This window comes from Natrix helvetica, assembly GCF_964273705.1.
Source record: "Natrix helvetica genome assembly, chromosome: Z".
In the NCBI taxonomy this organism is placed as follows: Eukaryota; Metazoa; Chordata; class Lepidosauria; order Squamata; family Natricidae; genus Natrix; species Natrix helvetica.
The window spans coordinates 19,826,738-19,891,497 of NC_138554.1; the positions used below are offsets into that span (position 1 = coordinate 19,826,738).

At 46.2% G+C, this 64,760-nt stretch overlaps 2 protein-coding genes across 3 annotated transcripts; both read right to left on the bottom strand.

The window, feature by feature from the left end:
* Positions 1 to 1,316: 1,316 nt before the first annotated feature.
* On the bottom strand, positions 1,317 to 33,201 carry TGFB1I1 (transforming growth factor beta 1 induced transcript 1). Its single transcript, XM_081971525.1, has 11 exons — positions 33,060 to 33,201; positions 22,746 to 22,882; positions 19,327 to 19,406; positions 18,279 to 18,421; positions 15,273 to 15,369; positions 14,361 to 14,460; positions 11,849 to 12,121; positions 9,564 to 9,737; positions 8,060 to 8,141; positions 5,988 to 6,136; positions 1,317 to 3,280 (listed from the first exon to the last, which is right to left on the bottom strand). Exons 1-11 carry the CDS (start codon positions 33,070 to 33,072, stop codon positions 3,014 to 3,016), a joined length of 1,515 nt encoding a protein of 504 aa, XP_081827651.1. The 5' UTR covers positions 33,073 to 33,201; the 3' UTR covers positions 1,317 to 3,013.
* Positions 33,202 to 39,125: 5,924 nt separating this feature from the next.
* On the bottom strand, positions 39,126 to 57,310 carry ARMC5 (armadillo repeat containing 5). Of its 2 annotated transcripts, none has more exons than XM_081932289.1 (6): positions 52,480 to 52,836; positions 50,397 to 50,504; positions 48,124 to 48,958; positions 44,082 to 45,334; positions 41,906 to 42,038; positions 39,126 to 40,873 (listed from the first exon to the last, which is right to left on the bottom strand). In XM_081932289.1, the coding sequence occupies exons 1-6, from the start codon at positions 52,802 to 52,804 to the stop codon at positions 40,075 to 40,077; spliced, it is 3,453 nt and encodes a 1,150-aa protein (XP_081788415.1). In that variant the 5' UTR covers positions 52,805 to 52,836; the 3' UTR covers positions 39,126 to 40,074. The 2 variants fall into 2 exon arrangements, with proteins under 2 accessions (XP_081788415.1, XP_081788416.1); XM_081932290.1 differs by lacking the exon at positions 52,480 to 52,836 and adding an exon at positions 57,216 to 57,310 and having other exon boundaries at positions 39,132 to 40,873.
* Positions 57,311 to 64,760: the final 7,450 nt, after the last annotated feature.

Genomic DNA, 64,760 nt, shown 5'->3' on the forward strand with positions numbered 1-64,760 from the left:
CAACCTAACAGTATCCCGAAGGCGGCAAGCAATGTGAGCGCCTTTCCCCCCAGCTCCCACGGCTTGACGCCTTCGGGATACTGCTAGGTCGGTGAGCGGTGCTCTGCCTGACTGGAGGGGGGGTTGTCCAGGGGGCTTATTTTCGGGGGGGCTTTATATTTTTGCCCATGTGAAAAATGTGGCAAGGCCTTAGTTTCAGGACATGTTGTATTTTCGGGAAAACACAGTATATTTGCCTTCATTTGTAAGGAATTAGAAGTGAAAATAAGGCACTTCAGTCTTCCTACCTCATAAAGACATTGTTAGCTCAAAAGACAGTAAATCTTATCTTAGGTTGCGGGAGTGGGGGTGTCAGTGGTGAAATTCATTTTTTTTTTTTTTTACTACCGGTTTTGTGGGCGTAGCAGGGGAAGGATACTGCAAAATTTCAATTCCCACCCCACTCTGGGGCCAGCCAGAGGTGGTATTTACAATACAATACAATACAATAGTAGAGTTGGAAGGGACCTTGGGGGTCTTCTAGTCCAACCCCCTGCCTAGGCAGGAAGCCCTATACCGTTTCAGACAAATAGCTATCCAACATCTTCTTAAAGACTTCCAGTGTTGGGGCATTCACAACTTCTGGAGGCAAGCTGTTCCACTGATTAATTGTTCTGTCAGGAAATTTCTCCTCAGTTCTAAGTTGCTTGTCTCCTTGATTAGTTTCCACCCATTGCTTCTTGTTCTACCCTCAGGTGCCTTGGAGAATAGTTTGACTCCCTCTTCTTTGTGGCAACCCCTGAGATATTGGAACACTGCTATCATGTCTCCCCTAGTCCTTCTTTCTCTTAAGCTAGACATACCCAGTTCCTGCAACCGTTCTTCATATGTTTTAGTTTCCAGTCCCCTAATCATCTTTCTTGCTCTTCTCTGCACTCTTTCTAGAGTCTCCACACCTTTTCTACATCGTGGAGACCAGAACTGAATGCAATATTCCAAGTGTTGCCTTACCAAGGCCTTATAAAATGGTATTAACACTTCACGTGATCTTGATTCTATCCCTCTGTTGATGCAGCCTAGAACTGTGTTGGCTTTTTTGGCAGCTGCTGCACACTGCTGGCTCATATTTAAATGGTTGTCTACTAGGACTCCAAGATCCCTTTCACAGTTACTACTACTGAGCAAGGTATCACCTATACTGTACCTTTTGCCGGTTCTCCGAACTACTCAAAGTTTCTGCTACCGGTTCTCCAGAACCTGTTAGAACCTGCTGAATTTTACCCCTGGTGTGTGTGTCTAAGTGCGGGTCTCTCCACAAAAGCAACTGATCTCATTGCTTGTTCTTTTTTTTTTTAATTAAGTGAATTTTATTACATAATACAGCAGTGAGCAGGTAAAAAGTTGGCATAAAAAAATTGAGTGGCAGAAGGAAGAGCCCATGCTCCTTAATCCCAGCCAAGTCGTATTATAATAAAAGCCACCATGGGGATTATTAACACAGTAAGATTTTTTTAAATGGCCCTGACACAGCCTAATGGTGAGCTGTGACATATTCTCCTTCCCTGCTTTCTTCACGGGTCATTTGTTTTAAATAAAAGAAGGATTGTCATCATTTGGAGTATTTTTTTCAAGGAAAAAGAAAATTGAAGATGCAAGGGTGGGGGGGGAGTACAAGATGTTGCATCCTTTTTTTCCATATTAGCTGGTCCCTTATCAAAAGTTCCTCCAAGGAAGTCCAGTAGGCCATAAACCACAGAGCTCCACAACAGGCCACAAGGAGACAAAAATAACCTGCAGCAGGGTCAGTGCAAAACTTACATCCTGGTTGTCTGATGCAAATGCTTAAACTGCAGCATTGCACAACCATGTCTGTTTTGTCAGTCTCCCCACTGTTGACAAAAGGCCCTTGCAACAACTTCCTTAGAAATATCGACACCCCTGTCCCATCCCCCCCAATCCCAACTCACAAAGGAACCACTCAATGCATCAAAATGCATGAACTAAGTTGGAAAACTCCAGGCATTCCTGAGCATCTTCATAGCACCTCTTTCTGTTGGCAGACGCTTCTGGGAGTTGTAGTTTTTTGAATGGTCATATTTCTGTATTCGTACATGATAAAAATAGAGGTCGGCTAAGAAGTTACTGTTGATCTTTGGTTGCAATGGAATTAATTTGGGTGTTGAGATCAAGAGGTCTTTCAGATTGACCTGGATGGAGCCCAGGGGTGAAATCAACTTACCTTCGCTACCGGTTCGCAAATGTGACCGCACCACCTCCGCGCATGCGCAGGACCTTCTGCGCATGGGCAGAGCATCAAAAACAGGATGTGATGACATCCGGGTGGGTGGGCGGAGCTCCCACCGCCGCCGCTACCGGTTCACCCAAACTGGATAGAACCGGCTGAATTGCACCACTGATGGAGCCACTGCTCTCCACAAATTAAATACCAGGATAAAAATATCCAGATGTTCCAAAGAACCTTGGATATGATTTGACCGGCTCCCACCAAGATGGCTTTATGGTTAAGAAGAGCTGTAGGGCAGAGCGCTCAACCCATACAGCTGGACCTAGAGGTAAAGACACCAGAGGTGTGGTTGCATCACATCCTGGATTCCTGAGGACCTCACCAGCTGATTTTGGAGATGTGGCTTAAGGCAGGGCCTCGTGTCAGAACTGCTGGTGCTGGAGGGGGGGAATGGTGGCTTAAAAGTGGCCTGATATTGGGTGGGGGATAACGCTTGGCTGCTTGTGCGGGAACAGAGGCCTGGCTCCAGAGAAGGATGGGAGGAGCAGATCCGGCTTCCTTCCTTCATTGCTTGCTTTGCGAGTAGCTCTGATCTACAGGCGTGGTTTTTGGCAATGGTGGATGGGCTCCCAGGTTGAGGGTTGGGACCCCTTAAGGCACAGGTATTTCCCCCCTCCCCCATGCATGGCAGTGGGTGTGGCTCATTCAAAAGCCGATGATGGGCCCTCCCCCTTTCCCACGCCAGCAGGAGGCGTGGCCTGACCTCAGCAAGGCCAGGACCCCTCCCAGTCACCCGAAGAGCTTGATAAAGCAAGGGTGGCAATAGGGCTTCTCGTTCTGCTCCTTGAAGGTGCCTTTGTTGAGTTGCTTGAGGCAGAAGGCGCATACGAAATGCTCCGGGTGGAACTTCCGGCCCATGGCGGTGATGCAGCGACCGGTGATGGGTTTCTCGCAACCAGAACAGAGCGATCCCCTTTGCTTGTGGTAATGGATTTCGCAGAAGGGGCGTCCACCATGCTCAAAGAAGCTGCCATTCATGAACGGGGTGTAGCATTCCTAAAACATAGAGCAAGCCATTGGGGAATTAAAGAAAGCCACCTGTACAGGTTGTCCTCAACTTACCAATCATTTGTTTTAGTGACTGAAGTGAAGATGACATTGAAAAAAGGGACTTACAATCAGTCCTGGCTCTTATGACCATCATGGCGTCCCCATGGTTACCTAATCAAAATGTGTGTACTTGTATTTATCATGGTTGCAGCATCCCAGGGTCATGTGGTCACCATTGGGGACCTTCCCAGCTGACTTCCAACATGCAAAGGCCATGGAGGAATCTGGATTCACTTAACAGCCATGCTGCAGTGATTGACTTAGCGCCCATGGCAAAAGTCACAACATTGGGTGCAGCTCAGTTAACAACCGCCTTGTTTAGCAATGGAAATGCTGGTCCCAATTGTGTTCATAAGTCCAGGACAAACTTTGGTCATAAGTCAAAGACAACCTCTAACTCCATCTGGGTCTACAAGGCTACATATCCTTGACCAGGGGTGGGATTCAGCCAGTTCAGATGGGTTCGGGAGAGCTGGGTGCTAAATTTACATCTTGGCTGGCCCCACCCACCCCAAACTGCCCTTCCCAGGAGTCTCCACGCAGCCTGTTTTGAATGCCAGGTAAGTGCACGGCCCATGCAGAGGCTCTGAGAGGGCGAAAAATGGGCCTCCCAGAAGTTCTGGAAGTCTGGAAACAGACTCCAGAGGGCATCCAGAGCCCAGAAGAGACCATTTTCACCCTCCCGGAGGCTCAAATAAAACCTCTGGAGCCTGGGGAGGGTGAAAACAGCCCCCATCCATGGTGCAGGAAGCCGAGTAGGCCACGCCCACCATGGCCACACTCACCCTGCAACTGGGGATAGAACCGGTTGCTAAAATTTTTGAACCCCACCCCTGTATTCCTTCCGAAGGTTTTTCTGCATTCTGGGCAGAATCTCACACAATCCAGAGCGCATGCTTTTCCTACGCACACCGTTCCCCTACCTGGGTCTTGTCGGCATACAATTCATCTCCCAAGCCAGGATTACTAGAAAGGCTTGAAGTCTGCCAGGCAGCAGATGGGACACACAATCTAGCTAAACTGGTTCACAATCTGTGGGATTTGACTGCCTCCAAGTAAGAAGTTGATTTTTAGGCTGAATTTTTAGAAGATGAGAAATGCCGTGATTTGTCCAAAATCCCTGTATCCTGCCAAGAAGACCCATATGACGTTCCTTATTTGTTTTTACTTTAATGTTTTGTTTAGTAAATATCTTAACTGGTTTTCCTAATTTGGGCAGATCTTTCATTTTCCAAAAAGAAAAGTTCCTTGCCTTTTATCCTTCTTGAATTCAACCCAGAAATCCATTTCTTCCCGATGGCATTTTTCCCTTAATTTGTGCTGTGCATTCTGGTTTAGATGGCATTATGTACAGATAATCCTCAACTTACAATAGTTTGCTTAGTGACCGTTCAAAGTTACAATGGCACTGAAAAAAAGGGGACTTGTGACTGTTTTTCACACTTATGACTGCTGCAGCACCCCCATGGTCATGTGATTTACGTTCGAATGCTTGGCAACTGGCTCATATTTATGACGGTTGCCACATGTCCTGGGGTCAAGTGATCAACTTTTGCAACCTTCTGACAAGCAAATTCAATGGGGAAACCAGACTTAACAACACTGACATGATTCACTTAACAACTGTGGCAAGAAAGGTCATAACATGGGGCAAACTTCACTTAATGAACGTCTCACTTAGCAACAGAAATTAGCAACGTCTTACCTGTCAACGACTTCTTCAGCTTCAACCACAATAATGCACGGGTAAACAATCGATACAAACTCAAAGTAAACAGTTCCAAACTCGATTGCAGAAAATACGACTTCAGCAACAGAGTGGTCAACGCCTGGAATGCTCTACCTGACTCTGTTGTTACTTCCTCAAACCCCCATAACTTCAACCTTAAACTCTCTACCGTGGACCTCACCCCATTCTTAAGAGGTCCATAAAGGGGGTGTGCATAAGCGCACCAGCATGCCTAACGACCCTGTCCTACTGTCCCCATTTATTTGTATTCATTTCCCTTGTTCACGTCCATGTTTATACTTATACCTGATATCTTGTACATGTTAGAGAAATAAATAAATAAATTGTGGTCATAAGTCAAGGACTACCTGTATCAAGATCTAAGTTCATAGCTGTTTCAAGGCTCAGCCATGGAGTAGATCCAGATGTGGTAGGTCTCAGTCACGCCTTTAACATGCAGAGGAGTCCCAAAATGAGGTTCTTGGAGATATGACATTCCCACAATTTCAGAGCCGTCTTCGGCTGGCACAAGTTAAGATAAATTTAATCAGTAAAATCCTGTGTTGCTTTCAGGAACTAACAACAGACTGTTGTTTTCTTCACCTTGCAAATGTTAAGTATGATGAACATAACAACCATTATTCTTCTTCTCACCCAACGCCCATCACCTTTGCAAGGGGGAGCCACAAGTAGAGATACTTACAAATTGGCACCCACGGAGAGTTTCCCTGTCTGATGCAGCTAGGGCAAAATTAAAACTATAAGACAGTGAGAGGATGACCGCAGCCGATCAGTTTCATTTTCAGCTTGAGAACTCAAAGTGACTAAATAATCTCCTTTGCAAAACCATTTTCCTTTAGTGGTTTTCTAACCATCCTGACGAAATTGCACACAATCCAACCCTGGCCCAGAGCTGATATTTACCCTGCAAACAAAACATTCTGGATGCCACAAGGCGTTGAGAGCCGAGATGTAGTTCTCCAAAATAGCCTGGCTGCACCCTTGACAGCGTGTGGAGAAGAGCTCATAAAAATCCTGGCGACAATACTGCTTCCCATCTTTCTCGTGAAAGCCTGCAGGAGGAGACAGAGAGTCAATAGGGAAGGGACCCAAACAATGGTGCAGTTCACGGCCACCCAAGGGGTATCAGTAGTACTGCACAAGGCCTGATTCAGAATTCCTTTGCAATGCTGAAGTTGTGGAAATTTACTTAAGGACACCACAAACGTTCTCCCAACCAGGAGCCCTCCAACTGAGGTGGGCCTCAAGCCATATAATGGGCAGCAGTCCTTTGGGTGGGGACAGCAGGAAATGAAATTCGAAAACTTTGAGTAGACTCTAATTGGGAAGACTGGTTCTGTGGGCAACCAATAGTCCATAAAGGCCAACAAGCACCATAGTGCTCAATTGCACACTTGTGTTGCATGCAAAAAAGATAGTTACCCAGTCATACGTTGTACCAAACTTACTCTATGACATCATCCCATCTCTGCCATTCTCCCTATGACTTTTGGAGCATCAAACTATAAATGTTAAACTGACACAAAAAAAGAGATTTACTCATGATTTAGTAGACATAACCAACTTATGTCATCCCTCTCAGATTGTTGTGGAAGTGAGGCAGTTGGGGAGGAACATGGGCCAGTCCTGGAGTCTGGGGAATGCTCGGATATTTCCCCCTTTCTTATCTGATCTAGGCAGCCACTCTTCCTTCTGTCTGTCAAGGTCTTTCCCACATACCATTATAGACAGTCCTTGACTTACAACTATTTATTTAATGTCAGTTTGAAGTCACAACTGCACTGAAGAAATGACTTGATTGTTTTTCAAACTTACAACAATTGCAGCATCTCCATGGTAATGTGATCAAAATTCAGATGTTTGGCAACTGACTCATCTTTATGACCATTGCAGTGTCCCAGGGTCATGTGATCACCTTTTTGCGACCTTCTGAGAAGCAAAGTCCATGGGGAATCCTGATTCACTTAGCAACAATGTTACTAACTTAACTGCAGTGATTCACTTAACAACTGTGGCGAGAAAGCTCATAAAATGGGGCAAAACTCACTCGACAACTGTCTCGATTGGCAACGTAAATTTTGGTTTCGATTGTGGGCATAACTCAAGAATCACCTCAGGTAGTCATCAACATAGGACCATTATGCAAACACCGCAGTTCAAAGCAAATGCACAGTACTTAAGCAAATCAGTGGTTCTCTATGGTGCAAAGTTTTGCCGGAAACCAGAACTAAGTACTGGTTTCAGGAGTAGGCTGCTATGGGTTTGCCTGGGTTCAGGAGAACCCAAAGCTAATGTTATGGCCGTTTCGGAGAACCTCCAAATCCCAAACCTACTTGGCCACGCCCACCATGCTCCTCCCAGGATTCTCCATGTGGCCCATTTTGGATGCAAGGTAAGTGCAAGGCCTGCACAGAGACTCTGGGAGGGGAAGGCCTCCGGGGCCTGGGGAAGGCAAAAATGCCCCCCCCCCAGCTGTGGTGCAGGAGGCTGACTAGGCCACGCCCCCATGGCCACACCCACCCAGCAACCAAGCAGAGAGCCCGTTGCTGAAATTTTTGAAGCTCACCCCTGATCAGTTTACACCAAAACCATTGTAAAACATAATCATACGACCGCGGGATGATGCAAAGAATTGTCAATGCATCCGTATTGCTCATCTTCCGAAGCTTGATCACGTGATCATAGAAGGGACCCTTTCTTAGGTTGGATATAACTTCAGACAATTGCTGATTAGTGGTAAATCAAGGACTACCTGTCACTCAAGTGATGTCAATTCCTGGCAAAAAGTTTTAACCCCATTGAAAGATCTGGCTAGGTACATCTAAAGCAGGGGTCTCCAACCTTGAGAACTTTAAGACTTCTGAAGTCCAAAAAATCTTAAAGTTGCCAAGGTTGGAGACCCCTGATCTAAAGAGTCCCAAACAGGATAGAACCGGTCAAACTCAAAATCTCCCCCTGCCACCTGCCGTACTGACCTTCCTCTCCAAAGGGCCGCCTACACTTAACACAGCAGAAGTGCTCCGGGTGCCAATTCTTATCCAGCGCAGTCACCATTTTCTGAATGGACCACAGGAAGGCCGAAGAAGGGGAGGAAAAACACTTTGTCAAAAATGTGCTAAACATGGTTCTGCATTTCCCAAGGTTTTTTAACTTGCTCAAGCCCCTTTTTCAAACCGCCTATGTTTCAACCCAGGACTTCTGTATAACAGCTCCTTGTGAATGTTACAGCAAATTTCAAATCCTAATCCTATTGTCCATTGGTTGATGGCATTTATTTCCGGTTTTCTGGCAAAAATGCCCATGGAAGAAAATGAGTTTGTTTAAAAAGCTATCCTGCTTGCTTACAGACCGCAGAGTTGGCTTAATGACTGTCGCCAAAAAAAGAAAAAAAGAAGATAAAATCAGGCAGTCAAGGGGGGTTTAGGACAGGGGTGTCAAAAACTCAATTTCACTGAGGGATGCATCAGGGTTATGTTTGACTTGGAGGGGGGTGGCCATGGGGCGTGGCCAGCTCAACATCACTCATGTTGGCGCCTGTGGTGGCCCAAGCGCTCTGCCAGTGAATACAGGCTCCTGAGCTGTGTTTTCAGCTGTGATGGCAGCCTCCTGCAACCCTCTGCCAGCGAAAACAGAACGGCCCTCCCAAGCTCCGTTTTCACTGGCAGAGGGTTGCAGGAGGCCGTCGCAGCTGAAAACAGAGCTCGCGAGCCCATTATTGCTAACAGAAGCACCATGGGCCGGTCCTTCACTGTTTCCAGGGTGGCCCTGCAGGTCAGCTCTAAGCACCCCGCGGGTCAGATCCGGGCCCCGGGCCTTGAGTTTGACACCCCTCATTTAGGACAATTCACTGCAGCCAACTGGCCACGGCCATTTTGCCGCAACCAACTCACAGGACAGGAATTACACTAATGTTAAGAAATGGTGGAATAGAATAATTAAAGAAAGGATGCCAAAAGAGGGACGAAGTGAAATGTGAACGTCAAAAATTAAAACGACTTTTAAAATTATTTAAAATAATTAAACTGAATTTTCGAGTTGACCTGTGGTGAGTCGGCTGAGGCGAATTGTTGGATGGTGACCCATGAACGATCGCCATGATTTATAACTGTAATTCTGGCCTCCATTATGGCCGTGTCAAGTTTCATGCTACCACTCAGGAACTGAAAGCTGCAGGTGTTTACCCTGCAAATAACACAATACCCAGTGATTTCTAACCCTGTCAGAGCATGAAACACGGGGAAGGCCCTTTTAGTAGCTTTGTGGTGTGAAATAAAAAGAAAAACTGCACGGCTCTCTCTCTCTCTACTGCTATCCGGCGCTCAGGCCCTTGAGGAGAAAAAGGGTGAAATGAATGAGCAGACCCCAAAACCCGCATTCAAGATTGGACTCTCAGAAAAACCACACACAGATCACACACACACAACACTTGCTCAAAACCGCACTGAACGTTTTCAAGCAGGAGGAAAAAAAAAACCTCACATCCAGGATGGGTTCATTGCAGAATCCACAGCGGGGAGAGAAAAGCTGAAAGTAATCTCTCTCGCAGTAGGGGGCGCCATCCTTCTCAAAAAAGTTGCTGCCCCCCATCTCCTTCTGGCAATAAGTGCAGACAAAGTGCTCCGGGTGCCAAGTACTCCCCAAGGCAGTTACCACCTGGAAGAGGGGAAAAAATGGAAGAAAGAAGGAACAATTGTCCATCAGGCGGCGACATTACAGGTAGTAATCTCAACTCAGAACAGTTCGTTCAGTGATTGTACGAAGTTACGGCACGGAAAAGACTGTTTTTCACACTTATGACCATTGCGATATCCCCATGCTCACATCCCCGGCTCATATTTATGATGGTTGTAGTGTGCCAGGATCACGTGATCACATTTTGCGACCTTCTGGTGACCATGGGGAAGTAGATTCACTTAACAACTTGCAGTGATTCACTTAACGACTGTGGTAGGAAAGGTGGTAAAATGGGTCGAGTCACTGAAGAAATATCTCACAGCAACAGAAATGTTGGGCTCAATTGTGGTTATAAGTTGAGGGCTACCAAAATTGATTGATTGAACTAGAATTCACTGCTCCTGGTGACTGGCCCAGTCACCAAGCTGGTTTTCATGGCTAAGGCAGAACTTGAATTCACTGTCTCCTGATTTCTAGGCCAGCATCTTTACCAGATCAAACTGACTCTATGAAAGATGTCTGCTCCGAGAGGTTTTTTGCTCCTCTATTCTTCCACAGACTGCAGTTTATTTATTTGTTATTTTATTTATTAAATTTATTTTCTGCCGTCTCTCAGGCGACTCTTGGAAGCTTTCATCATAAAAACAGAAGTACAAAATTAAAGATTAAAATAAACAAAGATGAAATGACTTAAAACCCAGAATATTCTTATCTATATCCAATTCCAGCAACCATTCTTGATATGTTTTAGTCTCCTCAATCTAAACCAGGGGGGGATTTCAATTTTTTTTACTACTGGTTCGGTGGGCGTGGCTAGAGAGGTGGGCATGTGACTGAGTGGGCGTGGCCAACTTGATGTCATTCACGCACACTCAGTCACATGGCCCCCTTACCAAGCCATGGCCACTGAAACGGTGGCGAAATTTTTTCATGGGAGGTGGGGGGAGGCTCCAGCCTCGCTGGAGCTAAGGAAGCGCCTGCAAACTACCCAGTAAGAAAAAACAAAATGTGCTCCCTAGCCCCCAGGCTTCAGCTATGCTGGGTAAAAGGAAAAACGCCCGTTTTGGCAAAAAACAGGCCATTTCCCCCCAAAACAGGGGCATTTTTCCCTTCCCCCAGCTCTGCTGAAGCTTGCAGAGTGCTTCTGGAGGCTGGGAGAAGGGGAAAACGCCTCAGTTTTTGTGAAAAACAGCGCATGTCTGGGATCTTTCTGGGACTGGCATGCGCACACAATTTAAAAAGGGGGGAAATTACTTTTTTTCAATGAAGATTGTTCTGCGCATGTGCAGAACATAAAATAAAGATGGCGGCACCAGGGATAGAACTGGTACAGTCACGTGTCCAGCCGAGTTACTACCTATTCAGCTGAACCAGTCCGAACTGGTAGGAACCCATCTTTGATCTAAATCTAGATATAAACCTAAGTCTAAAACTTACCATCTTTTCGGAGTACAAGATACACCTTTTTCCCTCAAAAAAGAGGCTGAAAATCTGGGTGCGTTTTATACACTGAATACCGCATTTTTTGCCTCCTGAAACCCCACCCCCTTCATCAAAATGGCCATGCAGAGCCTTTAGGAGGCTTATATAGTGCTCCTGGGGGCTAGAGAGGGCAAAAATGAGCGAAAAACGGACCGTTTTTTGCTAGTTGGGGGAGCAGCCCCCCCATCCCCCAGGAACACACTACAAGCCTCCTAAAGGCTATGCATGCCCTTTTGGGGGGGGAAATGGCCCATTTTCACAAAAAACAGGCCGTTTTGGGAGGTCTGCAGAGTGCAAAAACTTTTTTTAAAAAATTGCCTCTTCAAAATCTTGGTGCGTCTTATACTCTGAAAAATATAGTAAGCCTAAATCCAAATTACAGCAATAGAGAGGGTTGGTAATTTCTCCTTCAGCCTTCTATGACAATTCAGAAGGACATGGAAAGTGGAGGAGGATTCCATAGCGGTTAAAAATTCACCAGACGGGAAAAATTTTGGTAGGCCAATGTCTTCTTACTTCCAGATGCGACGTTGGTTCTTCCTGGTTTCCCTGCTTGTGCCCATCAGATCTACCCAGGTACCTGACCCCACATACAAGATGACGCTGACCTGCCCGGCGATGGGTTTTTGACAGGAAGCACAAAGCCCCTTAGCTGTGGTGGAAATGCCTTGGCGGCTGAGATCCGACTCCAGCATCACGAGCATGCTATCCAGGTTCCCGCTGGGCTGGCCTGGGGACATCTGGGGGGACATAGCCATGGGGCCTGGGCAAACAGATGACACCACAGGCTGCTGAGCTGAGGGCACTTGGGCAGGAGCAGGTGCTGGTGGCACCGTGGTGGTCGTGGTGGCAGCTGTGGTGGGAGCAGAAACTCCTGGAAGCTAAAGGTTTAGAAAACACAAGGTAGTTAAGAGTCATGTATGAACAATGTTATCAATTGCTACTTCTCTTATTATGAGTCACAGTGGCGCAGTGGTTAGAGTGCAGTACTGCAGGCTACTTCTGCTGACTGCCGGCTGCCTGCAATTTGGCAGTTCAAATCTCATCAGGCTCAAGGTTGACTCAGCCTTCCGTCCTTCTGAGGTGGGTTAAAATTAGGACCCAGATTATTGGGGGTAATATGCTGACTCTGTAAAACGCTTAGAGAGGGCTGTAAAGCACTATGAAGCGGTATATAAGTGCTAATTCTAAGTGCTATTGCTATTATTTGTAGCAAGACTTCAAAGGCGATCTCCAGAAAACTTAAGAGAATTACTTTCTTCTGTGTTAGGAGAAAATGATGTGAATTTACAATACAGGCAGTCTTTGATTTACAACAATTCCTTTAGTGACCTTTTGAAGTTACAAAGGCACTGAGAAAGGTGACGTATGACCGTTTTCACACATCACCATTGCAGCGTCCCCATGGACATGTGATTTATATTCAGATGCTTGACAACTGTCTCACATTTGTGACGGTCGAAGTGTCTTGGGGCCACGTGATCACCTTTTGCGCCCTTCTGACAAGAAAAGAAGCCAGATTCGTTTAAAAACAGTGTTACTAATTTAACAACTGCAGGGATTCACTTAAGAACTGGGGCAAGAAAGAAAAATAATGAAATGCAGCAAAACTCATTTAACGGCAGAAATCTGGCGCTCAATTTGTGATAGTAAATCGAGAACAACCTGCCTGCTCAAGTAAAGTTAGAATGGTGCCCAGTATAGCTGGAAAAAAAACCCAGAACATCTAATTCATGGCTCAAAAAAAATTGGCCAGATAAACTTTAAGTATTATTTTAGAAGGGTTTTTTTCCTATGGTTTCACTTCAGGAAAATAGGTTCTGGGGGCATCGAGACCCATTACATTCAGAGGAGGCAGTTGGAAGTAGACCTGGTGTCGGGGTGGGCTGCTAACGTTAGCGTAGCTAACGTTATGGCTGGTTTGGAGAACTTCCAAATCCCACCCCTAGCTGGTTCCGCTCACCCCACCCATCCCAAGAGTCTCCACGTGGCCCGTTTTGGATGCAAAGTCAGTGCAGGTCTCATGCGGAGGCTCAGGAAGTGGGGGAAGCGGGCCTCCTAGAAGATTTAGAAGGGCGGAAACTGGGGGAGGCAGTTTTTGCCCTCCCAGAGGCTCGAGGAACACCTCCGGAGTCTGGGAAAAGTGAAAATGCCCCCCCTCCTCCTGCCATGGTGCAGGAGGCTGACTAGGCCACACCCACCATGGCCACGGCACCCAGCAACTGGACAGAGAACCCATTGCTGAAATTTTTGAAGCCCACCCCTGCCTGGTGTGTGCTTCTGTGTACATGTTTGTGTGCCTATTCATACAGCGATAGGTTGCTTGTTGTGCAATCCATCTATTCATGCCATCCAGTTTAATTTAGACAAACCTAATATTTCTACTTTATCTGTAGAAATTATGTATTATGTGGAGGAAACGATGCAGGATCTTGAACCTTTCCCAAAATTTCTATCTGTAGGGAAACACACGCACACAATTGTACACACAAAGCTTCTATAGTTTATCAGACTCTTCTGCCTTTCTTTGCAAATAAAACTAAGGATTTTTTTTTTTTTGAAAAGAAATCCCACGGTTTGCAGAATGCTCTCTTTTGTACTGAAATATCTGTGGGGTCTTTGGTGCTCTCTGAGCTTTGCTTGTAGACATTTCATTACCATACTAGATAACATCATCAGTGCTCGTAGGGTGTTGGGATCTCTACTCCCTCTGACACGCTCTAATGCAGGGTGTCGAACTGGCGGTCTGCGGGTCAGATGCATCATGCCCAGGCTATGCCCACCCCAGCTCCACAAAGAGAAAAAAGTTGTGAAAAAGGTGACGTATGACCGTTTTCACACATCACCACTGTCACGTGACAGTAACATGACGCCACGGTGCCCTAGTGGCACAGATGATGTTACTTAGTCTGGTAATGGAACACCTGCAAGAAAACCACCAAGCTCATAGAGAACCAACAATACCAACCTTGAACTACAAATATTTTCTCCCATTGGTACTCAAGGATCTGTTGTATAGATCCTTACATGCACAATATTGTGGTCAACCCTCAAACAATCCTGAAAACCACCGAGCCCCCTTCATCTTCATCCCTAAGGCTACCTCATCAGCATGCTTACATTGCTCTGGACGCGGAAATCCGACAGGGAAGCCATGAGCTTGTCCAGCTCCAAAGTTGCTGAGGTGGCCGTCGGCTTGGCAGATGGAGACGCTGTTGACCTGTCATAGGAACAGCCGTGAAAAGGAGGGAAGGGAACGTGTTGTATGGTTCTCCTACTTGCAGGATGATACTTAGAACCTGTGATAACAAACCTATAGCACGCATGCCACAGGTGGCACGTGGAAGGCCACCCCACACGCCCTGGTTTTTTTCTTCAGGAAGTTCTGCTGGGCCCAAAAAGGGGCACGGGGGGGAGGGGAGTCATGGAACATGCACGGAGGGGGCGTGGGGGGTGGATCGTGTCCATATGTGGGGGCAGGGCACATTGCATTATGAGAGTGGGCATGCACACATGTGCTGTGATTTCAGCATGCGAGGAGAAAAAGGTTAGCCTTGAAAAAAATGACTTATAACTGGTTCTCCCACTTATGATCACCTTAGCATCTGTATGGTTATGTGATCAAAATCCATGCGCTTGATAACTGGCATCTATTTATGACTGTTGCAGCATCCTGGGGTCACAGCATTTGTGGTCTTCCCACTGGCTTTCAACAAGGAAAGTCATTGGGGGAAGCTGGATTTGCTTAGCGATTACACGCTTCACTTAACAACAGCCGTGATTTTTCTTAACAGCAGTGGCAAAAAAGGCCATAAAGTCGGTTGGAATTCTGGGAGTTGAGGTCCTCCCATCTTAAAGTGGAGAAAGTCATGATTATAAAATGGAAATACTAATTATCTATCATGATAAGAGAATTTTACTTAGTATTTAGATTTACTTAGCATTTAGTTGCACCAAAAACAATGTTTCTTAGACCTCTTTAGTATTAGTGGCAAATTCTGTCTCTGTTTCTCCCATGTATCTGCCACTTACCGAGATAAAGAAGTACCGTCTGTTGAATCGTCCAATCTCTCTTTGTCCTTGTCTGCAGCAGAGCTTTTGCTGGATGGGAATTGGGACATTATTTCATCTGGGGATAGAAAGGGGAGGGAAGGGAAGGAGAAAGGGAAGAAAAGGAGAAATCTTTGACCCATGCTATTCCACACATCAGCCATCAGAGGGCAGCACTGCCACACTTCTAAGCATGAAAGAACATCTGGAGAACACATACACCCAGAGATGAAGTACATGGTAAAAAAAAAAAAAAGCCCTTGGAAAATTGGGCAGAAATACATTGAAAGGAAGAAGCAACTTCCTCCTGCTGCACTGAAATCTGGCAACGTCACCCAGGGCAGAGAAGGATTCAAACCTGCCTTATGTTGGAAAGTGCAAATCATAGGAAGCCGATGGAGGAAGGAATAAATGCTCCATTGCAAGGAAAGGTCAAGCCTCGTGGGATATATTGGATGTGGGTGGGGAAAATCTGCTTGCAAACGGGAGGTGCATTTAGAGAGCTTCTGAGACGTAGAGGCGACTCTGTTCAACAGATGGGGCAGTTGCAGCCGAGAGAGAGACAGCCTTAAGGCTGGTTTTGGAAGTTACAAACTTTGACTGAGAAGTGAAGCACTTCTGGGAGCTCTGCTTTATGTCAGCCCAGAAGTATTTACATCAGCGGTTTCCAAACTTGGCAACCATAAAACGTGTGGACTTCAACTCCCAGAATTCCCCAGCCACCAGCAAATAAACACCCAAGATACCACAGCAAAGAGCAAAGCCTGGAGCCACTTTTCACAGACATTTTACACAAACCATCACTTGTACTTAAGGGACTTTAAGGAGCACCCTGATTTATTTACCTAGTACTGAATGTTTGGCAACATCTAGAGACCGGAGGGGGTCAGAAAAGACCCCATTTTAATTCTCACTTGACCAGAGAGCTTATTGAATGTCTTTGCATCCAGTTCTCTCAGGCTGACCTGACCGATGGGATTGCTGTGTTAACAATAAAAGAAGGTGATATCCCAGCCACACCAAGTTGAGTGTCAAAGCAAAAGGCAGAGCATACATATAACGGCTAAATTAAAAACTCCAGGTAGTCCTTGACTTACAACAGTTCGCTCAAAGTTACAACGGCACTGAAAAATGTGACGATCGCTTTTCATAGTTACCAAGTTACCTTTGCAGTATCCCCGTGATCATGGGATCAAAATCCGGATACTTGGCAACTGGTCCATGACCATTGCTATGTCCTGAGATCGTGTGATCCCCTTTTGTGACCTTCTAACAAGCAAAGTCAATGGGAAAACCAGATCCACTTAACATCCAGGTTACCAACTTATCAATTGAAGCGATTCACTTAACAACTGAGGCAAGCAAAACTCACTTAACAAATGTCTCACTTAACTACAGAAATTTAGGGCTCAGTTGTGTTCATAATGACTAGAGGACTATCTGTAATGGCTAAATTAAGAACTACAGTTTGTCCTGTAGTGAATCAGTGCAGCTGGTAAGCTAGTAACCCGGTTGTTAAGTGAATCTGGCTTCCCCATTGACTTTGCTTGTCAGAAGGTCACAAAAGGGGATCACAAGACCCTGGGACACTGCAATCGTCATAAATATGAGTCAGTTGCCAAGCACCTAAATTCTGATCACGTGACCATAGGGTTGCTGTAGCGGTCGTAACTATGAAAAATGGGCATAATTCACATTTTTCAGTGGCATTGAACTTTGAATGGTCACTAAACAAACTTTACTTTACTTTATTGTCATTGTACGTATATACACAGTTTACACATACAATGAAATTCACATAACACCCAGAGACCAGGCCCAACACACAAGACAATCCCCAAACATCCACACATACACCCCAAAAATTCCCCGCCCCTAAACCACCCAAGCATCCACACAACAGACCAAGTAGTGCTGTCCAATAGCTCACTGATGGTGGCCCTTTAGTTCATTGTTGAGTGCAATTAAAGCTCTGGGATAAAAACTATTCAGACAATGTGTGGTCCAAGTTTTAATTGTTCTGTATCTTCTGCCAGAAGGCAACAGTCTAAAAAGATTATAAGCAGGATGGGAAGAGTCTCTGAGAATGTTGTTAAGTCGAGGACTACCTGTAGTGGGGAGACAAGGGATGCTGAACCAGAAGATAACGTAAAGATCAAATCGAGAACTTTATTCTGAATTGCTCTTGTGTCATATCTAGTTAGCCCAGTGTCAGGCTCTGAAGCAGACTTGGGAGAAGAGGATGCTTAACTCCCACTGCAAACCAGATGTTCTCCAGATGTATTGGACCACTTCTCCTACAACTCATGGCGCATTTTATTCTTAGGCCAGCTAGAAATTATGAGGGTTGTAGCCCAGCACACCCAGAGGACACCAGTCTAACGAAGAAGGAACTGTAATGTGTGTGATTTCATCCTTTTAGAATCACTCTTCTGGACAACAGCAAACATTGGCACTCAAAGCCATGATTAGTTTAGCGATGGTCTACTGAAAAAACCACTGCTGGGTTGGCTGGGTTCACACAATACACCGAACCATAAATCACGGTTAACAAATGACAATGGTTGGGTTCACGCATCACACCAAGCCAAAAACAATAGACATTCCAGCTTGGTGCGATGCCTCACAACCCAGTTTGATGCCACTTCCGATCACGCAAGGGACGATACAGAAAAGAGGTTTCCAAGGAGGTTGGCAGGACCCAAAAATGCCCCACTCCCCCCAAAGTTGGCTTGCAACTTCATCTAATTCTCTGAGGTAAAATGCCTGTGTCCATGGAGGTTCTATTTCAAAAGTTAGTAGCCCACCACCCTCTATAAACAGGGCAATTATTCTAACGCCATCTATGCTAGTGAATTCTACGTGCTGGCGTAGAAGGTAAGCGTACGTCACAAAATAACTACTCCAAGGCCCAGAGTTTCTGCACGCGAAAACCCATCCGAAGCACTGTGCCCCCCCCCATCTACACACAAACACACACACACACACCTGTGATGTTGAACTGAGTTGCGTTGAGCTCTTGGAGAAGCCGATCCAGTTCACAAAGCCCGGCTCCAAGCACCCCGCTGGAGGAGGAGAAGGGTGGAGGGGCGGCTTCCTTTGCCTTTGGCGAGAGGGGCTTGCAGACCGTACTGAGGTGGGAGGCAAAAGAGGTGAGGATGAGCGGCCGAAGAGGTTTTGGGGGCAGCTCCTCCAAGCAGGGAGCATCTGCGAAGAGGGGGGAGTCTGAATTCACACCACACCTTGAAGAGAGCGATGCGGTGCCTGTCTCTTCAGGGAAGATGGGGAGGAAAGGGTGGCAGCTATTTATAGGATCCCTCCGCTTAATGGAAGCTCTGGACCGAGGCCAGAGGATCTGGGCAAAGCTCCCAGGGAGGCCAAATGCCTCCAAACTCCACTCTCCCCCCCCCCCCCATTCTTCCTCCATCCCCTGGGCAGTGCTTGAGACCCCCATATCCTGCCAGCTTAAAGGCCAGCCTGGGGGGGGGGGGGAATGGGGACAGCGTGCTTTCCTCCAGGATGTTGGATATGAAGCTTCTGCCTTGTTAAGAGAGCAGAGGATAGTTTCCAGCTGTGGTTCTGCCACCTAACAGCTGCCCTGATAGCAGAAACAGCAGCTGCTCACTCTTGTTTCCAGCAGGGACGACAGAAACCATAAAAACAGGGTCTGCCTTTCTTTATGCAAGCAGGCCAGCCCTGCAGAGCACTGGAGTGGCTTCTAACATCTGGCTCTTTCCCAAACCACATCACCACCATCATCATGTATTTTCCTCCCCATGAAGGTTTCCTGTTCCTCTCTACTTCTTTGACCCCCTAATCTCCACCAAACGGTTCTCCTCTGCAGAGAAAATAAAGCATCCCATTGAACAAGCTTGAACCCTGGGGACCTTAGGGTGATCCTGGCAACAGCATGGAAGTAGTGTGATTTCTCTTTTAAAAAGGCTTTTCTACTTCTACATCTAGCTTAGTGTTGGGATCTCGTAGTGGTCTACCATCCAGTGACGAAAAAGCCTGCTTAGAATTCCCAGCGTTTTACCTATAGAGATGCTCCTTGTCGCTCCCGCCTTGCAGGGCTGGTGTTGGGATTGGATCAACCGGCATGGCTGCTTTTCCAGCCTGAAAGAAACGAGATGATACAACTTATATAAAGCAGAGCTGGAATAGAACTGGACTCAGAAGACAAGTAAGAATTTCGGCGAGCCTGAATAATGCAACTTCTGCAGGAAACAACAGCAGAAAACTTGAAAAACTGAAGTCTGAGCATGTTGAAAAGTTGAAAAACTTTCAACAAGGCTGAAAAACATTGCTCTAAAACAGACCCAAGCCACATGTGGCCATCCTTGACCAGTCCACATGGATTACTTTTCACTTTGAAGGACGCTGCTAATATTTTTTTCAATTTATGGATGTGTGCATGCATCCCTTCACATCTTCAGAGCTCTATCAGCCTGGCCCTCCACCACAGTTCCAGTTTCTGATGTGGCCCCTTGGGAAAATTAATTGCCCACCCCTGCTCTAAAGTCTCCAGATGTTTTTTCCTCCTGAAATGTAAAGTTAGAAGCAGTATGATAGGCCCACTAATCTAAGCAGTCTACTTCCTTAATTGCAGCAGAACTCTATCCCATTAGCACACAATTGCCACAAGTACTGTGGGTGATGTCATTTGTATCATGACATCACTTGTGTGATGACATCATTATGCCATGATGTCATCGGAGCTTCTGCCAGACACCAATGAGACTTGCGGTAAAATTCCAACCGCTTGGGTTTTTTCCAAGAGCCCCAAAGACAGAACATTATGTTCTTTGCCCCTGGAAACTGGAAACGTCTTAAAGTTTTCGTGGGTTTCTGTAAAATGTAAAGCTTTTATGGGTTTATGGAAAAATTTGCTCATAAATGGGCAGCTGGATCAAAATGCATGTGCGCATATTATAGAAAACTGGGCTAAATTCCCATTTGGATCTGTGGAAGCGCAGACAGACACCACAAATGAAGCTGCACTCTCTGCATTTTGTCAGATAAATTAATTTCAGAGGGGAAACAAATCTGCTGAATTAATACAGAAACTGATTTTTAGTAGGGAGGCACAAGACTGGAAACTAATGCACGGAAGTATTCCCCCATGCACAATGAGCCCAAAATTTCTGCTGCAAAGCAAAACCGAGGTTAAGTGTGTTTCATCCCATTTTACAACCTTTCTTATCACATTTTTAACTGAATCACCATAGTTGTTTAAGTTAGTAATATGGTGGCTAAGTGAAACTGGCTTTCCAGTTGATTTTACTTGTCAGAATGGGGGACCACACGATCCCAGGATGCTGCCACTGTCATAAATACAGGCCAGTTGCCAAGCATCTGAACTTTGATCAGGTGACTATGGGGATGCTGCAATGGTCGTAAGTGCGAAAAACAGTCATAAGGCCCTTTTTTTCAGTGCCATTGTAACTACAAATGGTCACTAAACAAATGGTTGTAAGTCGAGGACTACCTGTACAATTAATCCATCTTCCTTCAAATGAAGTTTTGCTCGGGGGGGCGGGGGATGACGACCAGGGGTGGGATTCAGCTGGTTTGGACTGGTTCAGGCGAACTGCATGCTAATTTTGCATCTGGTTCACCAAACCAGTAGTGGGAAGGACTGGCTGGCCCTGCCCCTCCCCTCCCAGGAGTTTTCACACGGCCCATTCATCATACAATACAATACAATAGCAGTTGGAAGGAGCCTTGGAGGTCTTCTAGTCCAACCCCCTGCCTAGGCAGGAAGCCCTCTACCGTTTCAGACAAATGGCTATCCAACATCTTCTTAAAGACTTCCAGTGTTGGGGCATTCACAACTTCTGGAGGCAAGTTGTTCCACTGATTAATTGTTCTAACTGTCAGGAAGTTTCTCCTCAGTTCTAAGTTGCTTCTCTCCTTGATTAGTTTCCACCCATTGCTTCTTGTTCTACCCTCAGGTGCCTTGGAGAAAAGTTTGACTTCCTCTTCTTTGTGGCAACCCCTGAGATATTGGAACACTGCTATCATGTCTTCCCTAGTCCTTCTTTCTCTTAAGCTAAACATACCCAGTTCCTGCAACCGTTCTTCATATGTTTTAGCCTCCAGTCCCCTAATCATCTTTGTTGCTCTTCTCTGCACTCTGGAGGCTGTGGGAGGGAGAAAAATGGGGCTCCCAGAATTTCCGGAAGTCCGGAAACAGGCTTGTTTCCAGCCTCTGGGGGCCTCCAGAACCCGTGGAAGGCCGTTTTCGTCCTCAAGGAAAGCCTCCGGAGCCTAGGGAGGGCAAAAAATGGGCCTCCCCCACTATGGTGCAGGAAGCTGAGTAGGCCACGCCCCCGTGGCTCCGCCCCACCACCCCTCTCGAGCAACTGGGCAGAGAACTGGTTGCTAAATTTTTTCAATCCCACCCCTAGGAGGAACTACGTGTGCTGCTGTCCTTCAAAAGGAGACAAAATACCTGTATCTGAATAAACGTTGTTTTTTTTTAAAGCTACTTGAGAGAAATGAGAAGGAATGTGATAGAAGATTACTGGAATAGCATTGAAACCTCTAACCATAATGCCTATCAATTGCAAAGAGCAAAGCAAGCCTGTCTGAAGTTTGGGGGGAGGGGGAAACCCACCAAGATTCGTATTTCACACATTTAACCAAAAATCTATTGTCTCTTCCCAGGATAGTTTTACACCCAGAATAACTTTGAAGTAGGCAGAAGCAGCTATTTATTTTTCAAGAATAACTGATTACGATATCAGTGCTGATGGGGGTTTTAGTTAGAAAAGGATTGGTGTACCACAGTGAAATCATAGTGACCGTCTTTTGTTTTTAATAAAACAAGGACTTGCTGTCATGAAAAGACGCCGGCAGCTGGAAATGAAACTTCATCTTCAGGCCTCAGAAAGCTTTACCGGTTTATTTCTGCCTTCTACAGAGTCAGTTTAGAATGGAAAGGCTTTTAGCCTAGGAAGACAAGAGAGATCCACTGCATTGCTAACCTAGGAACAAATGGGATAGAGAAAGAAAGAAAAGAGAGAGAGAGAGAAAGAGAGGGAGGGAGGGAGGGAGGGAGGGAGGGGGAAAGGGAGAGAAGAGAGTGGGGGGAAAGAAAGGGAGGAAGGAAGGAAGGAAGGAAGGAAGGAAGGAAGGAAGGAAGAAAGAAAGAAAGAAAGAAAGAAAGAAAGAAAGAAAGAAAGAAAGAAAGAAAGAAAGAGGCAGCATGATGCTATTAATTGCCCCAGAATTTATTTTCCCTCAGTTCCAGCACTTTAAGCTGGTAGCTGAGTGTTTTTCAAATTTAGCAACTTTTTAGATGTATGGACTTCAACACCCAGAATCCCCTTTGCTGGCTGGGGAATTCTGGGAGTTGGTGTTCACATGTCTTAAAGTCGCCCAATTTGAAAAACACTGGATTAGACTGAACAAATGAATTGATACAGTTCTCTTCCACTACTCTCAACCCACCTGAGAGTTGTAAGATGAAGTTGTTGGCTTGGAGACTGGAGTCCTCTCTTGATTGTGGGATCCCCCGGAGTCGGTGAGTAGAACGGGGCGTTTGGAGATATGAGAGGTGGTGGTCTCGAGATCAGCCAGGAGAGCATCTGGAGGGCAAAAGACCGCACAACTGAGAATGAGACACAAGGAGAAACAGAGGGGGCCGAAAGGGAAGGCGGACCCAAATATTAAGGGGAGACCACAGAGGAAAAGTCTTGTGAACAGCAGAGGAAAGAGAAACGTTGCGCACTTAAAATCATTGCAGCATCCTCTATGGTCTCATGATTGAAATTCAGATGCTTGGAGAAAGGAAATAGGGGAAGGAAGGAAGGAAGGAAGGAAGGAAGGAAGGAAGGAAGGAAGGAAGGAAGGAAGGAAGGAAGGAAGGAAGGAAGGAAGGAATTCATATTTATGATGGTCACAGTGCCCCAAAGTCATGTGATTATCTTTTGCGACCTTCTGACAAGCAAAGTTAATGGGAGAAACCAGCTTCACTTAACAACCATGTAACTATCTTAATAACTGCTGTGATTCACTTAACAACCATGGCAAGAAAAGTCATAAAATGGGGCAAAACTCACTTAACAAATGTCTCGCTTAGCAACAGAGATTTTGGGCTCCATTGTAGTCATAAATCGAGGACACACCCTACCTGCACATCCCCTGTTTGTTTGTTATTCCCATCCCAAAGCAGAAATTCAGGTTTGTTCTCCAGGGCGGACACCAAAAGTTATTCCACTGGGAAATTTGTGGTTTTTAAAAACATAATAATAATAGTAATAATTCCGCTTCTCCAAAAACACTCAAATTCCAGGTTGGACCCCCCCCCCCCCCCGTGATTGCAATTGTATTTAATACAGGGTCTCATCCTCTTTTTTCTTTCTTTGTATTTGTAGCTTCGTGAACTGTTAACTGTCTTTGTTGAACAGAAAGCTCAAAAAAAAAAAAGAATCCAGTAAATAATAAATAAATAAAAAAATAAATAAAAAAATAAATAAATAAATAAATAAGGCACACACCCTGCAAAACAATCTCAAAATGTTCCCAGCAATATAAAAGCAAGATAGAGAGGGTGACAAAGCTAAAACAAACACACATTTGTGAAACTGTTCTTTGCTCTTCTAATCCCTCAAGGATTTGGAAGGATCTTAAGTGGGACTTCCAACAAAGAAGAGAAGCACTTGATCGACAGGCGATCCTCGACTTATGACCACAATTGAGCCCAAAACTTCTGTTGCTAAACAAGACAATTGCTAAGTGAGTTGCCAGAGTTAAGTGGATCAGTGCAGTTGTTAAGTTAGGTAACACGGTCATTAAGTGAATCTGGCTGGCCTGTTGATTTTGCTTGTCAGAAGGTCGCAAAAGGGGATCACGCGACCCCGAGATACTGCAACCGTCATAAATAAGAGTCAGTTGCCAAATGCCCAAATTTTGATCACACGATTGAAATGGTTGTAAGATGAAAAACAGTCATTAGTCACTTTTTTCGATGCCATTATAACTTCAAACCGTCGCTAAACGAATGGTTGTAAATCGAGGACACGCTATATGTGTGTGAGGAAAAAATCAAAATTGTTGGTCAACAGTGAGATCAAACCTCTGATTCTTTTCTAAAATGTGCCATGCAGGTGTTATAAAAAGGAGGGGGGGAGGGGCAGAGGTTTAGTTGCACATCTCTGCCAGCCATAATGACATTTTTAGCTCCCAATAATCAAAGTGGCTACCGTAGAAAAAAAAGACAGGGTATAAATCTAACAAGACAGGATATAAATCTAATTTATTTACTTGCAGGGCTGATGTGCCACTCCAGTTGAAGCTACTTTGGGGTGGCTTCCATATTCTACTTACATCAATTAAATTAAAAACTACACAGCCCAAAACATTAAGGACAGGGGTGGGTTCCGGCAGGAACAATGGTTGGTTCCGGATCACGTTGCAACCAGTATGGTGCAACGGGGCCTGGCGTCCATAACATGAATGCGCGTAGTGCGTGCGCACACATGCGCAGCAAGCGCATGCGTCCTTACCTCTTGTGATGCCTCCGCAAGCCTCTGCGACGCTCCAGCTGCTTGGCAGAGCGTCACGCAGGCGCCGTACACGTAAGCGCCAAAGAGCTCAAATACAGGTAAGGAGGACGGGCAGGCCCTCCAGAGCACCGGAACGGAACGGTACCTGGTGCTCCCGGCAGGCACTGGTACGCCCATACCGGAGTGTACCACCTGCAACCCATCACTGGGCAGGCACTAATGCCAGTTCATTCATGCGTGCTTGGTGCGCGCTGTGCGTGCATGCACAGTGCAATAAAAATTGCTCTGTGCGTGCGTGGAAGCCAAAAACAAGATGGCGGTACCGTAGGAGAACTGGTTCGGGAGCATGGTTGGCTTGGTTCCAGTGACCCAGGCTGCCAAACCACTACCGGTTCAGCCAAAATCAGTAGGAACCCACCACTGACAAAGGACCACCTAATGGAAAACAGAGGGCCAGAGATAAACAGGGCCAGACCTGTTGCAAAAAACATCAAGTTAGTTTGGATGGCCTTTCTGAAACCCAGCAAGGTGAGCCATCCGTAACTCTTCATCTTCCTCACTCTGCACACCATCCCCTGTCCCCAGTGTTTAAGGACACAAAAACTATTTGAATTGTGCTATAAAAGGGCAATTTATGTTATAATCTGTACATTGTATTTCTTCGTGACCTCATACACTTCCCTGTTTCATAGTCTCTCAATCCTGGCTCCTTTTAAGATGTGAGGACTTCAACTCCCAGAATTCCCCAGCCTGCTTTGCTTGGAGGCCACACATTAAAAAGGTGCCAAGATTGAGAAACACTGTTCTAGTAATTTAAATAAGTTTCTGTTCTGCCTGACAGTGCTAGGGTTTAAGGGTGGCATTTCTTTCATTGTCCTTTAGCTTCACCATTCATTTTTGAATGGACAAACATGCTGGCTGAGGAATTCTGGGAGTTGAAGTCCATATAACTTAATTACTATGGCTGAGAAACACTGCTGCAGAGCTTTGGAAAGCTAGGAAAGCTAAGTATTGGACTAGAGCTGTGATGGCGAACCTATGGCACGTATGCCACAGGTTGCACGCAGAGCCCTCTCTATGTGCACATCAGCCACCGCCACAGCACAGCGCCACTATGCATGCATGTATGCCTCACATTGGCCAGCTGTTTTTTGGGTTTCCCATGAATGCATGAAAGACGGGCCCAAGTGGGTGGCGGACGTGATGAGGCTGTAGGGAGGCCCAAAACGGGTTGCGGGGGCACGCATGCATGCACAGGGAGCACGGTGCAATCAAGTGCGCATGTGTGGGGATTCACACACTCATGCGCAGAGAGCGGGGGGCATGGGGGTGTCACACGCGCATTGCATTATGGGTGTGGCCGCATACATGCTTTCACATGCGACGACAAAAAGGTTAGCCATCACTGGACTAGAGCAAGGATGTCCAACCTTCAGACTTGTGGACTTCAACTTTCAGAATTTTTGTAGCCGAAGAATTCTGGGAGTTGAAGTCCACAGGTCTTAAAGTTGCCAAGGTTAGACACCCCTAAATCGGAGTTTTCAAAATTCCAGCCAGTAATGTTGGGAATTCTGCAGGGGACCAGACTAGAAAAGGCTCTACTAGCTATTAAACACTGCCAGCTAAAATATTTTCTAAAATATAAATAAAATGTTTCTCCAGACCCAGCTCCCTCCTCAGTTTGTGTCTACAGCCCTTTCCAAGGAGGCTTCATTCTGACTTGGGTTTTGAGGACAAGCCATGGAATGCAAAATCTTGACAAAAGGTCTTACCATCTAAGTTGGTCATTTGTGGAAGTGCAAATCCCATAACTCCTGACCGCTGTCCATACCGGCTGGGACAAGGAGAGGTAGAAATTTGACCCTCTCTGGAGGACCAGTTTCCTTGGTAGGCTAGTTATCAGTCCAAATCATAACCAAAATACCTTACGCTTACCAAAAATATGTATATTTTATATTTATTATGTGTTATGTGGAGAGGTTGGTCAGTGGGAATATATATATATATATTATATATATAATTACCATGGAGGAAATACCAAACTGCCCTAGAATTTGGGGAGGTATTAATGCAAACTAAGTATTACCAGATACATCAGCTCATACAATAATACTTGGTTGGTCATACTTGTGTTAGTACCTCCCCAAAATCCAGGGTAGTTTGGTATTTCCTCCATGGTCATTTTAAGTGCTTGTAAATTCCAAGTGAAGGACTTCCACTTCTGACTCTATGTAGACAGTAACACACTCTGTGGACGCTACTGAAGAAAAATTAGCAGCCGCTAATCACACCAGGACAACACAAAAACATGCTACTTTGAAGTATTTGGGCGGAACAGTCTTTTCAAATAATATTTTCCTATTTTATTCCGATTTCCCATTTGAGATTATAATTCATAGTGTGACCTCTGATGTGCTTGTTTCATATTTCTCTCTCCCCCTCCCTCTCTCTCCCTCCTTCTCTCCCTCTCACTTCCTCCCCTCTCTCCTTTTCTTCTCACTCCCTCTCTCCTCTCACTCCCTTCCCCCATCCTTTCCTCCCTCTCCCTCCCACTCCCCAATCCTTCCCTCCCCCTCTCCCTCCTTCCCCCTCTCCCTCTCTCTTCCATCTCCCTCCCTCCCCCCCCTCTCCCTCCTTCCCTCCCATTCTCTCCCTCCTCCTCTCCCTCCCCTCCCTCCCTCCCTTCCTCTTTCCTTCCCTCTATCATTTCCTCCTTCTCTCACTCCCCTCCTCTATCATGCCTTAGGCATGAAAAGCAGCTGGGTGATTTTGGGCCACTCCCTCTCTCCCAGCCCAATCCACCTCATAGAGTTGTTGTCGTGTGGAAAATAAGAGGAAGGGGTATTGAGTATGCTTACCACCTTGAATGATCTATATCCAATAATAAACGTGGAGTAAAAGAAATCTGTTTATTTTTACCTTAATTCTTTAAGCAGCTGACTCCTATTGAAAAGATCAGATTATTTCTAGTTGTTCTTGAAAATTTATGTACTTATTTAATAAATGTATATGTTCTCCCCATCTCATGTATAGGGCTCTAGGTGGCTGTCAATTAAAACAGAATAAACCCACTACCGAAATGATAAACAGAACTGACACAAAATAGCAGGCAAGAACCCTCAAGAGCAGGGGTCTCCAATCTTGGCAGCTTTAAGACTTGTGGACTTCAACTCCCAGAATTCCTCAGCCGGAGGAATTCTGGGAGTTGAAGTCCACAAGTCTTAAAGTTCCCAAGGTTGGAGACCCCTGCTCAAGAGTATCCCACAATCAATATAAGCAAGAAATCGGTTCACTAGCATTACATGCATCAGGATGTCAGGATTGATCTTTAAGTGTCTTGTGAAAGTAGGATCAGGGCAAATCTTATTGGAGTGGGGGGGATGAATTAATGTTCCAAAGAGGGGCACTACAACATAAAAGAAACTCTTCTAAAATAAACAGTAAGGGAAGTTCTGGTCTCGCCTAATGTCCCCAGACAAGATCTAGTGACAGATTTGGGTATCCAAAGAATAACAGGATAACAGAGTTAGAATGGAGCTTGGAGATCTTCTAGTCCAGTGGCCCCCACAATCTTTTGGGGACTAGGGACTGGTTCCACGGTGAGAGGCTTTTCCGCGGACTGGCGGGAGTGTGGTTTTGCATGCTGCCTGCATTCTGAGGATGGGGCTTCACTTGCTTCCTGCATGCTGCGGATTGGTGTTAGTCGATGGACAGGAGGTTCTAGTCCAATTGCCTGTCAAGCAGGAGATTTCATTCCAGTGATGGCAAACCTTTTCGGCACCAAGTGCCCAAACTGGAATACACGTGCAGGCGTGTGCATGTGTGCGCGCTCGAGCACCAGAAACCCAAACACCAGCTGGCTGGTGCACGTATGCTAGTTTTCAGGCCATTTTTCAAGCCAAAAATGGACCAAAAAAACAGCCTAAAAACAGCCTGAAAAACTGTTTTTGGGGCCGTTTTCCAGCACTCCGGTGCCTGCAAAGACCAGCTGACATGCGTGCTGGAAACTTGAAGAGCAGCTGGCAACGGCGTACGTATCCACAGAGAGGGCTCCGTGTACCACCAGTGCCATAGATTCGCCATCAGAGTTCTATACCATTCGGGACAAGTGACTGCCAGTCTCTTCTTAAAAACCTCCAGTGTTGGAATACTCACAACTTCTGAAAGCCAGCTGTTCCACCGGTTAATTGTTCCAACTGTCAGGAAGTTCTAGGCTTTTGCATCTGTCCTTATCCAGGAACCCCTGGCCTCTCACGTTTCTATGGCTATATATACCATTTTCCTTGCATCCTCCCCTTGACCCAAAGCCTTCCAACTCCCAAACCCACAGCAGAAGATTTGCCTTCCCTACCCCTCTCTTTACCAGCCAATGCAGGCTTCTCGTCCCCAGATTATCCTCGGATAAAAGTGGAAGTGGGTGTTGGAAGGAGAGCGCTTTGGAAATCCTAATTAGAAAAAAGGGACTATTTAACTGGTTTTTTTCCAGCTGCTTTCTGGGATGGCGAAGCATAAAAAAAGGGGGAAAGGGGACGAAGAAAGGTCTCTCTCATTCCTGCTCCTTTTGGCCTGATGTCACAGGGCAGAAATGCGTCTAGGGAGAAAACACAGAGGGAGAGGCAGGAATGCAGTGCTCTAGAAGGGAGGGTAAGGCATGGAAAGAGGCGGGAGAGGACGGAAAGAGACGGGATCAAGCCACCATCTCCTTCTTCATTGCATGGATCCCTCACCCCAATGTCTCAACCAGAGAGATCAACTCTGGCTGGGACACCCTAATCAGACCAACAACTTCATTCTCATTTTATTTCCTCCCACCCCTAAATCCTGTTCAGCTTCCTCTAGCCATAATTCCACCACTGCATCTCCACAACCGTCCTGCAAGAAAGGTTAGGCTGGACTAGGAGCTAACCACCAGTCAAGATCATAGGATGGATTTCTGAGGCCACTTTGGAGGAATTTTGCAAAAGTTTATGACTCAGCTCAGGACCCCTGCTCAGTAGAAGAGGTATTTTAGCAAATCCTTGTGGAATCCATCTTAGGGAATGCAAAAGCTAATATAGGATATTTTTACAGAGGCTGGAATGAAGTTTAGATAAGAACTGCTTTTATTCCCAAGCATGAACTGCAGGATGGGCAAGCGAGCTCCCCGACAACCAGATTGTGAAAGTCCACCTTCCAAGCCTTTTAAATGATGGTTTGATTTCCTGCACATAAGAAAATTCCCTGGGTGTTTGTATCACCAATGTTTTCAAATCTCAGCTGTGGATACTTAAAGATCTGTGGACCTCAACTCCAAGAACTGAAGATCTGTGGACCTCAATTCCCAGAATTAAAGATCTGTGGACCACAATTCCACTTGAAGGTCTGTGGATGTTGAAGCAGCCACTTGAAGATCTGTGGACCTCAATTCCCAGACTTAAAGATCTGTGGACCTCAACTCCACTTGAAGGTCTGTGGATGTTGAAGCAGCCACTTGAAGATCTGTGGACCTCAATTCCCACTTAAGAGGTCTGTGGACCTTGAAGCAGGTACTTGAAGATCTGCGGATTTCAATCCACTTGAAGGTCTGTGGACTTTGAAGCAGCCACTTGAAGATCTATGGACCTCAACTCCCAGAATTGAAGATCAGTGGACCTCAACTCCCAGAATTGAGGATCTGTGGCCCTCAACTCCACTTGAAGATCTGTGGACTTTGAAGCAGCCACTTGAAGATCTGTGGATTTCAATCCACTTGAAGGTCTGTGGACTTTGAAGCAGCCACTTGAAGATCTGTGGACTTCAACTCCCAGAATTGAAGATCTGTGGACTTCAACTCCCAGAATTGAAGATCTGTGGATCTCAACTCCCAGAATTGAAGATCTGTGGACCTCAACTCCACTTGAAGACCTGTGGACCTTGAAGATCTGTGGAGACACTTGTAGATCTGTGGACCTCAACATGTAGATCTGTGGACCTTGAAGCAGCCATTTGAAGATCTGTTGACCTGAACGTCCACTTGAAGATTTATAGACCTCAACTCTCAGAATTTTCCAGGCAGCATGGCTGGCTAGAGAATTCTGGGAGTTGAAGTTCACACCAGAGGCCCAGTTTGAGAAATACTAATTCAGACCAACAGCCAGGAAGTCTGCATCTTATCCTTGATAAAAACCATTTGAAGTTGCCAGTGACCAAAACCACTGGAAAACTAGGAACTTTTGTCAGGAATAAAGGGGCAGGGTAGGGGAACGAAAACAGATGCTAAGAGTCCTATTTTAGGGTTTGGCAGCTGCTGCCTTGGATAGCCCCCCCCCCCCAAGCTTACATTGCACAATCTTTACTAACTGGCTGGAACGGATGGGCTTTGTAGTTGCTTCTGCCCAGGATCAGATGGGGTAAATTTAACTTTGAGTTCCAGTCAAAGAAGCTTCCAGGGAAATTTGCATAATAGCATCAAAGCACTTTTTTGGAGTGATGGATCCAGGTCTTAATTCCTTTGTGTGTGCTGCTTTCTCCCAAGGCAAAGTGAGAAGAGGGGAGGGGGGAGGCTGATTCCTCTGGAAGAAATTGTAGGATGCAGAAGGCAGGAGAGAAGAGGAGAATGGAGGCTGCAAAGCAAGTTCGTCTAGCAGGCTGTTCAGCAATTCCGCAAAGCCACAGGAATACGCTGAGAAATAGCATTCCTTCCTTCTCAAGAAGGGAAGGGCTGAGGAAAGGCACCCTCTCCTTCTCCGCCCCCCCCCATCCCTGCCGCCAGCTACAAGGATGAGAGAGGCCTTGGTGAGTTGGCCGCTGCAAGTTGTCCCATTCCAGAAAGGCCTATAATTCGCCATGACCAACTCGCTGCAAGACAAGTCACTGCGAGATGAGAGTTACATTAACACCAAAGGAAATAGTGGAATAGACTCATTAAGGAAAGGATGCAAAAGGAAGGACAGAATGAAATGAGAATGGAAAAAAAATGACAATTTTTATTTATTTTAAATAATTAAATAGAATTGTTAAATTGTCCCGCAGCGAGTTGACAATGGCAAGTTGTCCCACACACACCACCCTGAGAAAGGCAAAAGAATAGAAGAGAAGAGAAGAGAAGCTGGAAGGTGCCTTGGAGGTCCTCTAGACAGCCCCCTGCTTAACCAGGAGATCCTGACCTATATCATTTTAGACAAGCGATTGCCTAGAGACTCTAGTGTCCAGTCTCTTCTTAAAAACCTCCAGTGATGAAGAACCCACAACTTCTGGAGACAAACTGTTCCACTGGTTAATTGTCCTCACTGTTAGGAAGTTTCCCCTTAATTCCAGGTTGCTTCTCTCTTTGATTAGTTTCCAACCATTGTTTCTTCTCCTGCCCCCTGGTGATTTGGAGAACCATTATTTGACCCTGCTCCTCTTTGTGGCAGCCCCTCAAATAGTACTGGAATACTGCTTATCATGTCGCCCCTAATTCATCTTTAGAGGCCACACGCTTCCTAAGAACCCAATGACATCCCCTTCACACGTGATGGTCCCCTCAGGATTGTCAGGCTTAATTTTCCAATTTGGAATTAAAACTCGGAACCTACACGCAAGGCAAAACAAAAAACAAAACAAAAACTCCACCCCGGGGTTGCAAACGCGCGTCCCACTCGGCAGTCGCATTCCCACGTTCTCGTGGGAAGAAGCCAGACAGTTCCGCCGACCCACCGACCCCCGCCCTTCCCTTGCAAGGGCAATTCCGGTGAAAAAGGGGGGCGACCCTCACGCGAAGAAGTCTCAGAGGAAGGAGGGAAGGAAGGGGGATTCTGCAAAGGATAAAGCTGTGGGGGGGGGGGAGTCGAATGCCAAATTAATTAATTAACACCCGCGGCGGTCGCTGCGCGAGAACGCGACGCAAAGAGAAAAGAAGTTTTTTTAAAAAGTGGAATTTGGGGAGGGGGAGGAATGATGTGCAACCACTGCATCGGCCTCTCACCCCCACCCCACCCCTTACCCCTCCCGGCCCGTTTGGAGACGAAAAGAAGGAAGAAAAAAGAGCGGAAAGAAAGTCCGGCCGAAGGAAATAGAGCAATAAACGAAGGCGGGAATGTTAAGGAAGGAAGGAAGGAAAAAAGAGAAGGGGGAGAAAAAATGACGACCGGACAACGCAAAAGAAGGGAAGATCGGCCGGGACTGGGTGGGTAGAAAAAAGCAAGCCGAAAGGCGAAGGGGGAAGGCGGGGAAAGGGCGAGAGGGGAAGAGGTTGGAGACCCAAAGGACGCGGCGGCGGAGACGGGGTGGGTGGGTTTTCCCTCCGGGTACTTCTTACCCAGATCGTCCATCCCGGGCCGGTGCGGCTGGGTCCGGACTCCGGCCCGGCAGTTGCAGGCTGGGGCGGCTCCCAACCCAGTGACGCGCCTTCCCGGAGCGCGGCTCCGCGCTGTTGCCGCGCCCGCCCGTCAACCCGACTTGGCTGCCTTGCCGGCGCTGCAGTTGCGGGTGACCATTTATGGCAAAGGGGATTCGCGCTCGGGCAGGAAGGATGGACGCCCCCCCCCCGCTCCAGCCCCATCACCACAGTCCGCCCCGACACGGACTTACGAACACACGCGTCGCGAGCTTCGTGGCCTCGCACACACGTCGGGGGAAGATGGTTAAATTAAGGACAAGGGAACGTCGAGCCATCCAAAGGACACCCCCTCCCCACATCTCTCCAGGCCTCGCTCCTAGGGACATTGTGGAGGCGTGGAGTGATGCGGATGGGAAAGGGGTTGAGTTGAGTTTGAGTTGAGTCCCAAAGGTGCTTTTTTTCAAGAGACAACTGGACTTGTGTGTTTGTGTGTGTGTGTGTGTGTGTGTGTGTGTGAGTGTAAGTAAGTCGTTTTTTGGAGAAGCTTCTTCAATTCTAAAAATCAAGCTGAAGAAGCTTCTTGGATGAGAAGGGAAACATCTTCAAAGAAAGAAAAAACCCCAGAAAGTCCAGTTGCCTCATGGGGGGGGGGGGGGAAGCACCTTTGGGACAACTGTGAACCGGATGATTTAAGAATCTCCATAGACGTTTTGAGTTGAGGGTATCAGGATATTGGGATAATGTTGAAGAACGTTTTGGAAAGAAGTCCGCGAAGAGACGGATTCAGAGTTGGGTTGCTCCCGGTTTGGCCTGGGTCAGGCAAATTGGTAGTAGCAGCGGTGGGAGGCTCCGCCCACCCACCCACCTGGATGTTTCTGCAAATGCGCAGACTCATTGAGCATGCACGGCAGCACGCCCAAACCGATGGTAAAAAAATTGGCAACCCACCACTGGATGGATTCCCATCTACTGCAGGGTGTTGAGAAGCAAAGGTGGGCTTTTCAAGTTCCTTTTGCAAACCTCTAGCCCCCTTGTGTGAACCGAAGAAGGCCATCCTCGATGGTTAAGAGAAACTACCCTGTTTCCCCCAAAATAAGACCTCCTCGGATAATAAGCCCAATTGGGTTTTTGAGCGCATGGGTTAAAATAAACCCTCCCCCCAAAATAGCCCTCCCCGAAAATATTGCAACACAGCATCAGCCATGAGGTGACTATGCTCGCTGCCTCCTGGACCTCAAAAATAGTAAGACGTCACCAAAAATAAGGCCAAGTGCTTATTTCAGGGGTCAAAAAAAAAAAATAAGACCCTGTCTTATTTCCGGGAAAACACGGTAGCAGTGTGTGGATGTATTAACATAGAATGGTATCCACAACAGTGCCAGTAAGAGTTAAAGAAGAGAATGAAGTACAGGTAGTTCTCACCTTATAACAGTTCACTTAGTGACGGCTCAAAGTGACACCACTAAAAAAGGTGACATGATTATTTTCCACTTTTACAACCGTGGCAGCATCCCCATGGTCCTGTGATTCATTCGGATTCTTGATAACTGACTCACATTTATGACGGTTGCAGCATCCCGGGGTCACGTGATCACCTTTTTGCGACCTTCTGACAAGCAAAGTCAAGTGGGAAGCCAGATTCACTTAACAACCGGGTTACTAATTTAACAGCCGTGGTGATTCACTTAACAAATGTGGCAAGGAAAGTAGTAAAACGGGGGGGGGGGGAACTCACTGAACAAATTTCTCACTTAGCAACATAAATTTTGGGCTTAATTGTGGTGGTAAGTGAAAGGCGACCTGTATTAAACCTGTATCCAATTCCAATTGAACAACACTATATAAAATAAAAGATTTCTAGATCCGTGGGAAAAAGCACTTTAAATCAAGCTCCATTTGCACAGGCAGTGATGGCACCAAGTGCCCAAACCAGAACACACGTACATGTGCTGGAACACCGGAAACCCAAAGATCAGCTGGCTGGCGTGCGCATACCTGTTTTTTTGCCATTTTCAGGCCATTTTGGGGTTGTTTTTCGTCTGTTTTCTGGGCCGTTTTCAGGCCGTTCTGGGGGGTTATTTTCAGGCCATTTTTGGTCCATTTTTCATGCACACTGGAAACCAGAAGAGCAGCTGGCTTTTTGAGGTTCATGTCCAGACACCCCAGAGAGATATTGGGCATCCATAAGTCAGATCCAATTTAAGCAGTTCTGATATCACATCTGTTTGGCCCGTCAGGTATTCTGGATGCCAAAAAACAAGGAAAGAGGTGTGCAATTCTGGAGTTAAGGAGTGGTTTTGTGAACGACGATATTCCTGGCTTGGGTGTAGCTGAGAATCATGGGGAGAATTTAGTCACTGAACCATTGAAATGATTTGACTCAGAGGATTGAGGGGGGGTGGAGGGGGGAAGGCAAGATAGAAAGAGGGGGTGGGAATCTAAACAAAAGTTGGAGAATGAGAGAGAAAGTCATCAAGTATGAATGTTAATGTAGCCCTGAGGCGGGATGATTTGACGATCAACAGGAAGTCATCCCTGAAGTTTGAACACCTTTTTTTTTTAATGATCTGCATTGTACTATTCTGTAGACTCTCCCCAAAAAACGTTTTCTGGGATCTGGTTCTAGTCCATGAGCCCTAGTCAGCTGGGCTTCACCTTGGGCCGGCCACTTCCTCTCAGCCCTTGGAAGGAGACAATGGCAAACCGCTTCTGGAAAAACTTTGTAGGACGTGTCCAGGCACCTTCAGATAGTCAGACACTATTGAACAGTAACACACTCACACACACAGAGGGAGGGAGGGAGGGAGGGAGGGGGAGAGAGAGAGAGAGAAATGGCAAGTGTACAAAACATCAGTGAGATCTAGCAGCACTTAGCTGTGAGAGCCCTGAGTTTTTTTTTAAAAAGGGCCTATTCCAGATCTCCTAAGCCAAGGATACACAGCCTTCTCCTCCTAAGGATGTGTGGGCTTGTGTGCTCAGCATTTGCTGTGTAGACCCTAATCTCTCCCTACTAGTTAGTAAGACAAAGTAGAGGTTTTGCAACGACTTTTCTGTTGCAGCTCTGGCATGTACCAGATGTGATGGTCTCAGTCTTCTGACATCCGGAAGGTGACTAGATGGAGAAGTTAAGGCACCTTCTCCCATTTGGGTACAACTCATGATGCACTACTGGTTGGATACCCGTGCTTCGCGATGAAACTATGTGATCGGGCTAACGCGGGAGAAATTCAGTTCACAATCTGTTGGCTCAGTGGTGGTCGGTGATTGAAACACATAAGGGAATATCGCTTTTGCCGCCTTGAGTCCGGAAGCAGTTCCATAGGTGGAAGGAGTAGACATTTTGGTGAGGTACCGACCTTTAGTACTGTTAAGGAGCCCTAGAGCGCTCCTAAGTGAAGGAGTCTGATAGTTTGAACTGAGGTAACGGAATGAGAGACAACTGGCAGTTGGAACAGAGTTCAGGTGGGGAGGGGGAGTAGAACTACTTAGTATCACAGTGTGTTAATTACTGTATAAGAAATTCGTTTAGCGGCAGTTTGAAATTACAGCGGCACTGAAAAAAGTGACTTATCTCTGCTTCTCCCCGCTTAACAACCATGACAGCATCTGCATGGCACGTGATCAGAATTTGGGCAGTTGGCAACCACCATGTATCTGCAATGGTTGCAGAGTTCGGGGGGGGGGAGGGGTCATGTGATTGCCATTCGGGACTCCAGCCGGCTTCTAACAAGCAAAATCAATGAGGGAAACCAGATTAGCTTAATGACCATGGAAAAAAGGCAGTAAAATTGGGCATGGCTCGTTGAACAATTTAGCAACAGAATATCTGGTTCCAGTTTTGATCCTAAATCAAGAAAAAGTTTAATCTGAGTAGATTTCCCCAAATCTTGTTATTCGGTATTTTTGTTTTCTTTTGCAAAAACTGTTAAGCAAATCAGAGAATCATTAAACAAATCCAGTTTCACTGGCTGGGAAGGTTGCACATGGCAATCAGGTGATTCTGGGATGCTCCAAGCAGTATTAATACATACCGGTCGTCCAAACATTTGAATTTTGCTCAGGACACTGCAAAAGTGGAAGGGCCAGTTCTCACTTTTTTCAGTGCCATTGTATCTTCAGTCACTAAATAGTCATAAATTGAGGACTACCTATATCATGTTAACAACTTCCCAAATATCTTTGTGCACTGTTGGGTTGTGGTTTTTTTGGAACTTCAGCAACTTTAAGATGTGTAGAATAAGAATACAATAGAATAAGAGAGTTGGAAGGGACTTTGGAGGTCTTCTAATCCAACCCTCTGCTTAGGCAGGAAACCCTACACCACTTCCATTAGATAACCATATAACCACATAATTATTAGATGGTTATTTAATCTCTTCTTAAGAGATCTCTAACCTCTCCTTAAAAACATCCAGTGTTGTAGCATTCACAACTTCTGGAGGCAAGCTGTTCCACTGATTAATTGATCTAACTGTCAGGAAATTACTCCTTAGTTCTAGGTTGCTTCTCTCCTTGATTAGTTTCCACCCATTGCTTCTTGTTCAGGTGCTTTGGAGAATAGTTTGACTCCCTCTTCTTTGTGGCAACCCCTGAGATATTGGAACACTCTTATCATGTCACTGCTAGTCCTTCTATTCATCAGACTAGACATACCCAGTTCGAGTAACCGTTCTTTATGTTTTATCATTGAGTCCCCTAATCATCTTTGTTGCTCTTCTCTGCAGACTTCCTAGAGTCTCCACATCTTTTTTACATCGTGGCAACTAAAACTGGATGCAGTATTCCAAGTGTGGCCTTACCAAGGCATTATAAAGTGGTATTAACATTTTATTCTATCCCTCTGTTAATGCAGTGTAGAAGTGTGTTGGCTTTTTTGGCAGCTGCTGCACATGGCTGGCTCATATTTAAGTGATTGTCTACTACTATTGGTGACTATTAGTGTGGACTTCAATTCCTAGAATTTCCTAACTGGCATGCCAGCTGGGGAATTCTGGGACAGAAGTCCACACATCTGAAAAACTGAGAAACACTGTTCTAGGGAGTAAGAGCTAATCCAGGGGGATAATTTTATAAAGGCTTTGGCGAGATCACATAAAACATGTTTTGGCTTATGCAAGACTAAATGCATTCTTGGTGTAGACTGGCAAGAGTTACAAAAGCAGAGACGCGCACCTACCCCAAATTTGGGCAAAGGACGTGGGTTCAGAAGCAAAGAAGTTATATGACCTGGTTTGCTTCAGTGCCATACTGACAGCTCTGTGAAAAATCAGCTGCCAGCACTGGTGGCTGATTCCTGTGGCTTTCCATAACACGAAGCCCCAGGGATACTAAACAGGAGAATTTTCTCACTGACGTTGAAGCTGCATCAGAAGCAAGGAAAAAAGTAGCTAATGTTAAGAATATATGCTCTCATTATCTCACTGGGGGGGAAAAAACTGCTTATCTTGGCTGCTGCTGAATGTGCCCACAAATGGTAAAAAAAAAAAAAGGAGTGGAATAGCCAGATGACAACCCACCTCAAAAAAAGGGGGGAGGGGGAATTAGGACCCCTTCTCCCATCCCCATTCCAGATGAATGTGGCCTGTAGAAACCAAAACTCTTAGGAAGTGGTTTTTCCCTCCCTTCTCCCTTCTCCGGGTGCTGGACACCATCTGGATGTAGTTAGAAACAGGCGTTTCCTGTTCTCAGCATGGGAAGGCGAAGAAGGGGAGGGCGGGAGCAGGGCCAAGAGGCCTCACAATTCAATTCAAAGGGACGTAAACTGGCATTAAGAGGACAGGCAAATTCCATCAGCTCCCTCGACTTACTCAGCAGATCGGAGACCAGGGTGTCTCAGGGCACTTTGTGCCAAAAGTCAACAGCACGGTACCTGTCTCAGAGGAGAGAGAGGAATGGACACACTTCTTGGTGGATTGGCACACGGGGGTCTCTCGGCCAGTTTTCAATTTTGATTTTGCAGGCTATATCCACCACGGGCGTGAGGCTCCAGTGTGAATTGTGAAGCTCCCCCCCACCCTCTCCTCCCTCCGTCTTCCTTAGGTGCTATTGAGGAAATAAGGGCAAGTTACACAGCTATTGAGCATTTCATGCCTCTCTGTATTTCTCTATGTACAACAACAGTTCATATACATTTATTGTTCCAGCTGCACAATTGGGCCTCCCCCCCCCCTTTTTTTAAGACCAATTTCTCGGGGTAACTGCTCCCTTGCCTCGTCTGGAAGGAGACAACACCTCAACCTCTACAGGTTCCTTCAGGTGCCTGAGGGGCTCCTGCTGACTTAAGTTTCCTTCTGCTACAATCACACGCTTTTGACATCTCCTTCCTGTGTACAGTGGAAAAGAAACGTCTCCAGTTCTGAGATTGGGATTTGTTTCTGAACTAAACAGCACTAGAACAGGGTTGCCCCATAGGCCACGTATTCAAAGCTGACCCTTTTCACAGCTGGCCCCTGGCTAAAAGGAGACTCCTCCTCCTTTGAGTTTCCACCAATCAAAAAGCAGGAGTTCCTTTCTGATAGGAAGGATTCACGAAGCTCCTGAATAGGAGCTCTATGGCTTCTACCCAACGTTGTTTAGTCTAGCAGAGTGTTTCTCAACCTCTATGACTTTTAAGAGTGGTGGACTTCAACTCCTAGCATTCCCCAGTCGGAATTCAGGGAGTTGAAATCCACACCTCTTAAAGTTAGAGAGATTAAGAAACAGTGGTGTAACAGCTGCCGGGCAAATCTTATTTCTGATACCAGGCCTCTCCCTTTCCGCCCGCAGCCTCGCCCACAACTGATCAAACAGTGCTTGGCCCCACATCTTCCTCCCTGCTCGCCTGGAGTCCTGACCACTATGGAACCATCCAGTGACCCAGACTCCCCTTTTCCGAGCACCTTGCCGTTTATTTGTTTAATACTCCAACCGCCCTCTCCCTTGTCCGATACACAACAGCATCAGCGCTTCAGTTGTGCGTAAGAACTGGGAGAGAGGAGACAGAAGGACCCACCGGTCAGCTTAGCTGGCCCTCTGAGCCACTGCCCCCCCATGGAGATTCCAACACCACTCCGAGCAGCTTGGCAGCTAAACCGCTGGGATCTGCAGCAGATCGGAGCAGCTCTGCCAGGGCAGCAGCTCGGTGGGTGGGGGTCGACCCCTCCCGGGTGAAAATGGATGTCACACAATTCCGAAGGAGACGGGGCCGGTTCTGCTGCTCGGCCAGCCGGTACACCTCCCCGAGAGTCCCAGGGCAGAGAGAGTCTTGGCACAAGGCCTCGTCCACCAAGGACTGGAGGTCTGGGAGGAGATACTGTTCAGCCACCACCAAGATTTCCTCAGCTAATGCGAGGGGGAACGGCATCCCCAGGACCTGGCAGGGCTTCCCACGACAGCCATGGAGGAAATGGGCCAGAGCCAGGAAAGGTTCCGGCAACACGCCGCGAAGAGTCACAGTGGTGTGAGACGACTCTGCGAAGCCTCCACTCAGCATGGCCCGGAAGACCTCAGAAGCGGCGCTGATCGCCTGTCGCACGGCGGGTACCTTGCAGCCGGAGTCCAGCTGGAAGAACATGTCGGCCCCACCTTCCTCCACAATGCGAGAGTAAGGGCAAGGCTGTGGGGAATCCAGGCGGGGCCGCTTCAAGGCAGGAGATGACACAGAAGCAGGAGACGGAGCTTGGGAGTTCAGGAGGAGGGAAAGAGCATCGGAGGCATAGAAGACAAAATAGGGTTCGGGGTCCCTTGCCAGGACCCCTAGCAAGATCCGCAGGCCAGAGAGGCCCAGCAGCAGCTTCCGACAAACAGAATCCTTCCTGCAGCAGAGAGAAGATACAACGAAGAGCATTGCCGCCTGTTGCAACTCAATCTCCTTCCTCTCCTCCCTCCCTTCCACTTCTGACAATATTTCTCCCCAAATTTGGAACAACCTCAGGTGGTAGGCAACCTTCTCCCATCATCTTCCGGTTTCTGTGAGATCTGTACCTCCAGCATTAACCGGCCTCTTTCAGAATCTCCCACCGTTTAAGTGACCTCATCCATTTGAGGATAAGCAGCATGGACATGGCTTTGAGGTTCCAGAGCCATTAAGCCCCCCAATGTTTAAACTTCTGGGGATCAATAGAAAATCCAAGACAACCTCATGCAATGGCTCATTATTATTTGCGTACTTACCTTGAACTATCTCCTGAACAAAATAGATTGCATTCACAATACTCAACCGCAAAAAGACCACCCAGTCTGTTTGACCAGAACACTGACCTAAGGCGGGGGGGTCATACTCAAGACCCAGGGTCCGGATCCGGCCTACTGGGTGCTTAGATCTGGTCCGCAAGGCCAGAAAAAACAGCAAAAAAAACAGCCCTCTGCAAGCGAAAATGGAGCTCATGATGGCCACGTGAGGCCCTTCCAGGCTCAATTTTTTAGCCGGGACAGCCTTCTGCCACCCCACCAGTGAAAATGGAGCGGGGGGGGGCACGGGCTCCATTTTCACTGGTAGAGGGTGGAAGAAGGCCATCGCGGCTGAAAACAGAGCTCGGGAGACCATTTTTGCTGGCATAGCGCTTGGGCGACCCCAGACACTCGACACGAGTGACATCAAGCTGACCACACCCACACTGGCCACGCCCACACTGGGCCCCGAGGTCAAACACAGCCTTGATGCGGCCCTCAAAGAAATCGAGTTTCCACACCCCTGACCTAAGGTAAGTATCTGCTGGGTCTTTAAGTGAGTCCTGTGAATGCAGTCTGTGTTTCATTTCAAATGTTTGCTGCCAGTCTGACCACCCAAGGAATAAATGTTTTGCCCACAGGGTCCAGTTTGAGGCCTCCTCTAGTACCCAACTCACCGGCAAATGAGGGGCAGCGCCAGGGCGGAGGCTGCTTGGTCCGATTCGCAGCCTGATAGCAGCATGTGAGTGAGAACCCCCACACCAAAGGGGGACTCTGCCTGCACGCAGAGGTTCATCAGCAGCGTCTCTCCTGTGGAGCGGAAAAGGGCAAGTGGGTTAGATGCAACGTCTCCATCTAAAATGGTAAGCTGTACTGACTGGGGAGAACAGCAGCCAACAATCTGGGTGGGTAAATCAATATGTCCTGTTAAGTTAAAAGGGTTTCCCCCCACTCCTATTTCTCTTCCTGCTCCACTAAGCTCAAGAGACCTAACCCTAGATCTTTTTGGCTATAGCCACCATGATCCCAGACAAGAGGTCAATGAGAACTGCGGCTCAACATCTGGAATTGCTGCCCGTTGCCCATTTCGTCACCAAGACCCACTGATAGCACCACCTATCATGGTAAAAAGAGATCAGGAGTCCCAGCATCCCAATCTAGATCAGGGGTTTCTGAACTTGGCAACTTTTAAGACTTGTGGAGATCAACTCCCAGAATTCCCCAGCCAGAATTCTGGGAGTTGAGGTCCACACCTTTTAAAGTTACAGAGATTTGGCTTAAAGTTGCAAAATTTGGAGACCCCAATCTCTATCAGTGGCTGCCCCGATGTCAAAGATCCAGTGAGGTGGGACATTAGGGCAGAAAGCAAGAGATGAGAAGATCCCCAATGTGAAAGCCACCAGTGTCAGAAGTTCTTGACTTGCAACCATTCGTTTATAGACCGTTCAAAGTTACAACGGCAATGAAAAAAGTGACTTAGGACCAGTTCTCAGAGTTACGACCATTGCAGCATCCCCGCAGCCACATTTATGATGGTTGTAGCATCCTGGGGTTGCCATTTGCAACCTTTCTAGAGAGCTTCTGACCAGCAAAGTTAATGGGGGAAGCCAGATTCGCTTAACAGCCATATGTTTCACTTAACAAATTCAGTGATTCACCTAAAAACCATGGCAAAAATATACTAAAATGGACACAAACTCACTTAACAACTGTCTTCCTTAGCAATTGGACCAATATCCACTCCGATACAGGTAGCCCTCGACTTACGACCACAATTGAGCCCATCATTTCTCTTGCCAAGCGAGACATTTGTTAAGCGAGTTTTGCCCTGTTTGCCATGGTTGTTAATCCCCGCAGTTGTTCAGTGAGTCAGACGGTGGATAAGTGAATCTGGCTTCCCCATCAACTTGGTTTGTTAGAAGGTCACAAAAGAGGATGATGGGACATTGCAATTGTCATAAATATGACTCAGATGTCAAGCATCTGAATTTTGATCGTGTGACAACAGGGATATCGCAAAAGTCATGTGTGAAAAACAGTCATAAGTCACTTTTTCAGAGCCACTGTAACTTCAAACGGTTGCTAAATGAACTGTGGTAAGTCGAGGACTACCTGTCTTGTACTGCAGGCTACTTCTGCTGCTTGCCGGCTGCCTGCAATTTGGCAGTTCGAATCTCACCAGGCTCCAGGTTGATTGACTCAGCCTTCCATTCTTCCAAGGTGAGTAAAATGAGGACCCAGATTGTTGGGGGAAATACGTTGATTCTTTAAACCGCTTAGAGCTGTAAAGCGGTGTACGTCTAAGCGCTATTGCTATTAAAGTATTCTGCACAGCCTTCCCATCCTAGGGATGTAGTCTGAACCAACCAATTCCTATACAGGAAGTCCTCAAATTACAACCATTTATTTAGTGACTATTCAAAGTTATAACAGCACTGAAAATGTGACTTATGACACCTACCACTACAACATCTGCATAGTCATGTGGTCAAAATTCAGATGCTTGGCAACTGACTTATATTTATGGCAATTAGTGTCCCCCTTTGCAACTTTCTGACAAGCAAAGTAAATGGGAAAACCAGATTCACTTAACAACTGGGTTACTAACTTAACAACTGCGGTGACTCACTTAACAACTGTGGCAAGAAAGGTTGCAAAATGGGGCAAAACTCACTTACTGTCTCGCTTAGCAACAGAAATTTTGGGCCTCAACTGTGGTTGTTAAGTCAAGGACTAACTGTAATCCCAAGGAAGCATGTTGGCTAGGATGAAGGGAATCATAGGTCACTCCAGTTGGGGGGAGATTGTCCTAAACTACAGGTATGTCTCACACACACACACACACACACACACCAAGTTCCTTGAATCTCCTGGAATCATCCAAACCGCTTGTCTCGTCTTCTTCGGCTTCCCCAGTGATGGCAGTAGCAGCTTGCTCAGGGGATACACCCAGTATCAACCAAGCCCTGATAAGCGAGGGCCCGTGGGAGCGCACAAAGGCTTCCAGGCAAGCCGGATTGCAGGTGAGACGGTGCAGCAGTCGAAGGCAGCGAGAGGAAGGGGAAGGACTCCTAGTGACGTAACGCAACAGTCCTTGCAGGGTGTCCGGCGTCACCAAACTCCGACTAGGATCCTCGGCTTGAGAAAAGCGGGAAAGGAGGAGCAGGGCCGGCGCTTCCGGAGCATGGAAGTCTGGGTCACCCACGTGGGGAGAAAAAGAGAGGGGCAAGGTCAAGGAGAGCCAGGGAGACGAAGCCTCGGGGACAGGGCAAAAGCCCTGAGTGTGCAGTGTGCTTTGCTCTGGGGAGTAGCGGAGCTTGGAGCGCCGTTTCCAGTAAGAGGTGGGCGTCTTGTACTCCTCGGAAGAAGTTGGGACAACCTGAACATTCGGCTTTGGAGGAACAGAGCACGCTTCCTCTGCAACCGGAGATTTGGCAACAGGCCCAGGTGACAGCTGGATACTGTCACTGTTGCCTGGAATCACAACCGACGGACTGGAGTTGCTGGGCCCAGGGCTGTTCTGGCCGGCTACCAAGGCAACCCAAGGGGATTGTTCAGCTCGTCCCTCTATTTTTCCTGAATTTGGCATTTCCTTTGACGTGGATGAACAAGGCAGCTGTAAGATATCATCTCCAGAGAGAACCTCCTCCTCTAAATTTGCCAGTCCTGACATCGCCAGCTCTTTTGGCAGCTTATTGGCCCCATCTGTTTTTCCCTCCTTATTCCCCTCTGATTGTGGAAACTTCAAGACAGGTTCTGGGTGGAGATTTTCAGATTCAGCCGACGAAGGTACTACCACTGTAGAGTTGAGTTTGTGATCTGGAAGAATTTCACCTTTTGTTGCTGAGTTTAAAGTCTCTGAAAGGCTGGCCTGACCCCCAAGAGGCAAATCCAAGAAAGGAGAATGTAAAAAATCGGGAGATTCGCCTCTAGAATGGGTTTTCATCCCAGATGTGCTGTGGCAAGGCTCTAGAGACTCATCTTGCAGTTCTTGGCTGGGACTAATATCTCCTTGGGCCTCCAACTCAGAAAGGGTGGTGTCAGGAGACCACTGGGGGGAAAGATCTCCTGGATTGGAAATGTAGCCTTCCGAGACAAGCCAGGATCTGCATTGGGGACAAAAGAAGAGAGACACGGAAAAATAAACTTTATATAAACATGGTGGAAGAGGAGCACGTTTGACTAAAAGCACTGGAACAAAAACTGCACAGTTGAACTCTCTCAACTGCAAATTTTTCAATTATCCAAATTAGCAAATCAGAAGATTCTTCTTCTGCAGAGCAATGCTCCTCACAGGCCATCCATACCTGGTGGAAAACTAATGAAAGGTGTGCCAAGCCATTCAGGGCACAAAAAGACCACTGGTTTATAGTACACTGAATTTTCGTGTTATTACAATGCAGTGTGTATTCTCAATCTTGGCAACTTGTAAGATATATGGACTTCAACTCCCAGAATTTCCCAGCCAGCCACTGGGGAATTTCCATTGCTAAATAAGGCACTTGTGAGTCGTGTATGATTTTACAACCTTCTTGCCAAAGTTGATACTGTGTTTCCCCAAAAATAAGACAGGGTCTTATTTTCTTTTGACCCCCAAAATATGCACTTGACTTTATTTTCGGGGAGGTCTTATTATTTTTGAGGTGCAGAAGGCGGCGTCACCTCATGGCTGCTGCTGTGTTGCAATATTTTGGGGGGGAGGGTTTATTTTAGCGCATGCGCTCAAAAGCCCGATTGGGCTTATTATCTGGAGAGGTCTTATTTTAGGGGAAACAGGGTAAGCAAATCCTTGCAATAGTTAAATGAATCATGCAATTGTTAAGAAAAGTCTGGCTTTCCCCCTTTGACTTCACTCGTCTGAAGGCAGCTGGGAAGGTTGTAGATATTGATCACCACTCCACAATGATCTTAAATACGTGCAGGATGCCAGGTGATCCAAAACTTGATCGTGGAACCCCAGGGACATTGAGACAGTCAAGTGCGAGGATTAGTTGTTGCAAATCACTTTTTTCAGGGCCGTTACAACTTTGAACGGTCACTAAATGAATTCATGTAAGTCAAGGACTAGCCCCTTCAACTGAACTCGACTCCTGGTGACTTCATAGTGACCTCTAGGGTTTCTGGGATGTTTTTTTTTTTTTTTTGAAAAATTCCCAATTACTTGGAATAAGACTAGTATTTCCTGCCCGTCTCCCATTCAGGTATCAACCAGTCCTGACTCTGCTTAGCTTCACATGGTCAGCAAGGCATTTTCATTTGCTGAAGGGTTATCGGAAGTAAATCAAATAGGAGGCCCCAAATTCAGAGAAATTCAACTTCCCATTAAAGGAAAAGCAAACAGCTGGACCTATAAACCAGGTGAACTTTCTAGGAAGAATGCAGAAGTGACTCTGCAGAGCTGGCAGCAATCAGAGAAAGTAAATGGCCCAGCTTTGCTTTCCTCTACTGCCCACTCGCTCCTTATGTGGATATTTCTGTCTTTTCCAGTTTGCCAGGGCTTTCCTAGAATTTCAATTTAGGAAATCCCAGGATCGGATATCAGAACAACAGAACAGAACAAAATAACAGAGTTGGAAGGGACCTTATAGGTCATCTATCCAAACCCCCGCCCTACACCATTTCTGACAAATGGCAGTCCAATCTCTTCCTGAAAGCTTCCAGTGATGAAGCTCCCACAACTTCAGAAGGCAACTTCTGTTCCATTGGTTGATTGTGCTCACTGTCAGAAAAATTATCCTTATTTCTAGGTTGAATACCTCCTTGATCAGTTTCCATCCATTATTTCTTGTCTATCCTTGGAAAATAGCTTGACACCCCCCCCCCCCCCACACACACACCTTTTCTGTGGAAGCCCTTCAAATATTGGAACACTGCTTTCATGTCTCCCCTGGTCCTTTTCTTCACTAGAGTGGCCATACCCAGTTCCTGCAGCTGTTCTTCATATGTTTTGGCCTCTAGTCTGCTAATCATTTTTGTTCCTCTTCTCTGTACTTTTTATAAAGTCTCAACATCTTTTTAATAGTATGGTGACAAAAACTGGATGCAGTATTCCAGGTCTGGTCTTACTAAAGTTTTAGAGGGTGGTATTAGGACCTCACATGATCTTGATTGAATCCTTGTGTTAATGCAACTTAGGACTTTCATTAGGATATGCAAGATAAACAACGGTCCTTTATTTGCAGATGTGCTAAAAAATCTAAAGGGTTGATGAAGTTTTCCTTTTATTAATTGTTTGCTCATGTTTACCGTACATTTTCCAAACGGGCTTCAGAATGTAAGCACATTTCTGGCAGCTTTTCAGACTTAACCCCATCCATCTCTGATTTATAAAGCTGCCTTTTCCACTGCAGTACCGCTTAAGAGCATTGGCATATAGGTGGTTCTTGACTTGCTGTGCATTTAGTGACCATTCAAAGTTACAAAGGCACTGAATGTTGCAGCTTTATGACCATTGCAGCATCCCCATGGCCATGTGATCAAAATTTAGGTGCTAGGGAACTGATTCATATTTATGACAGACGCAGTGGCCCTGGCGTCATGTGATCCCCTTTTGCCACAAACAAAGTCAATGGGGAAGTCAGATTCATTTAACAACCCCGTTACTAACTTAACAACTGCAGTGATTCACTTAACAACAGAAGCGATAAAGGTCGTAAAATGGGGCAAAATAAAAATCACTTAACAAGTGTCTCACTTAACAACATAAATTTTGGAGTCAGTTGTGTCATAAGTCGAGGACTACCTGTACAATGCTTCTTATTTGAACCCAAGCCCAACTTGGCCAATGATGATGAGGCAGCAGACCCAACACATCGGAGTGATTTGTAGCCCGCCCATCTAGAACTGTTGAACAGTCCCTGCACCAAGATGGTCTCCAGGCTAAACCCAAACCTACCTGAGGCTCTGAAAGCTGGAACTCTCTGCTCCTGGTAAGGCCTGCTCTCCTCGCCGCCCCTCAGCAGGGAAGTCAAACGATGCCGCATCTTTCTCATCTTCATGTTCTTCCTCCTCCTCCTCCACTTGTTCCCGGCCTGCCCACTCGCTCTGGGCCGCCAGCCTGCCAATCAGCAAGGGCACCAGTCCTCCGGCCTGCAGCATCTCCAGGGCTTCCTCATCGTAGAAAAAGGCCACGAAAGCCACCACCACCCGAGCATGTGAATAGCTGTGACATCGGTCCCGCAAGAGGGAGAGCAGTAACTCTAATCCTCCAGTTTCACGCACCCGGCTCCGATTAACCGCCTCGCGGCACAGGAGGCACAAAGCTTTCACCAGCGGATAGAGGGAGGCCCCAGGTGCTCCGGCTCCCCTCCGGCGTTGGATCTCCCCCACTAGCAACTCCACTCCCCCAGCGTTGCCGATAGCTGGCCTCAGCATGCCCTGCAGACAGAGGTTGGCCAGGACCGCAAGGGCCGATTCCTGCACCACCCGTTTCTCGTGGCTAGCTAAGGCCACGAGGGGTGCCATCCCACTTCCCAAGCTGAGCTGCTCCGCACAGTCACGACTGCAGCCCTTTGAGAGCTCCATGAGGGCGCGCACCACGGCTGCAATCAGGGGCCCATCCTCCAGGGAGGAAGTAAGGCGCTCCGCTATGGGGCGGACTGCCCCCTGCTGGGCCAGTACCAGTCGATGGGCAGGAGTATTGGCCAGATAGCGAATGGCTCTGATCACACTCTGCAAACATTCACTGTCCTGGGAGGTAGTGAGGACCTGGATTAGTTGCGGCACAGCTCCTGCAAGGAAAAATATTCAAGTGGTGAGAAATTGACAAGGAAGAGAAGTCCAGTCACAATATCCTACATAAACATGAGTCAAACTTATTTTTAGTTGTGCCAAATGACAGGTAGACTTACAACAGTTCGTTTAATGAACATTCAAAGTTTTAAACGTTTTTAAAAAGTGACTTATGACCAGTTTTCACAAATGACTGTTGTAGCATCCCCATGGTCATGTGATCAAAACCCAGATGTTTGGCAAGAGACTCATATTTAGCACGGTTGCAACGTCCAGGAGTCATGTGATCACCTTTTGGTGACTTGACAAGCAAAGTCCATGGAGAAGTCAATTAACTTATCAACCATGTCACTAATTTAACAACTGCAGTGGTTCACTTGACAAATGTGGCAAGAAAAGTCATAAAATGGGGCAAAGCCTACCTAACAAATGTCTCACTCAGCAACATAAATTCTAGGCTCAATTATGGTCATAAGTTGAGGACTACCTGTATTGCAAAGGTTTTACTATGTTACATGTAAATTCCACTAAGGAATTTTTATATATTTATGATGCCCCTCAGAATTTGCACCAGGTATTATTAACAGAATATATAAAATGTATTTTTTTTTACTATTTCAAGCCCTCAGAGTAGCCAAGCATATTAGACGTGCTAAAGATATGCAATAGAATCTGTATATTTGTAAGGGGCAGTTGAGAATGTGGGAACATAAATTTGTCTGAGGGTGCCTTATACTGCTGAACAAAGAATCTTTTTCCACAGTGCAATATTGACTCCAAGCAATTAATAGCTCTTAACTCCCCCCCCCCCCACCTTCTCTCTCCCTCTCTCTCTGTTCATAATGGAGAAAGGGAGGAGGAGAAAGTCCAACTAACAATTTTGGAAAATAAACTTGAAGTGCCCTTTAACCATTAAGTGGGCGAGAAAGATAGGTATACCTCCTAGTCACAGATACTCCTCACTTACCAACCACAATCTGTCGCTAAGTGGCACGGTCATTAAGTGTGACATTATGTGACCACATCAATTCCAGCTGCTGTCATTAAGGAAATCACCTGCAACAATTTAACACAATTTCAGATGACTCCGATTTAACAGCTTCCTGTTGGCTTCCTCAAGCTGTCAGAAGCCAGCCGTGAAGGTCGCAAAGGGAGATCACATGACTGTCGGATGCTGCAACCGTTGTAAATGTTTACCAGTTGTCAAAACACCCCGATTGCAATCATGTGACCTCAAGAAAGTGGCAACAGCTACAATTTCAAGAAGTGGTCACAAGTCTTCTTTTTCAGCATCGTTGTAACTTAGAACATCACTGACCGAGTGGTTGGTAAATGAGGACTTGTGTGTATGTCTATCTAAATACATACACATGCTACAAATCTCAGTTCTACACTTACATAGATCCTATCCTCTTCCCCACCCAGCCCCTGTTCAACCTGCTTCATGGATGGCCTGGCAATTTTCTGAGTCTACAGCCAAGTTGCCGAGTGCCCGTGCCGTCCGATTCAGGATACTTTCCACAGCAAGCGACTTCAGGATAGTAACTAGAAACAGAGAAAGTGGGGAAAGGTTGCAATTTGATAATCCAGCTGTAAAACCACAACATCTTTCAGAGAAGTAGCTGTCTTAGCCAGTGGGGACAGGAGAGGGAAGAATCTTGTGGCACAATAATACATTTAGCTTTTTAATCATTTTCTGCTAGGAAGCAGGAATCTCTGGGATGGGCAACACCTGCTATCTGATGCCAATCCAATCCATGTATTATAGAACATCAGCTTTTAAAAAAACACCAGTTTGATGTAGATTAAAAGCTGGGAGATTGTGAGTTCTAGTCTTTCCTTAGGCAAAAAAGAGGTCAGCTGGGTGGCTTCTGGCCAGTCACTCTTTCTCAGCCAAACCCATATCACAAGGTTATTACTCATGGGGAAAATTGGAGGAAATAGCATTATGTATAATGGCTTAAGCTGTAAAAAAATAAAAGCAGGATATGCATCTAATTTAGAGATAAATAACAGCTTCCTACATTTTACATATTACATCAAGTGCTGTGTGATGCTAGGTATTTTTGGAAAAGTTGCAAGTCCCTTCCATGCTGAGTATACATGCACTTATGAGATCTTTTCACTGCTAGGGCATGCCCTGGTATAAGCTCCAATTCTGAAAAAAACCGTCTATTAGCCAATTCTTGCAGTTAGTTAGTTATCTAAACAAAAAGTACTTAGCATAGCCTCATAACTTGGCATCAAATAGAATCTGATAAAATCAAAAGGTAAATATTAATAGAACCTAAACTTGTTTTTGTTGGCTGGAAATCATGAATAAGCTAGCTTTCCATTTCCCCCGTCCTTTCATTTTAAAGGACGAAACTGCGGTATTCACAGTATTAACAGGCAGATGGCGTGCCAAGTAAAGGAACTGCGGAACTGCAGGCCCAAGTTACAAAACTAGGCATAACTTAGCTGTGATTTTTTTAAAAGGATCTATGCAAGCATTTTAGCCCGTGAAACCATCACAAATCTAACTTGAGATGCTCCCAGTTTTAGGGATGATCTACAGATACACAAGGCTCAGATTGGTATGGTTTTAAATCCTTAAGATTGCAAGTTTAAAGAAATGAGAATTACTTCTAGTTGAAATCCTCTCTAAGACTAAGGGGGAGAAAAACTGAGCATTATGCTTGCCTACTTCCAACATCCTTAAGTCCTTCTTGAGGTTACCATCCTTTTGAATCCAAAGGTTACACAGTAAGGCGCTCCAAATTAGACTGCAGAAAATACGACTTCAGCAACAGTGGTCAATGCCTGGAACACTCTACCTGATTCCGTTGTTACATCCTCAAACCCTCACAGCTTCAACCTTAAACTATCCACCGTGGACCTTACCCCATTCCTAAGAGGTCCGTAAGGGGTGGGGGGGCATAAGCACACCAGCGTGCCTACCGTCCCCATTGATATGTACTCATTAATGTGTTCATGGCCAGGTTATGCTTATTTATATCCATCTATTTCTACCGATCTCATGCGATAATGTCCATGTATATACTGATACCTGTCACTTTGTAATTGTTTACAAAATAAATAAAATAATGAATAATAAACCTTCCAATTTAAGGGGACGTAAAAGCGGATCCCCCTTCTCCCCACCCCCCATGGGCGCCGTGATTTGAGAAGGAAGCCCAACCTACAAGTGGGGAGACTTGGGGGGAGGGGAGGTGAAAGCTCGGCTTGATGGGCACAGGGATTCCCCCTTCCCACCAAGGCTGTTCTCTTCACTCCTTGCCAGGGCGAGATGCCCTTCCCGACGCCGCGGACTTCAACTCCCACAATTCCCGTTGCAGCTCGCCAACCGGCTTGCCTACCTGGGAATCCTGGGAGTTGAAGTCCAAGACGTGTCCAGGCATCAGGCTCGGACGGGAGACGTTGAAACAGCCCCACCCTTCCAGAAATCGCGGCGGGGGGCGCACTTATTTAGCCATAATCCCCCCTTCTGCCTCCCTCCACACACACTTTTTGCACTCACCTAGCGGCGGGATCCCCCCAAGTTCGCGCACCTGGGTGCGGGTGCCCCCTTCGGTGCAGCAGTTGCCCAGGATGCTGAGGGCCAGATCCAAAGTGCGGCGCGGTCGCGGGGAGCCGGATAGGATCCCCAAAAGTGGCGCCAGCCCACCGTGGGTCCTGAAACGGGCAATGCCCCTCGCTTCCTTGATGTGCTGGGTCCTGAGGGCCAACAAGGCCTTGCCCAGCCCTGGCTCGGCCCCCCTCTGCAGCTGGGCCAGGCAATAATCCAGGGAGCCGGTGGGGGTACAGGCTCCACCCCCCGAACCCCTTAAAGCAGGAGCCGCCATCTTGGGGAGAATCCCCTTCCTAAAGGCCGGGGGGGGAGGGTAAACATCAAAGGATGGGGGGGCGAGGCACGTCGGGAGTTGTAGTCCTTCCCCCCCTCAAGATCAAAGGGGAGAGGCTATCAGTCCCGGGACAGATCACACCGTTCCAAGCTTGGCCGGGGAAGGAGTGATGCATGACGGTAACTGTAGTTCCTTCCTGGCCCTTTGTGATAAATAGCGCTCATAGGAAGGACCGCAACTTCCATAGGGCCATGCGGCAGCAAATGACAGGCGTGAACGTGTGCAGCAAAGGATGACGGAAACTAAACCGTATCCTACCACTCCCATTGAGTTACGTGGTCTTGTCAAAAAGGGGAGGAGTGGAGCGGAGAACTGCATTTTGGGAGTAGTAGTTTTACTGGTAGGCTAGGCTTTTTAAAATGATTTTTCGAATTCTGGAGAAAGGTGAAATAAGTTTTGGGGAACCTGTTGCAAGCCTCAAAAACCCACAAACGTATTAATATTTATTAATAATTTTTAATTTTATAATTTTATAATAAACATTTTATTTTATATTAATATTTTAGTGCTGTTTTGAAGCGTAAGACATTTCTTGGTGTTTAAATTGCAGTTAAATTATTCAGCGTATACATCAATACAGTGATGTATTGAAGACTGTAAGCAAAATTTTAAAAGGAATGCTAAAAAGAAGAAGACAGAGAATCTCTTCAAAAATTTGAAGCTCAAATTAGCCAGCATTCCTCTCCATCTTCCATCCCAGACTATATTGGACGATCAGGGACCTGATAGATGTTGGAATTCACACATTTGGGTGGTATGAGATTGGGGAGAAAATAATTGAATAAAATTAAGATAGGTTACCTAAGCAGGTCCTACCATCAGACAGAGTGAGGAAGCACCTCAGAAAATCACCAAAAAGCAACCAAGTGCATTGTTAGCACAACAGACTTACAACTTAACTGACAACAATTCATTTAGTTACTGTTCGAAGTTACCACAGCACTGAAAAAAGTGACTTATAACTGTTTTCACCCTTATGATCCTTGCAGCATTCCAATGGTCACATGATCAAAATTCAGACGCTTGGCAACTGACTCATATTTATGACAACTGCAGCGTCCGGAGGTCATGTGATCATCTTTTGCAACGTAATCCCATTGAAAAGCAAAGTCAATGGGAAAGTCAGATTCATTTAACAACCGTATTACTAACCTCAAAACTTCAGTGATTCACTTAACAACTTAACAAGTGGCAAGAAAGGTTGTAAAATGGGACAAAACAAATGTCTCACTTAGCAAAAATTTTGGGCTCAATTGTAAGTCAAGGACTACCTATATTGTTGAATTTTTCCTAGGGAGTGTGAGAAGTTGAAGACATTTTCTCTCTCAATTATCAATATTTACATTAGGTATTCTAAGGTCCAAAAACTGCATCCTAAGTTGCTTTAACAGAGGAATACAATTAAGATCAAGTGAGGTACTAATCGGAGGTCAGTTCAGATCGGATCGGGTGAACTGGTAGTAATAGCTGCAGGAGGCTCCACCCACCCGCCCAGACGCTTCTGCACATGCGCAGAAGCATTGCGCACATGTGCTTGAGCACCAAACCGATAGTAAAAAAATTAGCAACCCTCCACTTTGTATAAAGAAGAGCTGTGGTGAACTTATTTCATATGCATATAGACAACAAACTTGCAAAGAGAAAAGCCACCTCAACACCTGTGAGTGTTGCCTCAAAATCTTATGCCCATTTTTAACCAATCAGGGACAAAGTTCGTTACCCAACATGGGCATCTTCAAAACAGGCCCTGTCTCTGCCTGCTTTATCTATGGAACATCCTTCATTCATGCATTTTGTTATCTTACACAGCATTCTTTGCAATACAATACAATACAATACAATACAATACAATACAATACAATACAATACAATACAATACAATAGTAGAGTTGGAAGGGACATTGGAGGTCTTCTAGTCCAACCCCCTGCCTAGGCAGGAAACCCTATACCAGGGATGGCGAACAAGTTCGACAAAAAGAGCCAAAATTTTAAACTGTGAGAGTCAGAGAGCCACACCACGCAGTGACCTGCCAAAACAGACCCGGAAGCAATGTTCCCTCTAATTTTTTTTCGATGTGAGCAGAAAAGTATAGTGTTTGAGCGGCACATTTTCATGCCTGAGCACCCGAATTTTTTTCACAGATGTCACCTAAGACAACAACGAAATCAGTATTATTTGAAACTCAAAGTTATGTTTCTTCAAGGTACCCGCTTAATTCAAAGTGTTATATAATATCAGTATCACTTAACAACGCTCCTGCTTAGCAACCAAAATGTTGGCTCAGAAACTCTGGCATTTGAAGCACGCAACTCTTAAAGCTGTCAAGTTACAAGACCCTTGCACCCCTAACCCTTTAGGGAAAAAAAACCCCAGGGGTCTTCAAACCTGACAGCTTTAAGATTTGTGGACTTCAACTCCCACAATTTCTCCTCCAGTCCTGTTGGCTCAGGAACTCTGGCATTTGAAGCATGGAAGTCTTAAAGCTGTCAAGTTACAAGACCCTTCCACCCCTAGAAAAAAAATGCAGAGGTCTTCAAACCTGACAGCTTTAACACTTGTGGACTTCAACTCCCAGAATTCCTCCTCCAGTCATGTTGCAGCGACGTCATCTGCGTGGATCTGCTCCATCTTTGCTTTGTTCATTGTGGGCAGGGCTTCTGCTGAAGATGCCGACGAGTACGAGTTGCCACCAGAATAACTGCTGCTACCTCCTCCTCCTCCTCCTCCTCCTCCTCCAACAGAATCACCAGATTTGCTCCTGAGCTCAGCGCTGGGTTACCTCTGCCCCCTCCCCCTCCTCCGTGCTTTTGAGGAGCCATGAGGCTTTTTTTTCCCTGCTCCCCCCCCCCCGCCTTCCTACTGGCTCCTGCAGCCTCATGGCTCCTCAAAAGCACGGCGGAGGAGGAGGAGGGGGCAGGGGTAACCCAGCGCTGACTGAGCTCAGCTGCTCCGAGCGGAGGGGAGGCGCCGCTGCCGGCTGGAGCTTTGGCGGCTTCATCTCAGCCGCAGCGCCGGGCGGCAAATCCGGCAGTGCTGCCTGTTAGAGGAGGAGGAGGAGGAGGTGGCAGCAGTTCTTCCGGTGGCGGTGGGGGCTTTGGGGCTTCACAACTAGCCTCAGTCGCCCCGTGCTCCTCAAAGCAAGTCTGGGGAAGTCCTTTGCAGGCGGCCCGTTCTAGCTGCCTGCAAAGGACCTCCCCAGCTTCCAAAAGGGAGCGCGCAATCCGAGCCACAGTATACAAAATAATGATAAGAGGCAAAGAGCCTCATTCATTTTGGCAGGGAGCCGCATGCGGCTCGAGAGCCGCGTGTTCGCCACCCCTGCCCTATACCGTTTCAGACAGATGGCTATCCAACAACTTGGATGAAAGATGTCCTGCGTGTTTTGTGCTCTTCGTATCTATTTGATGGAAATTCTTGGGCAGACTTGCTCTGCCCCCCACTCCTTCTTTCTAATTTTTTGTCCAAGGATGTGCCAAGATTTTAAGCGAATGACAGAAGTAAGAAACCAGATAACTTGTTTCAAAAAAGATAACAGTTCTTAGCAAGTGAGGTTTACAGAATTAACTCCTAACAAATAATTCCTAAAATGTAGCAAGATAGCACAAGCAATTTTTAACAGGAGCAAACAGCAAAGGTTAGATTGATTCGTGTCGTTATGTCCCCACATTAGTATGGCCTTATTTGGAGAAGAAGGTGAGCTTTGTTTTGTAGAAAATTAGCACCCCCTGCCCCCTTCTAGAAAAATGAAATATCCTAGGAAACATTGAAAAGGCTGAATATTACATTTCTCTGAATCAGAAATGGAGAAACATGTTTTTAGGCAGGAAACAGACTCACTTTTAATAGCCCCCACTTTTCTTAATGGGCCATTAAGATGCCCAAGCCAGTTTATTCTACAAAATAAAGCTCTCCTCCCTTCAGCTCCAGAGTGATAGGATTAAAGCTATGGGTATGCCTAGTTTAATGAAAAGAAGGACTGGGGAGACATGATAGCAGTGTTCCAATATCTCAGGGGTTGCCACAAAGAAAAAGGAGTCAAACTATTCTCCAAGGCACCTGAGGGCAGAACAAGAAACAATGGGTGGAAACTAATCAAGGAGAGAAGCAACTTAGAACTGAGGAGAAACTTCCTGACAGTTAGAACAATTAATCAGTGGAACAGCTTGCCTCCAGAAGTTGTGAATGCCCCAACACTGGAAGTCTTTAAGAAGATGTTGGGTAACCATTTGTCTGGAATGGTATAGGGTTTCCTGCCTAGGCAGGGGGTTGGACTAGAAGACCTCCAAGGTCCCTTCCAACTCTACTATTGTATTGTAAGGCATGATAGTATTATCCCTTTACCCCACTCACCACATGGCATCTGGAAACTCAAACCAGGATTCAAAAGACAGCCTAGAGTTGCCTCTGCAATGGCTCCATGGGAGTCTGACAACCAATCAGAATACATTTTCTTACACAGGAACAGGAAACAGAGAGGTGGGGCTGAACAGAGTATAAAAACCCAGCAAGCCCCTCCTCCTCCTCCTCCTTCTTCACCAAACATCTGGAAGCATGTGATTCCCCCCCTTTCCTGTTTAGGACTCAAGCCACGTGGTCCTGTCCACCATTAAAAACCATCTTTCTAAGCAGCCTCCGTGTCTCCAGTGTCTTTTTTCTCCACTTGGAACCGAACCCAGAAGGACATTTCTCCCAACAGCTTCACTTCCACAAATTTCAGGTTTAGAGCAAGGCAGGGCAGAGGGAAGTCTAAAGAGACAAAAAAAAAAAGGAAGACCTTTGTGGTGCAATCTGGCACATAATTGCCAATGATCATATGTGTTCCCACCTTCTTTCGGGAGCCCAAAGTACTTTGTCAGAAAAAAGATTCTTCTCTCGTGAACTCCCACAGTTTGACTTCTCTGAACTTCTACAGCCCTATTGTGGTGTAGGAATGTCTAGTCCAGTAATGGCTAAGCTTTTTGTCTTGGTGTGCCGTCGGGACAGCGCATGAGCACGTGTCCACAGCCATAATGCAATGGGCCCCGCCACTACACATGCGTGCAACCCCCCTGCCATGCTCCCACCTTGCATCTGCGCGATTCAACCCCCCCCCCCTGCGCGCGCGCGCCCTGTTTTGGTCCTAGCAGGACTTCTTGAAGCCGCCTGGGACCAAAAATGGGGGAAGGGGGGGGCGCACTGCACCCCCTGCTGCTCCCCCGCATGTGTGCCTGGACCACAACCCTGTGCATGCATGCGTGTCTCCCACTTGCGTGGCAGAGACCCCAAAACCAGCTGGTTGGTGGGAGGCGTGTGGGCAAGCTCAGTGGAGTAAGCTGGGCAATGGCTTGCGTACCCGCAGAGAGGGCTCCACATGCCATCTGTGGCATACATACCATAGGTTCGCCATCACGGGTCTAGTCTAATGAAAAGAAGGACTGGAGGTGATAAGATAACAGTGTTTCAATATCTCAGCGGCTGCCACAAAGAAGAAAGGGCCAAGTATTCTCCAAAGCACCTGAAGTCAGGGCAAGAAGCAATGGATGGAAACTAATCAAAGAGAGAAGCAACCTAGAACCAAGGAGAAATTTCCTGAAGGTAAGAACAATTAATCGGTGGAACAACTAGCCTCCAAAAGTTGCATGTTCTCCAACACCTGAGGTTTTAAAGAAGAGATTGGCTAACCATTTTTTTCTGAAATGGTGTAGGCCAGGACGTCCTGCCTGAGCAGTGAGTTGGATTAGAAGACCTCCAAGGTCCCTTCCAATTCTGTTCTTCTGTATTCTGTTATTCTTACTCGTATCCTGTCTCAAAAGATTGCTGAGTCAAAGTAAGGATCCTGGTACACCAGGACACTAAGAATCTCCTTGGTGGAGGTCTCTCTCTCCGTTGTTGGGATCATTTTCTGGCTTCCTTGATAGTGAGAGAACTGGCCCCATCTGGAAATCTAGAGGCATCTTGGCCTTCTCCATGGAAGGATGTGGAGGACATTCAAGCTGGTAAACAGAAGGTTGATTACAGTATAAACTCACACAACCTGTATCCACCACTATATGTGCAAATCAGATTGTGGCGCAGGGCAGAGTGTCCCCAAGAGGGAACAATCTCACATTTCCTAAAAACACATCAGGTTATTTCTATCAACTGGACAATCGAAACAAGTATTGGCTAAACATTAAAGAAGAATGGAGCTTCAGGGCACTGTTTTTCAAACTTCCTCCACCATTGCACCAAGTTCAGACAAACAGAGGAATATAGGTTGAAGGACATGTTCATGAAACACACACACACACACACACAGACACCTTTATTCAGGCCACCTGCTTCCTCCGCACTTGGATTATCCACCATCTTTGAATTAAACTTACAGGTGCGATACAGGCCCAAGACTTTCATTCATCCCCATTCCCAACATCTGGAACCCTAATGGGTTGATTAGTAATCCTACACACGCTCTATTTTGTACATGCCAACTCATTCTGGATTTTACCTCCCCAAGTGACACTTGATAAATCCCAGAGTTGGATGATGCAGTGGGGCAGGTTGGAGCGTGCATGTTCTCACTTCCTGGCTGCCCACACCCCCTGGATTTTGCACATATTCCCAACAAAGACAAGAGGATAATAGTTCTTGCTTCAGATGTGATAACATCTCAAGCCAAATGGGTCAATGAGTTAAAGAGGCATCCTATTAAAAGTACTTCTGCAAAACATACTGGAAAGACCATGGCATAGATCCGTGCACATGCGACCCACTCACCCCCGTATTCTCCCCCGTGCTCCCTACACACATGCGTGTGACAACACCACCACCACCCCGGGGTCCATTTTTGGCCTAGTAGGCCTCCCTGAAGCCTTCTGAAAACAAAAACGGGGCAGGGAGCACGCCGCTCCCACCCATCCCGAGCTCCTCCCACTCCCCAGGCATATATGCATGTCTCCCGTATATGCGGCAGAGACCTGAAAATCAGCTACCCAGTGGGAAGCAGGCATATGTGCATGCATGGTTGAGCTGAGCTGGGTGACAACTCACATGCCCGCAGAGAGGACTCCATGTACCATAAGTTCGCCATCACAGGAATAGATGCTGTGGTGCCTGCAGAGCAGAGGTAGTATCCAGCAGGTTCTGACCAGTTCTGGAGAACCGGTAGCGGAAATTTTGAGTAGTTCCGAGAGCCGGTAAATATGACCTCTGACTGGCCCTGCCCCCATTTATTCTCTGCCTCCCGAGTCCCAGCTGATCTGGAAGAAATGGGGATTTTGCAGTAACCTTCCCCTCCACACCCATCAAGCCATGCCACGCCAACCTAGCCACGCCCACCCAGAGCTGGTAGTAAAAAAAAAATTGAATCCCACCACTGGTAGGATGGTAGTCCTCAACTTAACAAACTTCCAGTTAGTGACCATTTGAAGTTGCAATGGCACTGAAAAAAATGACTTACGAAGGGTCCTCGCAGTTATGAGCATCGCAGCATCCCCACAGTCACATGTTCAAAATTTGGACCCTTGGCAATTGGCACATACAGGTAGTCTTCCACTTTGCAGCATTTCATTTAATGGCGATTCAAAGTTACAACAGCACTAAAAAAGTGACTTACGACCGTTTTTCACTTACGACAGTTGAAGCATCCCATTGGTCACAAGATCAAAATTCAGATGGTGGGCAACTGGTTCATACTTGCCAGGGTTGCAGTGTCCTGGGGACGATGTGTTCCCCTTTTGCAACCTTCTGACAAGCGACGTCAATAAGGAAGCCAGGTGCACTTCACAACCGGGTTACTAACTTATCACCTGCAGTGATTCACTTAGCAACCATGGCAAGAAAAATGCCCCACCGTAAAATGGGGAAAACTCACCAAATGTCTCACTTAACAACAGAAAATAGGGGCTCCATTGTGGTCGTAAATTGAGGACTATTTGTATTTACAACAGTTGCAGTGTCCTTGGTCGTGTGACCTTCCCGGCTGGCTCCTCAGAAGTAAAATCAATGGAGGAAACTGGATTCACTTAATGACTGCACTGGTTCACTTAAAAACTAAGGCAAAGAGGTTGTAAAATTGGGCGTGAGTCACTGAACAACTGCCTTGCTTAGCAATAGAAATTCTGGTCCCAGTTTTGGGCGTAGGTTGAGGACTATCTGTATTTATTTGTTTTTTTCTTTTCTGTTTTGCCAGTTAACAGATTTGTGGCAGTCTCAACAATAAACCATACATTGTACCAACAGTTTTGTATAATGATAAACAAAAATTAAGCCACAGATAAAATGGAAAGACTATAATTAAAACCAAAAATATTTGCCACTACAGGTAGTGCTCAACTTGCAACAGTTTGTAGTGACCTTTCAAAGTTACAATAGCTTTAAAAAAAAGTGACTTATTACCATTTTTCACACTTACAACCGTTGCACCATCCCCATGGCCACATGATTTATATTTAGAAGCTTGACAACTGGCTCAAATTTATGACGGTTGCAGTCTCCCGGGGGGTCATGTGATCCCCTTTGCGACCTTCTGACAAGCGAAGTCAATAATAAGGAAGCCAGATTCACTTAGCAACCAGGTCACTAACTTACCAACTGGAGTGATTCACTTAACAACTGTGGCAAGAAAGATCATAAAATGGGACAAAACTCACTTAACAAATATCTCACTTAATAGCCAAAAATTTGGGCTCAGTTGTGGTCATAATTAGAGGATTACCTGTATTGCAAACCAAAGACCCTCGTAAAGGTAAAGGTTCCCCTTGCACAAGCGTGCCAGTCATTCCCAACTCTATGGGGCGGTGCTCATTTCCGATTCAAAGCCAAAGAGCCAGCACTGTCTGAAGATGTCTCCATGATCATGCGGCTGGCTTGACTAAATGCTGAAGGCGCACAGAACACTGTTACCTTCCCACCAAAGGTGGTTCCTACTTTTCTACTTGCATTTTTACATGCTAGATTGGCAGAAGCCGGGGACAAGTAAAGGGAGCTCATTTCATTACGCAGTGCTAGGGATTCGAACTGCCGACCTTTCCGATCGACAAGCTCGGCATCTTAGCCACTGAGCCACTTTTAAGACGCTCTTAGATAATTGTAATTTTTATCATTTCCTGAAACCCATCAAGGCAGTTGATGTTCCTGTGTCAGGAGACAGAGGAAGTTCCATAACTTTGGGGCTGCCAAACATTTGGACAACTGCTTCTCCCTTATCTCATTGAATGCGGGGCTTTTAATAGATACCCCTGAGAGCTCGGCACTGGGCAAATTAATAATGAATGGAGGAGATGGCCCTGGAGATATTCTGGAAACAAGACATGTAGTAGGTCTTCCAAGTTCAAAGACATCACTTCAGATTGGATACAGAAGCTAATAGAAGGCCAGTGCAAGACTAGGCTGTAAGTTTAATATGCTCATATTGGCACATCAATAATTGGGTCGCTGCATTGTATGTATTGAGGCTCCTATGTAGTGGCCCCGTGTACAGCATATTACAGTGCTCCAGCCAACTGGTGGTGATGGCAAAAGATCATCCTCTCCTAAGCAAGGCCGAAACTGTCACGCAATAGTCAATAGACAAGGAAGATCCTCAGTTCCCAAGCCTGATGTGGCCCTGGCACCCCATCAAGAAATACAACTGGAGGAGATACTGAGAACTCACAATGAGCAAGCAATAATTCTATCTTGTCAGAGTTTAACCTCAGCCTGTTCTGCCCCACCTAGATCCTCATATCCACAAAACACAAACAAATAGCAATGTAGAGTTGGGTGTTATCAGCCTATTGATGAGATCTGAAGCCAAAACCTTCTGATGATCTCTCTTAGGAGTTTCACATAAAAGTTGAAGAGTAGGAGATAAAGAAACAAACCTTACCGGCCATTACAAGCAAGGGACCACTAAAGCCAACCTCCTATTTTCACCCACCTTCAGAGATAGGGTGCAGCTCAAATGGGTTTGGCTTATTTTTGGTCCTTTTGATCTGTTCCTTTCCTATTCCCTATTTGCAATCAAATCCTACTGTTACGAAAGTCCAGAGGCTTCTATTGATTTCCTTCCGGGAGAAATTAAATTTCTGTAAATATTGTACTACGCCTCGGAACCTTCATCCTGCTGAAAAAAGAGAGACAAAATAGTAACAGCATGAACTGGAAATAAATATTACCTGTTGATAGCAATTGTACAAATCTTTTGTTAAGAATAAATAATAATCATGAGAGCATCAAAGCCCTATTCACATCTTCCTGACCCAAACTGTATCTATCTATATATAAAAATGGCTCTGTGTGTGTGTGTGTGTGTGTTCATTCCAGCATAACTCTGGAACACCGAGCAACTTCAACCAAACTTGGCACACAAAAGACTCCCCTAACACTCCTCGAGGTTTGTGTTCTGTTAAGATTGTGCCTTAAAATGGCTTCTACTGTACTGCTGTAAAATGGCTTCTACTGTACAGCGCAGTGGAGTTGCCATGGTAAGAAGCTTCAAAGTACTCCAAAAGGGGGCTCCCTTTGATAAGGGGGAAAATCCAACGTTAGAAATTACGTTTGGTCCAGACATTTTCAACAAGGCTTTGATTATTTTTGAGGACAAATGTATGGCCATGATCAATAAAACATTAGTGCAACTTGGCCTGTAGTGAACCACTACCAGACCCACACGATGTACTTCACACAGATTGCATACGGGAAAAGAACTATAACGTTGAACAGCTTAGTGCAAATATCGCGGACAAGAAGCCACTTCTAAATCAAGATCAGAAAAAAAGCACACCAAATGATCATGGATCAGCTAGCAAAACAACAAGGTGGCATCACTTTCCTTGAGGCTTATGGGGGAACAGGGAAAATATTTGTAACTAATTTAATTGTCGCTGAAATCAGGGCTTTTCCTGTTTAATATAGGATTAGGAAAAATAAACACCCGTGCAACACCAAGTTATCAGCTCGTTTAAAATAAAGAGCAAAATCGCATAACTGCACTTCATGAATTGCTTCATATCCTGTCAGGTCTTTTTCTGGGCCTGTATTCCTAGGAATCTTTCCACATAACAGATTGGTGCAATCTTTACAACGCAGGGTGCTTCAAAAGGTTCTGGTTTCATCTCGTATAATTCTCAACATGTCACCTGGATGCTTAGGAAACCAACTCAACCAGGTATACATTGAGAATCATAAAGAATTTAAATTACATTACAGATTCCCTCCACCTGATGCTGTCCAGATGTACTGGATATTGGTTCCCATAATTCCTAACCAGTCCAATGTCCGATGGCACAAAGCCACGGGAAGTGAAATTTATTACTTCTCAACAGTACCAGGTTTAACAGAATGACAAGAGTCGGAAAGGACCTTGTAGGTCATCTAGTCCAACCCCCCGTTCAAGCAGGAGACACTGCAGCATTTTTGACAGATGGCAGTCCAGTCTCTTCTTGAAATCTTCCAGTGGTGAACCTCCCAGAAACTGATTGGACTTGTCCACTGAAGTAGAATCAGATCCATTCAACTCAGTGTGTCTATCTCCCAACTCCTGTAGGTAATCTAGAAGGACCAGGCGGTGGGTTGCTACCGGCATTACTGCCGGTTCGGCACACAAAAAATTGGGTGCGCGCATCGCTCAAGGGCACACCAAACGCATGCTCTGCGCGTGTGCACATTTACACCTAAAAATGTTTGCGCATGCGCAGAATGTTAGAAAAGGGGAAAGAATTACATTTCTGCAATGGAGATTGTTCTGCGTAAAACCAAAATTCGAGATGTTGCCACCGACAATAGAACCGGTTTGGGTGCGTGAGTGGCCAAGTTACTACTTACTTGGCTGAACCGGGCTGAATCGGTAGGAATCCACCTCTGAGGAAGATGCCATGGTGGATGGTACTGAAGACTTCTAAAGTAGATCTGGGAGAGTTGAGTTCTCTATACAACCCAAGACATAAGTCATCAATT

Bases quoted from the DNA above. Each gene is read 5' to 3' on its own strand.
- TGFB1I1 (XM_081971525.1), bottom strand. The intron at 12,122-14,360 runs GTAAGCATGCTG...CTAAACCTTTAG, and splicing joins ATTTCCGCGTCCAGAGCAAT to CTTCCAGGAGTTTCTGCTCC. The intron at 8,142-9,563 runs GTGAGGTTTTTT...TGGTCCATTCAG, and splicing joins GCAATGAACCCATCCTGGAT to AAAATGGTGACTGCGCTGGA.
- ARMC5 (XM_081932289.1), bottom strand. From the start codon at position 52,804: ATGGCGGCTCCTGCTTTAAGGGGTTCGGGGGGTGGAGCCTGTACCCCC. The intron at 48,959-50,396 runs GTTGAACAGGGG...TTTTCCTTGCAG, and splicing joins CCAGGCCATCCATGAAGCAG to GAGCTGTGCCGCAACTAATC. The intron at 42,039-44,081 runs GTGTGTGTGTGT...TCCGCTCCACAG, and splicing joins CAGGAGATTCAAGGAACTTG to GAGAGACGCTGCTGATGAAC.